Consider the following 62,989-nt stretch of genomic DNA (forward strand, 5'->3'; position numbering starts at 1 on the left):
ATCACTGAGTCTTTTGATAGATCCAAAAGATTACTTTGATGAAAATGTCCAATAAAACTGATCTTTATCAAAATGCACAGGACAGTGCTACACTGTCTAGCACATGCATTGGTATCTCTACTAAAGATGTGAAGAAAGTCTTAAAATAACTTCATCTTTTACTGCAGGAGCATGAGCTCACACAGAACCAAACCTAACAAAAATCCAACCTTTAATTTGAACACATTTATTCAGATGGAGAAATATTTATATCTTAGGATATAATTTTATTATAAATTCACAGGTGGCAGTTATATACTGTATACCTGAAATCTCCTTTGCCAATATGACAGTTTTAAGTTACTTTGAAGCTCTAAAACAACACAGTCAATTTGAGAAAGAAAAGCATAAATAAACAAACGCTCCGCTATATTTAGTTGTTAGGAACTGTGATGGGTGTAGATAAATGTGGTAGCATGAATTTTGCAAAAAAATAATTCTTTCTTAAAATGAAAATTATATCCATTTCTAAATAAATGCTGTTTTATTCCCGACAGAATAAATGAACTCAAATTAAAAGTGAGGTTTCTCTAAAAAAAATAAATAAAATAAAACAAATGTGTGCCACTGTAGTGGAACAAAACTGATGATTTCCTTTTAAGGCTTTTCACATATCTCTACAAAAAAGTGCAAATAGCTGTTTAGGGCACCACTAATGTTCATGAAACAAGAAAAATAAAGAGGATAACTTTCTCAGTCACTATTCAATAAAGGTTACAAATATTATGTAACTCTAAGCACTGAACAGTTTTCTACCTCTTCTGATGTAGAGCCATAAACCATTTTAAATAACTGTAGATAGCTATGGGAACACTTTTTTCAGTCTCCTTAGAAAAGGATAAAAAATGAATTGTTTTAAGCACTGTATGATGACTGTGGTATCTAATTAACTCAAACAAAGGCCACAGATGTTTAATTGGAACACCACTTCAGCTGCTTTACTCCCAGGATTTAAGAATCACAGGAAAATGAACATTAGCTTCAGAAATGACTTATCTTCTCAAGTAATGTCTCCAACTAATAATAGTTACCAGTGGGAGGTTCGCTTTGAGATACAGCTGGTAGAAAAACTCTACACATCCCAGTTCAAATGACCTTTCTTATACCTTTAATGTGACATTGATTCTGTACAATTCTGAAAAACAAGCAAATGTGGAACAGGAATGTTATTTTTCTTTTTTAACTATAAAAAACAAACTGCAACAACCTAGTTGGATAAATATGCACAGTCTAATGCTTATCTTCTCATTCAATTTCAACATTGTCTTGTCAGCAGTCTATCAGCATTCTAAATCTTGGCTCAGAAATGTTTGTCCACTCTACTTTCCCAAGATTCTTCAAATCTCTCAGACTGTGACATGTCTTTTTCACAGCCCTCTTCATGTGAGTGCATGAAGTGCTCTAAAATTTTCTGGTAGACCACAAAACAGACTTTGATTTGATAAAACACAGTGGACCAACACCAGCAGTGATGACCACAAGTTAACACTGACTAAGGGAGCTTCACACTGGACCTCAGCTTGAATTCTGTGCCTCTCCAGACTCTGGTATGTTGATTTCCAAAAGGCAAAATTGAGTTTAATCTAAAAAGAAGACTTTGGACCACTGAGCAACAGTCTAGTATTTATTCTACTCAGCTCAAGTAAGCAGGAATGCTTCTTCTTGTTATCGGCACCGATGGCGGTGGCAACCAGAGGACCTGCTGGTATACACTAGAGGTGATGCCGGGCTGAGCAGGGCTTGGTTGTCCTTGGAGACTCTTAAAGTCTCCAAGGACAGGTATCGGGTGGCTGAGGTTGAGGAAGCAAAGACCATCACATGCTTCTTCAATGTTTCATGAAGGACCAGTTGGAGAGACAGACTGGGAGAGTGGTCCCCATTTTTAACATTGAGAACTAGTGAGTGTTCCAGATATCAAGTGATACCACTTCTCACCATTCCTGGCAAGGTTACTCTGGAGTGTTGGACTGGTTGGACCGGAACAGTGGACCACATCTCTAACCACGCAGAGTTATCCTGCAAGAGATCCTTCCTGCTCATATCAATTACGAAAACATTAATTTTTACTATGAGATAAATAAAGTGGGTTTTTAATGTTGTTGTTTTTTCAAAAGTTTTGTCAGCTCTAGTGGCCTTTATTGGACAGTTGTCAGACAGGAAAGCAGGTTGTGACAGAGGGAGAAGACATGCGGCATATGTCGTCAGGCCTACCACTTGTCATTGCTCCTGTTTGTGGTGTTCATGGACAAGATCCCAAGGTGCAGTAAAGGAGAGGAGGGTGTGTGGTTTGGGAATCTCAAGACCTCTTTTTGTGTCCTTCCTTTTCAGATATGACGTATTCTGTGGGTTCTATTGATTTCTCAGACCATTACATCCAGTATGTGCTGTAGTGCTCCGCTGCTATGTATAAAGCGGCTGGGATGAGAGTCAGGTTGTCTAAGTCTGAGGTCATAGTTCTTGACCAACAAAAGGTGTGCTACCCGCAATGAGCAAGAGGTCAGTTTCTGTCTCAAACAGAGGAGATTAGGTATCTTGGTTTCTTGTTTGTGAGTAATGTAAGATTGAATGGGAGAAGGATAGATAGATTGGAGCACTGTTGGCAGTAATACAAGTGCTTCTCTTGTCTCGTGAAGAAAGAGCCGAGCCAAAAAAGTAACGTTCTTCATTTACTGGTCTGTCTTCATTTTGATCCTCACCTATGACCAGGAGACATGGATCATGACAGAAATACAAGTGGCCGAAATGAGCTTCTTTCGCAGGGTGACTGGATTTTAGCTGTAAAATAGGGCAAACTGTTCCATCATTCTTTGGGAAGCTCAAAAAAGGCCACTGCTTCTATGCATCGAAAGGAGTAAGTTGAGGTGGTTTGGGTTTCTGATCAAGAAGCTTGCAGGGTGCCTCCCTGGGGGAGACTCAGAACTTGCTGGAAGGACAATGTATGCCTGGAAATGCCTTGGGATCCCTCAGAATGACCTGGAGGAGAAGAATGTCTGGGGTTCCATCAAGGACCTGTTGCTCTTGCGACCCAATTTCAGATATTGAAAGACATTGGATGGATGGAGTCTAAAAACAATGCTGTGTAGATATGACCCTTTGTGGCTTACCCTTCTTTAGAAAAGCATCTCTACTTCAACACACCTGAGTCAAATCATCAGGTCATTAGCAGGACTGACCAAATTTGACTGCATGCTGAGGAGGTAATTCAGCCATTTGTGTGTTGGACCAGGAACACATCTAAAAGTTGCAGGACTCTGGCCCTTAATGGCTGGAAATGAAAACCCCTAGGAAAGCAATAAGATAACATTTTTGTACTTAAAACCTTTTAATTTGGCTTATATGCTCTTCTTAATTAGGAGAAAACGAAATTTTGGGTTTCCATTAGCTGCATGCAAACAGTGCAGCAAGAAAGTACTGTTACTCACAAAATAACATAGCTAAATACAGACTCTGCACAGAATGCTGTATTCCTAGCTTGCAATTGGAAAGTTGAGTGAAAGGAAAAAGTGTGTTAGAAAACATCCCACTCCAAATGTTTCTATTGGCCTTCTGCAATTTTTTGTAAGTCTGAAATATTAGGCTTCTGTTAAAACTGTAAGCTATAATGAATAAAACTGATAAACTTCATCTATTGACTAAACCCAAGCCAGCCCAAGGCAAAGTGAACCAAACAGCTGCTTAGGGCCCCCAGGCTTCCAGAGGTCCCTGGCCATAAGAGCTTGAATTTTAACATCTATATATTGAGAATAAAAATATTATCAATAGTTTTCAGCACCAATTAACACTTAAATCTAAAATTGAAAGTAATTGGCTTACTTTGTAAAAGAGCAAGAATAATCTTCACAGTGTCTTTGTGTTTGAGCTTGATATTGTTCATAAATACATGTCAGCCAGCGCCAGGCCTCATGTTCTTAAACATGCCACGCTGTATAATGAATCTGTGTATTTCACTTATGGGGTTGCTGAGATGAATGCAGTGGTGAATGACATTCTGATTTACTGAGACGCATCTGTATACTTCAGTCAGTTGTCAGAATTATTATTGGGTGTGAATCTGAAAAAAACATTGTCCAGTATTTCAGTACAAAATGTTCCCCGGTAAGAGCGGCTATTTGAGCCTGTGTGGCCCCTGCAGGCAAACTGCTTCTTCTGCTGAGGGACAAGTCCATCCTGGAGAGGATGTGTGTGCCTTCTGTATCCACTCTGTTACTGTGACAATATGCGGAGCTCGAGGTTCAACTTGTGTTGCTGCAGACAGTGCTCTGCGCGCGCATGTGTGTGTATCTGTGGCAGCTCGAGCGACCAGCGCGGGCAGGTTGTTTGCGACGGAGATACAGAGCTGCAAGCAGCGACACTTTGAGAACAGGGAAGCAGAGCCGCCGGAAGCAGCAGCAGCAGACGCGAGGTGGCCGCAGACAGCAAAAAATCACCGGCAGCACGAGCGACAGGACACCGAGGCGGCCAGCGGGAGGAGAGACGGAGGAAGTGTGGATGAAGGAGGAGGAGGACGGTACCTGCAACCCAGACTCGTTTTGCCCGCCGCCTCCGTCCGTCTCCTCCCTGTCGTCGCTCTCCTCACCCCTCGTCCCTCTCGGACCGCTTCCTCGTTAAAATGGCTGACCCCAACAGCGGACGGTGAGGGTGCCGGAGAGCGCGACGCGGTTTCGCCCGCCAGGGAGCCCTCCCCAGAAGAACGTGCACGAGGTGAAGAACCACAAGTTCATCGCGCGCTTCTTCAAGCAGCCGACCTTTCTGCAGCCACTGCACGGGACTTCATCTGGGTGAGTGTGAGCGCGCGCTGCGAACCGAAAGGACACAGGTGATTCACTTGCTGCTGCCGCCGTCGTCGCTGCGGAAGGTCTGACCGGCCTCTCTGTACACCAACGCCGCAGTGCTTGTCCTGTCACCATAAAACACGGCGATGCGCCATTCATTGCGACAGCACCGCGGCCTTCTACATAGGGGCAGATGCGCTGCCCTGCAACCATAACAGCACGCATGGCTGCTCGGCTTTCCTATTTTTACTGGCATCCCCCCTCCGCCTCCACTTACACCAACCCCTGAAAACTGGTGGAGGAAATGCTGCTGGTTGCATGGGGCCCCTTCGCTGTTGCTGCTGCTTCTCAGTGTGCTGATTAATGTTTGCGGCTGGATTATCTTTATATGTAGGGTATCTCTGTCAGCGAATTCCTCAAATTTCTCATCCCTGTTCTCTGTCCACAGGGGCTTTGGGAAGCAGGGATTCCAGTGCCCAAGGTAGGGGCTCATTCACAATCCATACATGTCTGCTGTGGGTGTGTGGACTGATGTTTGCTGTCCAGGGGTGCATGGCATGTACGGGTTAAATTACTTTTTTTATTTGAGGATTGACAACGATCGATGAAAAATAAACTGATATGGGATCACATACACTGAATTGATTGTTTTTGAGTATCAAATTGAGACGGAAGGGGTGAAAAGGGCCATTTTTGATGGAAAATAGAATGTAAGCTCGCCTGAGTCAGTGAACAATAGAACATGTCCAGTTCTGTACCATTATTTGCCTCTATATGGCTTTGTGTGTGAGTGAGTGTGAACTGATCTTAATATCCAGCATCACCTCCAGAAAGTGTTTAAAGGGATGAGCACACCTGTTCTGCTGTGGCACACCTTAAACCAAAAGACAACAACAGTTTCTGGAGCTTACATGGAGAAACAGCTTCTTTAATAGATAAATGTTGCTTTAAATTAATGTAAATAGAAAGGTTAGCAAACTTCAAGAATGGCAATGTCTAAACAAAGAAGTTAATGTGAGAGCAGTAAAGAAATCTTCAAGAGATCACAGTGTGCTGCTCTATTCCATTTTCGAGGAAGGATTCCTAAAGACATCAGCAGCTTGATTCTCTCCAAACTTTTCTGATCATTTTGTTTTTTTTTACCAGTTGCTAAACTGAGTTTGAATCTAGCTGAGATTGATCTACAATGTGTGTGTCTGAATCTGTAAAGTGCTTTGTTTTGAATGGGTACTTTATAAATAAGTTGATTGATTTAAAGATGAATTAGTTGAAACATTAAGAGTTAGAGCATGACATTCTGGGGTAATTTATGTCCCTCAGTTTACATTAAAACCTGTTGAAAGTTGTGACCCAAAAAATAGCAAAAACAAAATGCTAAATTTCAGGCATATTTTCAATGTATCAAAATAAAACCTTCAACAAATGATCTTTGATTAATATCCTGCCCTTCATTCCAGGCGCTCTTTAAAAAACTCATGGCTTATTAGATCTAATCCACACATTAATAAATGGCACAAGCTTACATGTCTACAGTCAATTCTTCATCTACGTTTTCTGCATTGTGAAAGTTATCTGGAAAGAGTTGTTTTAATTATTTTTGTAACAATGACGTGTTTTTGTGTTTGTTGCTAAAATTAAAATTGCGATCAATATATCCTTATTGCACAATACTTTTGTCATTAACATGGCAACAGGGAGAATTCTGCTTTGGAAAAAACATTATGTTTTCACTTTCATACTAGAATTCAAGAATTCAGATTCAAATTATTTCCAATATTTGTTGGAAGCCAAACCTTTTGCATAAAATCTGCTTGTTACTGGATGATCAATATGTCTAAACAATTCGTGATTTTGGTCAGTTAAGAGTACAAAATGGATTTTTATATGTCAAATTAGAGAATAAAGAGAGAGAGTTTTTTAAAATGCTTTTGTTTACCTTCTTCACATTCAGAAGTTCATTAGTATTTGGTAGAGTTGCCTTTTTAAATTTTTGACTTGTGTCGGACAAGCTTCTCACAATAGTTTGCTTGAATTTCAGCCCAGTCTGCCCAACTAAACCAGTGTAATTAAATCAAGCTTTCTGACTCACACACACCTTGTTGGCTCTTCCAACAAACTTCCCATTAGACTGAGATCAGGACTTTGTGATGGCAACTCCAAACCAAAGGCTTTTGAAGTCCACAGGCTCTTTAAACTGTAACTAATTTGGCAGTATGAGAGGGTCACTGTCCATTTGAAAAGACCCAGTGGTGCCCAAACTGTAACTGTTTGCTTAACATGATGATGTTCAGGGTTTTTCCCCAGAAAACTTGCTGAGCCCAGCGGTCAGGGCGCCGAGGAGGTCCATCATGTTTTGTAATAAAAGATGTTAAGTAGACAGGAAATGTAAAAATATTACTGAGTAATTATATGTTACGGAAAACATCGACACTGGAATGCTACTTAAACTCACAACTAGTCTTAAAAACAACAAATCAAAAAATACAATTAAAATGAATATCAATTATTTGCACTTTTGTTTAATCCAAATTAAGACAGCGGCTTGATAAGGCCCCCAAAGGGCCATCCATCCATCCGTCCGTCCGTCCGTCCGTCCGTCCGTCCATCCATCCATCCATCCATCCATTTTCTGTATACCCTTGTCCCTAGTGGGGTCAGGAGAGGTGCTGGTGCCTATCTCCAGCGAACGTTTTGGGCGAAAGGTGGGGTCACCCTGTACAGGTCACAGTCTGTCGCAGGGCATCCAGGGGCCCAATAAATGCTAATATTTTAACACAGACCTGTAGTCTTCATAAATATAACATTTATTTGTTGAGATGCTCAATGCTACTAAATTTGATTTAATGGTTTCAGCATACATTAATTAAAATATTTTAAATTTTTTAACATTTAAATGTAAGATTTTATGGAGCTGGCAGGTTTATTTTGTAAAAGTTCAAAGCTCAATATTCATAGTTCATAGTTTTGTTACCATAGCAACAATCTGATGCTGTGAGTTTAATGTTTGAGTTTTGAGGTGCTTTTTCACAAATACAAGATTAGTAAACTTCAATTACACTTATTGCTTTTAGGTTGGCCAATTAAACTACTCCCTTCTCCAAAATTTCACTAAATCTAACACAGAAACTGTTAGAGGTGCTGATGTTTTTAGCAGCAAGATGGGCCCCCTAAGTCAAATTCTGCTGGAAGCCTCATACAACCTTGGACCGGCCCTGCATGATGGGGCCAGTTAGAGATGCGCAACAAACGGGAGAATTAATTTAATGCTGCTAATGTGGCTTTAGTAGCTCTTCCATTTCGTGTCTGGTAAGATACTAAATATTATAAGACATAATATTCCTGTCTAATAAGCATCACAGAAACTGTTTTGGTTGCTGGAGTTTATTGGACGAGATTTTCAGATCTCCGTGCGGCTGTGGGCATTAATTCTGGCTGACTAAGTAGACAAAGCATTTGGTATGGTTCAATGCATTGTGTAACCGGAAAAATAATACAAAAAAACGATATAAAACCAGTGTGATGCGTGACTGCGAGGTGAGCGCGAAAGCTTCTCACTGGGCTGAACCTGCATGTTGAGGTTAGCGCCGGTTCATTAGCCACTAACGCTCCGGCCAACCGGGAACACAGACATGAACTTCATCAGCGCAGACAGAGCCGGGCGCTGGGCATCGTGTTGAGATGGAAATACCCCACATAATTCTTTGTCCACAAATATAAATCATTCTCATCGCTCGCTCAACCCTCACCTCTGAAAGCGCCGCTATAAGTTATTCCTGCTTTTCACATAGAGCTGCACAACCAGAGCTAACGCGGCGGGTTTTAAACTCTTACCTTGACGTATAGTTTTCCAAAGAAACATAATTCCTCACAGGGGGTTGATGTGTCCAGTTTGAGTGAAAGGAGGCGTGTGCAATTCACGCTGAGTTAAACTTCAGAGATCAAGCAGCGGCAGCGCGGGAGGCAACGCTCAGAGGTGCCAGCTGTGTGATTGGTCCACGCTCCCGGCTTTAAATGCATAAACTAAAAAGCTATCTTTTAGCAATAAATTTGCTCTGCCAGTGAAACGCTCAGAGCAAGAAAGACGTTTGCAATCCGGCTTAAAAATAAAAAAAAAAAAAAATTAATTATTATTTTCCTAAAAACAAAAACAAGCAACGCATTGCCTGGCAGGGGTGCTAGTAAAGCATGGCGGGCCGCCAGGCCTATAATACACTGGGGGAAACCTGAGCTGTTCCTTCCTCATGATGTTGTCTGACATGTGAAGTGCACCAGTCTCTCTTGAAGCAACACAGCCCCCAAGCATGATTCTTCTTCCACTCCTGTACTTCACAGTTAGGATATTGTTTTCTGATATGCAATCTGTCCTTTCCTCTTCAAAAGTAGAATATAAAAAATACTCTTTGTTGTCCCACAGTGGGGGAATTCAGGTGTCTAGCAGCAAGTTAAGGTCTGCAGGAGCATGCCCATTCACCAAAGGTAAAAAATAAGAACAAGAGGCTGTACAGGGAAGGACAAATTACCAACATAACAATGCTCATAATGCCCAAACAGTTATATTTTTAGATTTATGAACACAGATCTCTCAACATTAGGATTTTGTTCCTGAGTTATTGCAAACAGTAATGTGTTGCTGTTGGAGTAATTGATTCTTCATTACTGAAGTGGCAATTTTGGGTCATGTTGTACAGGACTTTCATTGTGGAAAATGAAAGTTATTACCAGCTGTTATTGTTTCAGGGTATACACTGTGTATGGAAATATGTAGTTTTAACTGCAAGTGCATAAAAACATTAATTAAATACTTCTTGGTTCATGTAAATAAATCTAATCACAAAATTTAACAGCAACCTTCAGCCATGTTGCAAACAGGATCAGAAAATAATGTACATAATAAATGACATCCTGAATTACCTCTTTGCAGGGCAATAAAGGCTGTTTGTATTCTATTCCATTCTGGGTCATTCCAAATTTCTTGAAACTCCAACCTGAACTGGTTAACACAGCTAATGGCCACTGACCTGCTGGTAGTAGCATACTGAGTATAAATGTCACAATGAGCAATAAATCAATTAATCACATTGGTAATTTCCATTATCATGACAGTTTTTGTTGTTTCATTGTTTTGTACCAAAGACTGGATGACAAAAGTCTTCAAGTCTGATGCTGTGGTCTCAGTTAGCCCGGCTATTTAAAGAACAGCTTTGTTTAGAAGCTAATGTTTTCATTCTGTCTGTTTTGTTTATTTATTTTGCATATTTAAAATGTCTTCCAGATCCAGTGTTAAATGGTTGTTGAAAGTTTATTGATCTTTGAGAGGGTGTACTTGACAATGGTCTCACATTATTGTTTTATCACAGTAACCTTTGTGACAATTTATAATCCAGCAAAATTTGTTATTGCAACAGGCCTAACTAAGCATTTCTGTCTGGTGAAAGGTTGTAGGAAGACCTGGAAATTTGTATGGGTGGCCGTGGCCCATCAGCCCTTTTTTTTGTGGTTGCACCACTGCTGCTGTTTGCTCTGGGTGTGTGTAATGCATGTCTGCACACTGTCAGTGACCTGTTGGCTCTCTCATTGAGGGCATCATTGTTTTGGCAGGCAGGTGTCAAACCTAAGGCAGGCTCTCGCCAACGTTGCTAAATGACAGGAAGAGGCTGAAGGGATCCGGAGTGAAATGTAAGAGTAGAAGAGGAGAGGGAGCAGGCGGTGAAAGCTGAGATGTCTGAAGAGATCATGCGAGGGAGACGCAGCAGAAAGTTAGATTTCTCGACAGATGCATCTCAACTGGAGTTGTGAAATGGTGGGCCTGTGTGTGTGTGGGTGGGCGGCTGCTCATTACAGTCATTGGTGAGTGGGTGGGTGGGGTGTCTAGACATGGACGGCTGCACGAAATGGTTTTTATAAAACATGCCCTTACAACATATAGTAGCATCCCTTCGCTGCTGTACTGCTGCGAAAGTTGTTCTGCTCCCAGTATCACTTCCTCTTCCTCACTGGTCCATCAAACACCCACCTGAACTCATCTGACCCTGGTCATGTGACCAGCTGCGTGAGGTTCAGGAAGAAGGCAACCACAGTTTCTGTATTAGCCTCCCTGGTTTGGAAGAGTTGTGTAAATCTGTGTTTTTAAGAGAAAAACTGAAGTAACTTCATTTCCTGAAGCTGCAGACTGATTTCTGTTTGACAGTCCTGGTGATGCTGCTGCAGGAAATGAAGTTGTGGGTAGAGAAAGCGTAACACTTCATGTGTGCACACAGTGTGTGGTGAGTTGCCCTGAGTTGATAGCACATGTGCGTACACACACAGTGAGGTAGCTCAGGTTTCCCGGTTTGTTTCGCATCTGATACCTGAAAACAGAAAAACTCCTCTTCATGTTGAAAAGTTTTTGCACAAAAAACATGAGGATTTTTTTCTGTTGTGTGTGACTTAAACTCCTGACTAAAGTTCAGAGAAAAGATATAACCTTATCAGTTATGCATGCAGCCCAGGGAACTTCTATACATGCCTCCACAACATGCACAGTATCAGTCAAGTCTGTTTAGTTGTTAATGTCTGCAGGACAGCTGTCCAATCAGTACTCTTCCATCCTAATTGTGTGGGCTACAATCATTGATATGTATGGATTGTTTGCATTTGAGAAAAATTATATATTTGACATAAGTATGGTGTAGTTTTAATTTTCAAATTAGTGATACCAGAGAAAGCTGTCGTCTTATCTGTCACAATAACTACTTTTGCACCCGAAGCTACATGAAATTTAGATGTGCACATGTATCGACAAGTTGGAAGCAGCAGGGATGATGAGCAAACACACTGTTACAAGTGGCTCCTTCAACTGGATTTAGTGCTCTGTAAAGAATGTGAAAATTTCCTTCAGGGTAATTTATTAAATGATTATTTCTGTGTGAGGTAATTTTGGCTAGAATTCCAAAAGGTTCAACTAGAGAGTGAGAACCACTTTGACGGATGGATGTTGCAGGAAATGATGTAGCATGCACCAACAGACACGCACTTGCTTGCTTGGAAACCTCAGCTGAGTCGGTCACATGGTCATACATTGACACAGATTAATCTTTTTAATCTCAGGCATGCTCATCTGAGGCCCAACATTTAAAGAGACTCTTACGCAGTTCTATGTTTTTGTTTAATAACAAAAGAGAGGACCTTTAAATCAAAGCATTAATGCATTATTAGTTTTAAAACAATTTTTATTTTTAGCAGTGCAGATTCTGAATTGGAGCACAAATGATGTGGGCACATAAACTATGCATTTACCTGTTTTGCACAGTAAAAAGGCACAGAAATAAAAACATCTCAGTCAGTTAGAATATCAGCTAATTTTTCTTTTTAATAATAAAAAAGTGAAACTAATATATTCTTTACAATCAGTGATCTATTCACGTCTTTGCATCTACTCAGTTTGATGACCATGACTTATAGATGATAAAACCCACAATTTAGTTTCTCAGAAAAGTAGAATATTATGTCAGATGAATAGGTCTTTTTTAACATGGAAGTGTCAGCCTTGAGGTACTACAATAGCAGGAGGCTGTGGTTCTGCAGGCGTGGTTGTCTGTCATCTACTTCAAATCTACTTCATGCTGTTCGGTAGCATGGGCAGGTGCCAAGTCCTGCTGGAAAAAGAAAACTAGCATCCCCATAAATTCAGTGATCAAAGAGAACATATGATGTGCTCTGAAGTTTCCTGGTAAAGGCCTACGCTGACTTGGACACAAGGAGTCAACACAGGCACATAACATGGCTCCCTAAATCATTACTGGCTGTGGAAACTTCTGCTTGGAACTCAAACAATTTTAGCTTAGGGACCCTTATTTTCTGTTGGGAACTTTTCCTCGATTCAATAAACACGTAAAAAACAGTCTGATACTGTTACGGTAAATCAAACGTTAGTGCAATCACAATATATATCCACTTCCACACCATTGATTCGTTCATGTTAAATTCTCTCGCTGCTGCTCTATTCCCGTGTTCTACTGCGTGACTGATCGCCTTGAGCTTAAACTCTGCGTTGTAAGTGTGTATCTTAATGGGAGCCATTTTGGGGTCTTTACACAAAACCCAGCGTGCACCGCGCGCTTCTTCTTCTACGGGGGAAAATGAAGTCGGCGGCTGCTTACTGTAGTTGCAAGACCTGTTGTGGCTCAATATTGGCCCATATATAAGGCGCACCGGATTATAAGGCGCACTCTCGGCTTTTGACAAAATTGAAGGTTTTTAGTTGCGCCTTATAGTGCGGAAAATACGATAATTTAAAAATCATTTGGTGAAGTGAAAATGGGGAGAAAATTGAAACATAATGTCTTTTTTTAAGAAGAATCAGAAGGCTGCATGTTACTGATAATTATTATTTAAAACTTCTGTGTAGAAAATCTGTCTCGGTTTCACTTTGATGAACAGGGTCACTTCCTTTAGATTGCTTGTCATGTCTCAGTTCTGTCTCAGTTCTGATTCATACAATCTTGTCTGCATCAATTAAAGGCCATGAACAGGAGCAAAATAACCAAATTTTGCTCTGTTACATATCCATTACTGTTGTCTATGTTTAAAAATCAGGTTTGTCAGTAGCTGACTATTTTTATCTTATTTGTTTATGGGTCTTATTTTTAGCACATTGAATATTTGTGTGCCTATATATTGCAGAAGGTTGGTTGGAGCCAGAGGTCGTGTTAATGGAATATTGGACCATGCGTTCCATATTGGACGTATGTTTTTTTTTTTTGTTGTTGTTGCTTTTTTTAAAACAGAAAAGTGTGAAGCCTGTCCCTCATTTTAACAGGTTATAATTCACATCCTTAACTGATGCACATGTGCAGACATGATAAACTTTATGTACAGAGTTTATTGCAGAGGCAACCAAAATCAATCAATAAAAAAATAATTTCTGAATATCATCTCATGGACTCTGAACTAAATGTGTCTTTCTGACAGGGAGCTGACAGCTTGTTGAAGAGTTATGGACCGGACGCTTTGGAGCGTCTGGTTCAGAGGCGCATTCCAAACACGTTTAATTCCAGTCTCTAGTACATACAGAACAGAGAAAAAGAGCAACAGGGCCATGCAGAGACCTTTGGAGGGGCGGGGGCTCAAAGTTAAAAGGGGGCTCATTGAACAAGATCTTAAAACAGTGTACAATAAAATAGCAACAACCCAATATTCATATAAAGTCAACTAGTACTGAAAAATTCTTTAAAAAACAAAAGATTACCAGAATAATGTGGCGCATGATGTTGGTCTTTTCATCCGTCCAACTGATCACGTCCCCCTGCGTATTGAAGCTTCTAACCTGGCAGGTGTACGCTCTTATAAAGCGTAAAGCGTGACTCGACTTTATCCATTTTTAGGGCAAGGAAATCAATGATATATAAGATTAGTTTTCCCACTGAAAATCTGTTTGACAGCAGAAACATAGTTCAAGCTGAGGCTATTTCTGCCGCCGTCTGTGGGTTCATCCCGCAGTCAAAGAGCTATGGAGCATCCAGGTGGCTGCACTGAATTGAACTAATTAAATGGGATTCATTCATAATATGTATTGTTTATGATGTTCCAACATGTGGAATTGTGCTCACTGTAATAATTTGACTAGAATATGTCCAGCTATCCAAGATGAGCATATGCAGTCATCGGTACCCGCTAGTGTTAAAAAAGAAAAGAAAAGAAAAAGTTAGACTCGACTTTGTGCAACTTATTGGACCTGCTCAACTGCTGATGAAAAGTTCTGGGATAATGTTCTATTTTTTGTTCTTTACTTCTGAATAATAGACTTAGTCTAAGTGATATTTATGTCATTATTTGCCGTTAATATTGCTAATAAAGCTTGTAAGTTGCTGTGAAGCATTTTCACTTAATGTGCCTATTACGTCACTGTGACTAGTCGACGTCGACTCCATTTATTTATCATTTTATTGTTGAGTATATGAATATGCAACCCCTAAGGACTTCACACATGGGAGTGACAAACAGCGAAAGACTAGAGTTTTCTGTGACATCAGACAGCAACAAAAGTTTCATATTTTTCGTAGTGGAGTAAGTTTCTCTTAGTGTCTGTTGACTCCTAGGAGATTACATTACTTGCTATCAAATCAAATCAAATTTTATTTGTATAGCACATTTCAGCAGCAAGGCATTTCAACGTGCTTTACGTCATTACAGACACAGAAACACAATGCAATATAGAATCAATAATAAAAACACGACATTAAGTCAAGTTCCATCAATAAATTTGTAATTGATTACATTTCAAATACAATTCTAAACAGGTGGGTTTTTAGTCGAGATTTAAAAGAAGTCAGTGTTTCAGCTGTTTTACAGTTTTCTGGAAGTTTGTTCCAAATTTGTCGTGCATAAATGCTGAAAGCTGCTTCTCCTCGTTTGGTTCTGATTCTGGGGATGCAGAGCAGAACCAGAACCAGAACCTGAGAGGTCTGGAAGGTTGATACAATAACAGCAGATCTTTGATGTATTGTGGTGCTAAGCCATTCAGTGATTTATAATCTAACAACAGTATTTTAAAGTCTATTCTTTGAGCTACATGGAGCCAGTGGAGGGACTTTAAAACTGGTGTTATGTGCTCTATCTTCCTGGTTTTAGTGAGAACACGAGCAGCAGCGTTCTGGATCAGCTGCAGCTGTTTAATTGATTTGTTGGACAGACCTGTGAAGACGCTGTTGCAATAATCAATACGACTGAAGATAAACGAATGGATGAGTTTCTCTAGATCTGGCTGAGACATTAGTCCTTTAATCCTGGAAATGTTCTTCAGGTGATAGAAGGCCAACTTTGTGACTGTCTTTATGTGGCTCTGGAGGTTCAGGTCAGAGTCCATCACTACTCCTAGGTTTCAGGCCTGATCGCTGGTTTTCAGTTGTAATAACTGAAGCTGTGCATTGACTCTAGATCTATAACTCTAGATCATTCCACTTTAGGTCCAAAAATAATAACTTCAGTTTTGTTTCTGTTCAGCTGGAGAAAGTTTTGGCACATCCACACATTTATCTGTTCTAAGCATCTGTTCAGTGATTGGATGGGGTCAAAGGTCACCTGGTGACATCGTAATGTAGAGCTGTGTGTCATCTGCATAGTTATGGTAGCTAATATTATTTCCTGTTATAACCTGAGCTAGTGGGAGCATATAAATATTGAAAAAGAGGCGTCCTAGGATTGAACCTTGGGGTACCCCACATGTGACCTTTGACCTCTTTGATGAGAAGTTTCCAATTGAAACAAAGAAATCCCTGTTCTTTATGTAGGATTCAAACCAGTTAAGCACTGGACCGGAGAGTCCGACCCAACTCTCCAGTCGATTCAGTAATATGTCATGGTCAACAGTGTCAAAAGCTGCACTGAGGTCCAACAGAACCAGCACTGTGGTTCTCCCACAGTCTGTATTTATATGGATGTCATTGAACACTTTTATGAGGGCGGTCTCTGTGCTGTGGTGAGCACGAAAACCAGACTGGAAGGAGTCAAAGCGGTTGGTTATCGTTAGGAAGCTAGTTAATTGTTTACACACAGCTTTTTCAATAACTTTGCTGATGAATGGGAGGTTGGAGATCAGCCTGTAATTCTGCATTAGTGATTTGTCCAGATTGTTCTTTTTTATCAGTGGTTTGATTACTGCTGTTTTCAAAGCCTGTTTTCTGCTGCGGCAAAAAAAATCTGATAATTGGTTGCTGTGCAGCAGAAGGAGGGGCTTGCACCATTCCTGCAAGAACCATAACTGCCTGCTTATTTACCTTTCATGCTTACAAAGTTAGGCATAGTGATTAATAGCGATTCAATTGTTTAATTGATTGACCACAGTACTTCAAATTTGATAGCACCCCTCCTGTGTCTGCCTTGCAGCAATTTGCAATTTGTTCTGTGGAAAATCAGGCTGTTTTTTTATAGGGAACACCATTCCATTGTTATCGCAAGGAAATCAATGATATATAAGATTAGTTTTCCCACTGAAAATCTGCCCAGATTCTGCAAACTCAGGCCACGCTGACCAATATCTGTTGCAGACTAAATTCTTATATATTTTTAGTTATGAATTAATTGATTAAATGATCTATTAAGTTTAATAGATCATTTATATAACATTAATTGACCAACCAGTCTATAGCTTCTCTTTATTGCATTTGGCCTATTCTAATGTGATTGCGTGAATGTCCTTCACCTTCTATGGAGCACTGATGTGGCAAACATACAGAAGAAACTGTAAAATGTATGCACATCAGTGCCCAAAGAGAGAAATCGGGTTGTAGGTGCAATTCACTGAGAGTGGGAGGTGCACAAACAGACAGCTCTACTGAGTTGCTTCAGTGGAATGCCAGCCATTTGATGTGGACATGTTTTTACATGAAGACAGGTTAGGCAGCAAAAAGTATGGCGGTATGTGTGACAAAGGTATCTGCCCTGCAATGAAGGGGTGTGCGTGCATGTGTTGGTGTGTGTGAAGGGGGGAGGAGGTTGCATATCTGCTTAAAAAGTATCCAGATATGTCAGAGTTTGCTTGTGTTTTAGTCTCTTCAACCTTTTGCCTCTACATTTAAAGGAACCACGACTAGTTGTAACAATGGACCTTCAAGGGAAATATTTAATTTAAGATGTAAAAACAATACAGTAATAATACTGTAGGTTAATTAGTTTTTATAAATTTTTTATAAAATATTGTCACACGAACATCTCCATGTTGTTCATGTTGCAATGCATTCTGGGTAAATGACATCAAAATTGGTCCAACTGCCTGGCTCCTCCAGCCAAAACAGTGATGAGTAATGTTATTAAGCCTTTTCAAACTGAACCGTTGAAATTGATTGTAACGTAGAAATAACAAGAGGTGATGAAGATGACGAGGACCAAACAGAGGAAGAGGGCAGAGTTGGCGTAGGAGCTGGTGATTGCTGCTGCTGCCTCCAGCTTCGTAATTAAACGATGAATGAGACTTCCCCCTGATCAGACTGTGTAATCTTGTAAGTACTTCGATACCTCTGTATCTGGTTTAGAGTCCAATCTTTGTCCGGTGTCATAGTGGTTTCACATTCAGTATGATGTTCTAGCTCCGCTAGCATTTCCGGTACTAATAGCTCCGTTAGCGCTACTTGTCTTTGATGTTTCTCCCAGCGTCTGTAGCGCTGTGTCCGGTTTGGCAACAACTGCGCTGTTTAGAGTCTGGTGTGGTGGTAACAGCTGTTTAGGGTGGCCTTGGTCAGGTCAGATTGGTAAATTATTTAATTACAGCCAACAGTGACACAGTGTGGCATTATCTAAAATTACACCAGTCAAACGCAATATGATAAAAAACAACTCAGGTAAAGTTAGTCTTCCTGTGTTTACGCTATTGACTCCAGTACAGAATGGACCAAAATGCGGGTGAAAAAAATGGTGACTTCCATTGGTGAAAAATATTTTAAAAATATATAAATTTTGAAGTAATCATGAGTTTTGGCAATATCATAAAAAGCTATTTTTTAGTTAATTGGAAAATTACAACATATTTAGGCTAACATGTTCACACTTAAAGTACATCACTTTAAGTCTGAAGCCAAGGTTCTTACCTATGTTCAAATAAAATGCTAACCTAAATTCTGTGAATTGAAGGTATTACTGATCACAAACTTTGATTTAAAGGATCTTTATTTAATGTAGGAAAGCAGTATTTTTCTTTTATTTCAAATTCAAATGAAAAAATACTTTATTAATCCCAAAGGGAAATTAAATGTTGTTATAGCTCAACAAAATTCTTCAAAGAGCCATTGAAGATGGCAATGGCTATCGGCAGGAAAGATCTCCTGAAGTGGTCTATACCACACTGAACCTGAAGAAGCCTCTGACTGAAGATACTCTGTTTTCTCAAGACAGTATCGTGAAGAGATTGTTCATAACTTTCTTGATTTTATGAAGAATCCTTCTTTGCATCGTCATCTCCAGAGGTTCCACAGTCGTCCCCAGAGCAGAACCAGCCTTCTTTATCAGGCTGTTGAGCCTTTTCAGGTCCCTGGCGCTGATGCTGATCGATGAAGCTCTCACTTCCACCTCTGAGTTGTTGACAAATGCTAAGTGTTAGCGACATAACGTCCAATTTTCAAGTTCGGCCCGTGGGGATTTTATTGATTGATGATAATGCCCGGGTTTTCATTGTTTTTGGGGGACCAATAAGCATCCTTAAAATGACTGGCGCGATGCCTGGAGTACGGCAGCTTTTCTCCTCCAGGAGCTGCTGGTTGAAATCTAAAGGTGGGAAGAGCGCTGAGGAGTATTAATACAGGTGAGCAGATAGACTGAACACGTCTGGCGGCTGAGTAGCTGATGGTTAAAGTGTAAGTGTAACTTTACGGACGAACTGCACAATAAATTTCATATCCCGGTCTCAACAAACAGGTGGCAGTATATGGCTGGTAGATGAGTTTCTGAGTGTGACGAACGAAGGTGCTGTAAATATGCCGTATTGACACCCGCCTCCATCCAAACCGTTCCTGGTTTGGTCGTCTGTCTCAACCCCTCGTCTGTCCCCTCCTCCCCTCATCTTCCGTGCGTTCGTTCGCCTCTAATCTACCTCCAACCCCCATTCCAGGTGACATTTCCCGTATTCTCAAACCCAAAGCTTGACAGGTATTGGGCAAAGTGAGAATTTATCTATTAAACTCACTGAAGATGACTACATAAACTAAAAACTGGATTTTAGACATTTTTATAAGCATATTTGTGAGCCTGCCTCTTTATTACTAAATTGAATATAATTTCAGATCTTTGTATAACTTTTCTTCAGGTTAACTTAGAAAGTTAACAGGTTAATTATTGTTAATTTTCTAACCTACAAAAAATATTAAAAATTGGACTGATATTGATATCCGACAGTAAAACTGCTTTTATGCCAGATTTACCAATATTTTATAATTTTTTTTACCCGATTACTCAATTAATCATAAGAATAATTGATAGATTACTTGATTAGTAAAATATTAGTTTACAACAGCCCTAGACGTTTCACTGTTGATTCTCCAGTCCAGTCTGTTGTCCAGATGAACACAGAGGGATTTATATTCCTCAACCACCTCCACTTCTTTTTCCATGATGGAAACAGGATTTGATCTAACCCTGTTCCTCCTGAAATCAACAATCATCTCCTTTGTTTTGTTCAAAATTACGATGAGATGATTGTTCCCACACCATGACACAAAGCGGTCCACCAGCTCTCTGTACTCAACCTCTTGTCCATCTCTGATAAACCTGACAACTGCAGAGTCATCTGAGTATTTCTGTAGATGACGGAAGTCAGACTTGTGCTGGAAGTCTGAAGTGTACAGAGACAAAATGAATGGTGAGAGTATAGGGCCTTGTTTTGTTCCTCTGTTACTGACCACCTGGTTAGACACACAGTTCTTCAGTCTCACAAACTGTGGTCTGTTTGTGAGGTAGTCATAGATCCAGGAGATTGTTGAGGCCTCCACCTGTGTCTTTTGGAGTTTCTCACAGAGCAGATCAGGCTGAATTGTGTTAAATGCACAAAAGAAATCAAAAACATGATCCTCACAGTGCTGCCTGCTTTGTCCAGATGACGGTGGGTTTGTTGAAGTTGGTGTATGAAGACATCATCAACTCCAACTCCGTGACAAAAAGCAAACTGCAAGGGCTCTTGATATGTCCTTGTCTGCTAATTCAGGTGGGCCAACAAGAGTCTCTCCAGGACCTTCATGACGTGGGATGTCAGGACAACAGGTCGTTGATGACTGATGGGTGAGTTTTCTTTGGTACTGGAACCAGGCAGGATCTCTTCCACAGGCTAATGTTGAAGAGATGTTGCAGAATCCCACAGAGCTGCTCTGCACAGGCTTTCAGAACTCTGGGACTGAAACCATCCTGACCTGCAGCCTTGTTCCGGTTTAGTCTCTCCAACTGCCTCTTCACCTTACTTCTAGATACAGAGAAGTGGGAGGGGGAGGCAAAGGAAGCAGCAGCATCTCCTGATTTTGTTGAAGACGAACTTGTGGAAGCATAAGCGTCCATGACTGAGGTGGAAGATGGAACATCTGAGATTTGACAGGAAAGCAGTGGGTCAGAGGAAGGTGGGATGTCTGTATGGCTGGGGACAGGAAAGGATGATGATGATGATGAGCTTGTTTCTGGGCTGAACCTGTTGAAGAATATGTTCGAGTCATTTGCTCTGTCTAGGTTCCCATCTAGCTCAGCTCATTTTGCTTGAAGCCTGTAATCTTCTTCATCCCTGACCACACATCTCTGATATTGTTCCTCTGCAGTTTGTTCTCCAGCTTTTTCTTGTACTTCTCCTTTCTGTCTCTAATCTTGACTTTGAGCTGCTTCTGTATATGCCTCAATAACTCCTCGTCTCGTTCCCTAAAGGTTCCTTTTTCCTTGGTTAACAGTCCCTTTAGGTCACTGGTGATCCATGGTTTGTTATTCAGGAAGCATCTCTCTGTTCTGGTGGGAATGGTGCTGTCCACACAGAAGGTTATATAGTCTGAAAGCCTGTGCAGAGCAGATGAGAAGGTTGCCTGTTAGCCATCTTCCTAGCAGGCAACCTTTTCATCAGGGGTTTGTATTCAGAGCAGAGAAAAACAAGATTATGGTCAGATTTCCCCAGAGGAGGTCTTGGTTTGGAAACATATGTATCCTCGACATTAGCGTAAAACAAATCCAAAATCTTGTTTTCCCGGGTGGAGCAGCTGACAAACTGGTGAAAACTTGGCAGTGTAGAAGAGAATGAGGCATGATTAAAATCACCAGATATTGCCAGAAATGCATTAGGGTGTTGTGTCTGTATCCCAGCAACAACAGATCTGATGACATTGCATGAATTATCGGCAATAGCTGAGGGAGAAATGCAAACAGGTGCCAAAATGACACTGATGAACTCTCTTGGTAAATAATATGATCAGAAACTTACTGACAAGAGTTCAATGTCTGAACTGTAGACTTCACAGTAACATGTCCTGATGAACCATCTGTTGTTCATAGGCATTGCTAATCCACATGCCTTCCTTTTCCCGCTGCTCTTTAAATCTCTGTCTGCTCGAATAATCACGAAGACTGGCAGAGAGGGATGTTGGAGTCGGGGATGCAATCCTGCAGCCATGTCTCCGTATAACACATTATGCTGCATTCCTTATACACTTGCTGAGTACTTGTCAGGGCTTGATGTTCATCCATCTTGTTAGCTAACAATCTCATGTTGGCCACTACAATGGAGATGATTTGAACTCCCTCCTTCTCTCTCTCCTCTTTGCTCCTGCTCTGCAACCACAATGCCTCCTTTTCACAATGCTGCTCTCTGTTACAAACCACCCTGTCGCTATGGTTACGCATCATTAAAAAAATGGCAAAATACAAAAAATATTGCCAAAAAATCAGTCCAACCACACAGAATCCAAAACAAGGAACAGTTGTCCAAAAAAAGCAAGCAGGAAGAAATGCTCGAAAAAATCTCTAAAAAAGAACAGAGCTACTCCAAACTGCTGCCACCCTCAGCGGAGCAATTCCAGAATACCAGAGGCTTTTATTCAGAAGTCACCAGACAGGAAATTGGAAAGAAATGAGAAGACATGCAGCAAAGGTCTCATGGTGGGAATCAAACTGAGGACTGCAGCCTCTCTACATGGACCTCTACACTACGCAGCACCCCAGCACAGAAGTATTTTAACTGAATAATTTGCACAGACCAAGTGAAATTCCACTTTGAATCAGAAGCTGCATTCAACACTGTTGTTTCATGATTTATGGGAAATCATGAAATGTTTCCCATGAATGTTTGGACTTATGTCATAAAACTAAGAAAAAAAAGGAATATTGATCAACAAAAGTTATGAAGTTATGATTTGAAATGAATTATCTGTAGGATCGATAATGATTTTTTTCACATCTCAGAAAAAAGTGTTAAAAAGCCACCTGGCCAAACAAGTACAAATATATATATATATATATATATATATATATATATATATATATATATATATATATATATATATATATATATATATATACACTGTATATACTGTATATATACAGTATATTTCTGAATTAAGATTTTATATATTCCTCCATAGTGTCACAGACCTCCCCGAGAATCTTTGGATAAATGAGACACACTGAGTTTTGAGACCAGAGAGGTTGTTTCTGTTGGTTAAGAATTCCTGAACAGAGAAAAGTAAAGTAGTGATTAAATAAATATTTTATAAGAAATAAGGAGACCTTCCAGTGAAATTTGTAAATTACTGAAAAGGATGTATGCTCTTATTGTGAAGGGCAGAAGGTGAGGTGAGAAGACACCAACTGTTGTACTTCATTCTATTTTTGGGTTTGATTGAAAGACATTGAAAATAAAACAAGACTCCAATTATTTTTTCGTTTTTTTCTGCTGACTTGGTAACCCTGAACATCTGAAGATGTTTTTTAACGAGAACTCACCAGATGCTGCCGCCGCTTCTCTGCCGGCAGCATCTGGGTCCGCTGGTTTCGGACCCAGTTTCTTGCCAGGCGGTCGTTTCTCCAACCGCCGCTTCTGTTTTTGTTGCCGTTATCAAGCTTCCAGAGTTCTGGCAGCACGATCCAGAACCATGGTTCCAGCATGTGGAAGCCCAGTTCCATCTCTGTGGGGTATCCACAGATGAGAACAAGTACTTCCATGTAGTTGCTGCGTTGGATTCCGTTTCCACCCGCCGTCTGATGGGTCTGCTGAGGAACCCACCAACTGCTAACAAGTACAGCCGCTCAAGGAGAATCTGCTTCGGCTCTACCAACTGTCAGACGCGGAGAGGCTGATCGCTTGCTCTCTCTGAATGACTTAGGGGATTGCAAGCCCTCTGAGCTGATGGAGAACATGCTGGCATTACTTTGCTCGGGAGATGCTTCCTTCCTTTTTACACATCTGTTTCTGTGCCAGCTTCCTCCACCTGTTCGCACCGCGCTGGCCAGCTCTCCGCTGATCCGGACAAAAGATTATCGCTCCCTGGCTGAAGAAGCGGTCCAGATTTTGTTGGCTTCCAGGCACTACAGTATGAATGCATTTCTATCAGGTGTGACTCAAGGAGAGTCGGAGCCTATCGATGCCGTGGCTGCGGTGACGGAGCGACGGAAGGACGACGTTCTCTGCTTCTACCATCGCCGGTTCGGAATTAAGGCGAAGCGCTGCATCCCTCCATGTTTGTTCATATGAACGACATATGTCAAGGAAATGACAGAGCCGGCAGCTCGGACAAGCTGCTTTTCATCATGGGACAGCATTTCCTGGTGGACTCAGGTGCACAGCAGAGCGTCGTGCCAGTTTCGGCGGCGGACATTTTGGGCGAAAGTAACGGCACCCCGATTTGCAGTTTTGGATCGAGGCTGGTGACTGTCTGTTTCAACAGACATCAATTTCAGTGGGACTTTGTAATAGCTTCTGTGTCTTTACCTATTTTGGGTGCGGATTGCTTGTGTGCTTTTAGGTTATTAGTACATGTTGCTAATAGCTGCTTAATAGATGCTGTGTCTTTTGATACATACCCCGGTAAACTTGGCGGCCATCAACCCCTCACCAGCATGCTTGTGTGACCCGGCAGGGGGTTCTTTTTAAAACAAGATGCACCAGAACACAGAATAGTTCACAATATTTTATTTAAACAATTTCATTTAAAACATTTCTTTTTAAAAGCATGGCTTCGGGCCCACTACTCTGTCTCTGGAAATGAAAAGGGATCATGTGAAAATAAAAGTGACAACTTGAATTATTCCAAAAAAAAATAAATGAACAAACAAAACATGTAATGCCAAAGGACACAAATTAGTAAATCAAAACAAAAAAAGCAAACTCATTAGTAAGTTCAATAATAAGCAAACAAACTGTAAAAGGAAAAAAACACAAACACTTTAAACGGTGGAACAAATCGTCGTTGTCCAATTCCAGTGCCCTTCAAATGGGCCAGAGGAGTCGGGCCCCGCTCGCTCAGCCCGTCCAATCAGCAACAGGTTGCCTTCAGAGCGGCCCAAACAAACACCAACAAGACAAGACAGCAGAGCGTCCAAGCGCTGCAACTCCAAACAATCCTAAACCAAAAAAACGCATTAGAAAACCCGTGGATTCAGGTAAAGTAAATTAAAATCTAAACAGGTAGCTTACCCAGGAGTAATAGCACAGCCGACCCGGGGAGAGAGCGGATCAGCAAGCGAGGGCTAGATGGAAGCCGCACGCCGCAACAACCTCCAGCTGCAGCCGCTAACGCCAGCCGAGCAACGCTGCAGAAACGCACGGCAGGTATAGCACCAAAACTTAACCACAATCCCAGCCAGATGGTACAAAATAGCACTTACAATTCAGATGAGCGGATCAAGCACACCAGCCACTTGGGCAGCCGTCATGTAGTAGGGGAAACAAAGACACACACCTTGCAGCAGCCTGCTCAGCTATAAAGCTATTTGCCCCGCCCACCAATCAACTGCACGCTACTTGATACACCTGGTGCACATAGTTGGGAGGGTGGAACACCATCCCACCACACTTGCCACAGGTGATGAGTATCAGCGTCTATTAGCAGAGTTTCCATCTTTAATGGTCCCCACATTTTCTGCTACCATGGCAAAGCATGGGGTGGAACATTGTATACCTACGGTCGGTCCACCGGTTTTTGAGCGAGCGTTCCGCCTAGTGTCTAAGTTGCTATCGCTAACTTAGACACCGCTAAGTTAGCGATAGCAAAAGAGGAGTTTGCAAATATGGAGCGTCTTGTCATTGTACGGCGCTCCAAAAGTCCATGGGCATCTCCGTTGCACATGGTTCCCAAAGCAGACGGGGTTGGTGACCCTGTGGGGATTTTTCGGGGCCTTAACAACGCAACCAGTAATGACAGGTACCCAAATCCTCACATTCAGGACTTTTCTGCCCTCCTGGCTGGGGCAACCATTTTCTCTAAGGTGGACTTGGTGCGAGGTTACCATCAGGTTCCAGTGCATCCCTTAAATGTACCCAAAACTGCAGTTATCACGCCTTTTGGTCGTTGAGTTTTTACAGATGCCCTTCGGTCTTAAAGGCGCAGCACAGACTTTCCAGCAGCATATGGATTTGGTCCTGCAGGGTATGCTGTTTTTGTTCGTCTATTTGGACGACATATCGGTGGCTAGTCCCTCTGTGGAAGAACACATAGTGCCTTTTTCTGGCAACACGCCACTTCTGCTTCATGTTGGAGGGCAGGGACTTTACTGCTTTTGTTGACCACAAGCCTCTCACTTTTGCTATGGCAAAAGCTTCTGAACCGGCATTTGTCTGCCATTTCAGAGTTCACCACTGACATTCAGCATGTTGCTGGCAAGAATAATCTGGTGGCTGACTGTTGCTTCTGTGCATTTAAGTGTGGACTACCTCGCCATGGCCACAGACCAAGTGACTGACCAGGATATTCTGGCCTTTAAAGCGGCTGAATCCAGTTTGCATTTAGAGGAGGTCTCCTTTCATGAGTGTGGCGCAACCCGTCTTTGCGATGTCTCGACTGGCAAACCTCAACCTTTGGTCCCTATTAGTTGGTGTCGGCGGGTTTTTGATGCAGTTCATTCCCTTCCACACCCGGGCGTTAAAGCTTCTGTTAAACTGATAGGGGCAAAGTTTGTGTGGCCGGGAATCTAGTAAGAAGTAAGGACATGGGCGGTTTTTGTGTTTGTGACATTCTGTGTGTTCAGGGGGGGCTGTGTGGCGGATACAATGTATATATTTCACACCTGAATGTATGCTCTTATTGTGAAGGGGAGAAGGTGAGGTTAGAAGACACCAACGGTTGTAATTCATTTTATTTTTTGGTTTTGATTGGAAGACATTGAGAATAAAACAAGACTCCAATTATTTTTTCGTCTTTTTCTGCTGACTTCCTGAGTAGTAATATGTTACGTGAAAACATCTCCAGTGAAACGATATTTAAACCCACAACTAGTTTAAAAACAACAAATCAAAAACTACAATTTAAATGAATATTAATTATTTTCACTTCTGTTTAATCCAAATTAAGTCAGTGGCTCCATAAGGCCCCCCAGGGCTTCAGGGGCTCCATAAGTGCTAATATTTTTACACAGACCACAGATACATAAATATAACATTTGTTTGTTGAGATGATCAGTGCTTCTAAATTTGATTTAATGGTTTCAGCATACATAAATTAAAATATTTTAAATTGTTTAACATTTAAATGTAAGATTTTAAGGAGCTGGCTAATTTACTTTGTAAAAGTTCAAATAATATTCATAGTTAGATTGTTTTGTTACCACGGCTACAATCTGATGCTGTGAGTTTAATCTTTGAGTTTGAGCTCTGTTTGTTCACAAATACAAATGAGTAAACTGCAAGTATAACTTATTGCTTTTTAGGTTGACCAATTAAACTACTCCCTTCTCCCAGATTAAATCTAACACAGAAGCTGTTAGAGGTGCTTGATATTTTTAGCAGCAAGAGGGGCCCCTAAGTCAAATTCTGCTCAAGGCCTCATACAGCTTTGGACAGGCCCTGCGTGATGAGTTAAATCTGCTGCATTGTGCGCAGAGATGTGGAACAAACAGTGGAACTTTAGTAGCTTTAGTAGCTCTTCCATTTCATATCTGTTGAGTTTTTAATAAGCATCACAGAAACTGTTTTGGTCACTCAAGTTTGTGGATTTTTCTGATCTCCGTTTCTGATCAGATCAGTTTTTCTGATCTTCTGATCTTTGCGTGCATTAAATCTGGCTGACTAAGCATTAGATACGGTCTGATGCATTGTGTAACCGGAAAAATAATCCAAAAAACCCCAACAAAAAACGATATAAAACCAGTGTGATGCGTGACTGCGAGGTGAGCGCGAAAGCTTCTCTCTGGGCTGAACCTGCATGAAGAGGTTAGCGCCGGTTCATTAGCCACTAACGCTCCGGCCAACCGGGAACACAGACATGAACTTCATCAGCGCAGACAGAGCCGGGCGCTGGGCATCGTGTTGAGATGGAAATACCCCACATAATTCTTTGTCCACAACGCTCCCTCAACGCACCTCTGAAAGCGCCACTACAGAATAAAGTTTTTCTGTCTGCTTCTCTATTCTGGAACAAACTTGCAGAAAACTATTAAAGCACTGAGTTACTTTAAATCAAATCTAAAAAGCATTTAGTCAGAGTTGCCTATGATTTAAAAAACTGGAACATCTCAAACTGTACTTTGGATTCCAACCTTTGTTCGCTTTATTTATTCTTCTTTTAAAGTTCTAATGGTTTTTGCTGCTGTTTTATGTTTCCATTACGTATTGGCCCATTGCTGAAAGTTGCTCCACAAATAAGCTTGACTTGACTACAGATTTTAACTGATGAAAATGTTTTTGTCTTGCCTTTGTGGCATGAGCAGTCACTAATTATTAATATCAGGGGCAGATGCAATGCCACGCTGCTGTAAGAGAGAGCAATCAGTGTAAAACTGAATTTACTATTTTAGAGGAAGACATTGAGTCACATTTTCCCTCCATGCTTTGTACAATAAAAACCTGTATGTCATGGAGAGAAAGTAGGCCCTCACATTAACTCTTTAGCTAATTTTGAACTAATCTTGAGAGGTTTTTTGTAATATTTAAATTCTATGACCGACACTGAGAGCTCAAAATGATCAAGCCCAACCATTTTGCTGTACTCCATTCAGCTTTCTGGTTATCTGCTGAACATTTTGCTCTCTCACAGTCTGAATGAACCACTGCCTTAAGTAAAATTGCTCTTTGACTTAAGTTTTAGTCACCTCACTCATACTAAAAGCAAATATTGAGTATTCTTTCTACAGTAGCAGGTTCCACACCAAACGGTGTTGTTGTTGGTGCTGTTGTTGCCGTACTTGTGAAGGCAGGGTTCAATTATTGGAAAAATAATTTCCAATTGAGTTTCATATGGATTACCATAATAGAGCAGATACCTTCAGATCACAATCTATACACATAAGTCATTGAGCTTTTTTACAGTATGAAGCTTTGTATTTTGTGAAGGATTGCTAATTCTAATTCTTGTTGTGGCATTTCACAAAAGACATAAATGAAGCTGTGTCCTTCATATACTACAGTGTTTACCTGAGTTTTGCTCCATCACTCTGTGCTCATGCCGCACAGTGACGGACAATACATGTTGCTTCATGGCCCAGCTCCATATTTGAGTCAAGCTGGGGTAAAATTAATTCTTTCAAGCCTCTTACCGTCCATTGATGGTAAAGCAGATACAAAAGAGAAATTTTAGGGAAGGACTCAACATAGCTCAAGTTATCTGTGCCTGAGCTCTATTAAAAGATAAACATAAATGGGCTTGCTCTTCCACAGAATCCAGTTTGCTGTTCTGTTAGGTTCTGGTATGATGACTGTTTTCCTGTGTTGTCTTAAGAATGAAAGTACCATGGAAGATCATAATGAATCAAACCATGTGATCACATGGTTTGATTCATTATGTTTGATTCCTCTTAATGGACTGTTAGATCACAGGTGTCAAACTCCAGTCCTCCAGTCACTGTCCTGCAGTTTTTAGATGTGCCACAGGTACAAAACACTGAAATGAAATGGCTGAATTACCTCCTCCTTGTCTAGATCAGTTCTCCAGAGCCTTGCTAATGACCTAATTATTCTATTCAGGTGGTGCAACAGAGGCACATCTTAAAGTTTCAGGGCACTGGCCCTTGAGGACTGGAGTTTGAGACCCCTGGTTTAGAGGAAACCTCACACGCACCTATTAAAGAAGAGTATTTATGTATTTTTGCAGGCACAGGGCTGTTTTGTAGCAAAATCAACTGATTATGTTACCTTCAGCTGTTATGAAATATATCAAAAACTATGGAGATAAAATGGTCTCAAAATACTGGATTTGTAATCCTTGTAAACCTCTTTGTGTATAACTTTAGATAGTTACAGTGAAAAATATTTTGTGCATAACTCTGGGCACTTGTAAATATGTGGTCAAATGCACATGCAAATATTAAGAAACTTTATAAAATAAATGTATAGACACACACCACACACACACGTCCCCCCCACACACACACACAAATTACATTTTCCATAAAAATTTTATTTTGACAGATTTTTTAACTTCAACCTCACAATTACAAATTCAAACCTTCTCCTATGCCTATGTGGACTTCTTCGTTGTGTGATTTTGTGTGACGATCAGGCAAACCACGAGACACCAAGTCTGGATTCGGAGACAGTTTCTATTTATTCTACCTGACGATCGTGAGATATTAGCATTAGCAAAGCAATGTGCTTCAGATCCCAGCCTGATATATGCAAAATTATAGTGTTAGCATCTATTGCACATTGTGGTCATAACAAAACCAAGCATTTACCACAGTCAAATGTTATAAAGTTGTAATAACAACTTAAGTGAAAATATTCAAACATCTATCATTAATACAGAAAGAAAAAACAAACGTGAACAAGATAAATAAAATGATTGCAGTGGAATTCAAAACTTGCCTCTTCCTAGTGGAATAAATGACAAACGGGAAAAGGAAATGAATAACTTAGTATTTTTAATGGTCCTATAGGGTCCTGGGCAAAAGAAGAAGAAAGTGAGGCTAAGCTGGAGGACCAAACCCCTACTGAAAGACACAGAGGAACACAAGAACAGTCACATATAAACAGACAAATGTATTAAAGAACATATTTTGTGAAGTTATACAAATATTAATATAGACCCAGTTACATCTACAAATTGTTAAATTTAGTGTGCACATGTCGCTTGATGCACACAAACAAAACTGCATTAAAACACAAATCAGGTTACAAGTGCGCAAGGGTTTTTGACTCATTTCAAATGCACAGGTATTTTGAGCCCATTTTCTCTCCATTAAAACCAGCTGAAAGGGAATTTGCCTTTGCTTCATAGCCAGATCTAATACCAATAAACTGACCTCTGTCTCTTTAAGAGCCTTCTACCGTTTCTGATGACCCTCTTTTAGCACCGTTTCTCCATACCGTCCATTGATGCCGTTTACAACGGGTCTAAGAAGCGTTGTAGTAAATATGATCATACAGGCAGTTTCACCAGGTGTTTGCTAATTTATTATTTGCTTTTTTTGTTTTACTTATTCTGTAGTGTGGAATATTAGAAAAGCTTGATTAAATGACATTATTCAAACAGAGAACCATAGACAACAACAGTAAGTATGAGAGCAATTGACCATCTATGCATAAATTTTCTTCTGCTTATCTGGGGTCGGGTCGCGGGGGTAGCAGCCTAAGTAAGGAGGCCCAGACTTCCCTCTCCTCAGCCACTTGTTCCAGTTCCTCCGGGGAAATCCCAAGGAGTTCCCAGGCCAGCAGAGAAACATAGTCCCTCCAGCGTGTCCTGGGTCTTCCACAGGACCTCCTCCTGGATACCTCAAAAGGGAGGCCTCCTAACTAGACGCCGGAGCCACCTCAACTGGCTCTTCTCGACGTAAAGGAACAGCAGCTCTACTCTGAGTCTCTCTCGGATGACTCAGATGCAAGCATTTCGGCCACTTGTATCCGTGACCTCGTTCTTTCAGTCATGACCCAAAGCTCGTGACCATAGATGAGGGTAGGAAAGTAGTTTGATTGGTAAATCGAGGGCTTCGCTTTTTGACTCCGCTCTCTCTTCAACATGAGAGACCGGTACAGGGCCTGTTTCACTGCAGACGTTGAACCAATCCGTCTGTTGACCTCCCGTTCCATTTTTCCCCCCATTCGTGAACAAGATCCCGAGGTACTTAAACTCCTCCACTTGGGGCAGGACACCCCCGACCCAGAGAAGGCACTCTATCCTTTTCCAGCTCAAGACCATGGCCTCGGACTTGGAGGCACTGATCCTCATCCCGGCTGCTTCACACTCGGCTGTGAACCGCTCCAGTGAAAGCTGCAGATCACGGCCTGATGAAGCCAATAGGACCACATCAACCACAAAAAGCAGAGATGAGATCCTAAGGCCACCAAAACGCATCCCCTCAACACCTTGGCTGCGCCTAGAAATCCCATCCATTGACCCATTTAATATTAACTAATAGATCAGGGGCGGACTAAATGCTGCAGCGGAGGGCTTCTATTGGCATGCATATATCAGGAATTTATCACATACCCATTTTCAATATCAATATCAGATTTAGACACCCCTACTAATTGCTTCTGCTGCTAGTCTGGTGGAGCTGTGTAAAAGGGCTCTGGTGGGAGGTCTGGGGACTGAAGATCTGAGGCAGAGCTTTGGGTAAATAGACGATGCATTGTATCAGCAGGCCTGAAGGCACCCCTGAATGGTTGCCACGGGAAGATTCTAGGATTTCTCAAAAATGTCTGAATGAGTCAAAGTAACACTCTGGGTATGTGTTTGATGAGGGAATAACATTATAATATGATATAAAGCTTGAAAAGGTCAATTCTGCATAATGCCCCCAGATTGTATTTTCCACAAAGAGCATGAATGATGTACTTTCCATTAAGTTTTTACTAGAATTGTGACTAAATTTATATAGATAATATTCCTTTTTTTAATGCCTTTGATGGATATACATGATGTTTTCAAAAACTCCTAGATTTTAAAAGCTCATGAAGACTCTGGTGTTTTAATAGACATGGATTTTGAATTTGATTTTTTCTGCTTTTATCTGAACTAGAATTTCATCTTTGATCTTTAAAATATTAATCTGAAACATGTCTGCAGTATATAAAATTGCTGACACTCATTTTAAACACACTCTTTTTTAACAGCCATAGTAAAGTATGGCTGTATTGTTTTAATGGATCCATTATATAATGTTGTAATTTAATACATCTTTGCTGACAGATTTGTCTTGACTCAGTGAAACTGTGTTACTTTAGATGATATTCATACTGACTGAATCTTACAGAGCCTCAGTAGAGGTTCAACAGAATCGTTTTAAAGAATAAACTAAACGGGGCCGGACAAATTCATACTGGTAGCTTAATATTTTGTTGCACAACCTTTTGTGATGTAAAATGTTTTGTGATGTATCTGGTGATATCAGTAACTGAGTGAGACCTGTCCACAGGTATTCTGGTCCACTCCTCAAGGGGAAACTTCTCTGGTTGTCTCCAGTTTGAAGGGTGTCTTCTCCAGATGTTTCAGCTCTTTCTGCAGATGTTCAACAGCATTTAGATCAGGGCTCATAGAAGGTCAGTTCAGAATAGTTTAATGTTTTGCTCTCAGACATTCTTGGGTATTTAATTTTGTTTTAGATCATTATCCTGTTGGAAGACTCATGACCTGTAACTGAGACCAAGCATTCTGACACTAGTCAGAATGCTTGAGATGGGATGGTGAGATCTGACTCTGATGCACCTTCATGCTTTAGTTCACCTTCTTGGGAAATTGTTCTGGGCTCTTTGGTTGCCAGTCATGTTATTCTTCTACGACTGTCAACCAAACGTGGCTGGTTGTTTACTGTCACGACCAGGGAGGTTGTCTATAGTCTTGCAGACCTTAAAGTTGTGAATAATCTATGCAGCTGTAGTCAGAAGCAGGAAGCTGCTTGGAGATGGTCTTCTAGCCTGTCTTTCTAATCTCCTGGGACAGGAATCACTTTCTAATCTCTTGGCATCCTGTGGTCCAGGTTCAGTGTGGTATACACCATGTCACCCTTTTAAATGGCTGGATAAGCTTGAAGACATCTCTAATGCTGATTAGAGGATCCACCTTAGTTTAACATGTCTCTATATTCAAATTATTCTCATTCTTTTCTAAAGGCATCATTTTTGTTCAGGCCTGTTTCATTATGTTATTTTTTTGAGATTTGACATTTCAAAAGCAAAATCTGATTTCTATGTGTTAATTTTCAGTATTATTATTATTCAGTTATTTCAATGACCATTGTGGATTTTTGATCATTACCATAAGTTTGTCCAGGTATGTATGAATGTGGGACATCTGTACATCTGTAGTTATAAGGGCTTGTTTTGTTTGTGTTTTAATAGTACATAAAAATATGTGTCAGTTTTGTTAATGCTATACGGCTTGTACTTGTTTATTAAGTCCAGAGAACCCCAAAGTGCTTCACACTACATCTATTCACACACATTCACACACTGATGGTGGCAAGCTACCTGATAGTAGCCACAGCTTCCCTGCTGGACAGAGACGAGGCTGCCGTACAGCGGCGCCACCAGGCCCTCTGGCCCCTGCCAGCAGGCAAGGTGGGTGAGGCGTCTAACCCAAGGACACAACGACAGAGGCAGGCAGAGTGTGAATTGAAAAATAGGATTTTGGAGGGTATGGAGCTGGAGAATGAAGTTGCAGCCTTTAAATATCCAGTGAAGTTAAAATAACTGATATCATCATATTTATTCAATCAATGTTTTACTTAATTGAATTTTAACTTGGAAGAAAAATGTCAGCATCAGTGAGACATAAATATGCTTTTGTCTGTTGAATCTAAAAATATAACTTAATAAATTAATAACTTATATTCTGAATTGTAAGTAAAACATATTAAAACTTTGAAATTTTAAAAGCACATTTATAAAGATGCAATAAAACTGACAAAGGATATTAACAATTAATATTGTCACTTGGAAAAAAAAATTGAACATGTGAAATATAAAACTGAGTTAATAAACAGATCAAACATAAATACAAAATAAAACTTAGAAATGAATTGGACATTTTTCTAAGTTTACCTGTTTTTTCCTATTCAGAATATTTATCTATTTTAAAGGGTTAGATTCCATATACAAGTGCTCATTTAATTCCCAGTGAGTTAATTAATCCATGTATTTTCATTCTAAAGTCCATGTTTATACCACAGAGGAATAAATCTTGCTCAACATTTTTTCTGGGGGGACAGCTTGTTGCATCTAAAGAGGTGGAATCATGAGATGACTGTAATGATTAAAAGCCTGAAGCACAGGAGACGACCTGTTTACAGTGAAGGAACTCATTTGACCGAGATTGTGGGAAATTTCAGTCATGTAAACCTAAACAAGAATTGTATTTTGGCTCCAAGAATAGGCAGAAAAGTCAGTTCGGCCCTGTACTGCAGTGGTTTGGTAAGAGGAGTTGCTTACCTGTCCGGGGCTTTTAAAAATGTGTTGCAAAATCTGATCATTTTCTATTTCTTACTGGAACTGTTTTTTTGATTTGTGTGGCACACATCATATAAAATTAGGAAATTCAGTTAAAAAAAGTTAATTAGAAAACATCTATTAACAAAATACAATCGTACATCCAGATATAATTATGAAAACATTTTCAAAAAATTCTAGGACTGTGCAGTCAAATTTGGCTCATCATGCAATGGCAATTGGATCAAAATTTCATAAACTAAGTCCAATAGATTTTATCAAGCCATTTATTTTGCAGCAATCACTCATCCTGAGCAAGGGTACGGCGACAGTGGAGAGGAAACTCCCCCATTTAATGGTTAGTTCAGAGAAACGGAAGCACTACCCCAGGATCTCTTGTTTATTAAGTCCTGTGTGGGTAGTCAACACAGGCCTAGTATCAACACAGGCCTACCACACCCACAGTCAACTGGGGGTGTTACCCATAACACATTTTGCTGGATGATGAATTGTCCCAGAATTTCTTGTGATAAACTATAATATTGCCATTTTGCAACCATTTTCAACTAATGAAAAAATAATGGCATGTTAATAGGTCAAATATATAAAAAAAAACCTCTAACTTCTTCAAAAACCCAATGGTGCTTTTTACTAAAAAGTTATTTGTACTCATTTCAGCTAATAGTAAGAGTAACTTTTATAAATTGAGTTGAATAGATTCAACCCTAACAGTTAGATTTTCTAACTCATTGATTTGGAGCATTGTTTTGCTTGTGTTCACTGATTCAGACTAAAGAAATAAAACCCCTCCTCTTTCTGACATCATCACTGAGCTTTGTACATGATGCTGAGGTTTTTTGCCTGGGCTGGTCGGCCATTAGAGAAAAGTTTCAACAATGAATTTTAGCAACTTCATTGTGAAAATTACTGTTTATTACTGTTTGCATGGATAAACGTTGAATCCTTGTAGTTCAGCTATATTTGCATTTGTTGTGAGTGTATGTCAATCTATCAGAATATTGTGAACAAGTAAAATAACAACAATTAATCATCTTCTGTGATTGCTATGGCTCATAATGACAGCTAAAATCATTTGCCTTTAAAAGATTGAAATTATTCTGACGTACAGTATTCTAATTCATTGATGTACACCTAATTCAATGTTAAAAAGCATTTAGAAATTTTAATAAAAGTACAAATATGTAAGTTACTTAAGGTGTCAGCTTTAAAAGACCAATTTTTGATATTTGACAATGACTTTTGTAGTCAAGATTTATGTTTGAAGCTACAGTTTTGGGTTAATAAAAACTGAATGAAAAAATCAAAGTTTTTGCAGTTTTGTGCAATTGGTCTCCCCATTCGGATTGAGATCCAAGTTGTTTAAATAAGAACCACTTGAGTTAATTTGAGTTAATTTTGAACATGTAATCCAGGGGTGCCCAAAGTGGGTCCTGGAGGGCCGGCATCCTGCATGTTCTAGTTCTTTCCCTGGTTTAACACACCTGGATCCAATGATGGCTGAAAAAGTTGTTACTACCACCAGGCGGAGAACTAGAACATGCAGGATGCCGGCCCTCCAGGACCCACTTTGGGCACCACTGATGTAATCCATTTAAATAAATATGAATAAATAGAGCATTTTAGTCCAACATAGTTAATGGTTTAAGTCACAACATACTAAATAAAATGAGATAACAAACAAATGTATTTGAGTTACCTTATCATAATTGCTTTGGGTTCCTTAGACTCTAATCATGTAATAGAATAAACTAAAATAGTTTGAGTTACAAAACTTAAATCAATTTGTGCAATCGGTTTCCCCAAATCACTTGAGTTAACTTAACTTGTTGGCTTTTACAGTGTAAAAAACATGTAACACTGGAATCTGAAAACACTTTAAATTAACAAGCAAACAAAGCAACCAAAATAACAATAATCAAAAATCAGGTAGAGCAGACTTAACTACTTCATAGTGGGTGTGAAGTGTTTGCAGCGTTTCTCAAAATGGAAACTTTTCAGCAACATTAAAAGGCATGCATCTCTTTAATGACTGTTGTACAAATGGAAATGGTCACGCTCATTTCAAATAATCAAACGATTGATTTATTGCTTGTTGTGATGGGCTTAGTCAATACCCCCTTCCAGGTCAGTCTTTCATTCTGACTGGTGTGTGCTTGTGACAACCCCAAGTGCAACCTACACAGAGCAGAGACAGCAGCAGAAACAGAAACATTGTATTGTTCTCCCATGTCCATCTAATCTGAGAAATGTGTTGCTAATCAGAATCTGATAAACACAATAATGTTCTATGGTTGGCAAACAAGTTTGCTTGTATTTAAAGCATTGAATTCATTTGGACAGCCTGCATGAGGATGGTGACGATCCTCTCTGTGAAATCCTCCACATGCCCAGATGTCCCATGATCTCACTAAATTACCTTGTGTGATATGAAGTTTTGTATTTTCTTTTGCTTTGATATTTATTTTCATTTATTCATTTGTATATTTATCTTGCTGTGGTTTTCAATGCACTTTCTAACTGTGATGCACTTTGTGATTTTTATCTAATCTTTACTTATTTAATTACCTGCAATGGGCGCTTCTGCTGTTTTACCATGTTGTGATGAAGGCTACTGGCAACATTGACTAAATACAGAAACATTGAGTCAGGAGTACTTTCTGTCGGGATAAAACTTTTTAACACATTAGTGCAGTTAGTGTCTTGTCCAGGAAGGAGACAGAGTTAGAAACAGAAGCAAAGTTATGCACTGCTGTGTACTATTCCCACTGAACTGGGCATAACAGCTCAACTCAACCTGTTATTGTTATATTTAATCGGTGGGTTTTACATATTATCTGCTAAATAAGAGCTGTGTAAGGCTCTTGGTGTAGGACGCAATACAGAGGAAAAGGGCTCACAAAGCTGTCCCCAAACATTAAGGTTTCTCAGGCTGCTGGTTGAATGTGGAATTTGTGTGATAAATTTTTACAGAAAATTCCTAACACCAGCTTTAAGAAGAGGAGATAAGATTGAGCACACGTAGGAAGATTTTAAAGTGTTGTGGTTATAATTGAAGATTAACCTGTCAGCTGCCACAGAAAAGAGAAGAAAATACAAATAATTCAGTCTGTTTCCTTTCTAATCAAAGTCAACATCAGCCACTGTGAGCCTCCCTAAATTTAATATCTATTAAACGGGACATTTTAAGCCTAGACTTAAAAGTAGATGGGATGTCTGCTTCACATACAAACTGGGAACTGGTTACCAGTTCCACAGTAGAGAAGATTCACAACTAAAATAATTTTCTCCCATTCTACTTTTAGAAACTCAACTTTCATACAGTGAAAGTTTCATCCCCACCTATGCCTGCTCACTGCTGCTGTTTACATCAATAAATGAAGTCCAGTTTGTAGAAATGGTCTTTAATCAAAATGTAAACAATATAAAGCTAGTGTTAATAACATCCTGTTGAGGATTACAGAACAGAAGTTCAAAAGAGCATGAACTTCCTCTCAGAGACATTCCTGCAGACTGCTGGCTTTATATTTTCTCATCATGAGAACAAAGTGTTAAGCCAATTAAGTGATGCTATTTGTCTTATGCTAATGATCATGGTTAATGTTTACCTAAGTATAATAGAACATTATGGGACTTTTTGTATACATATCTTTTTGTAAATATTTTTGGTTTCCTTTTTAAGTGGCTGTGTCAGAAGTGACTATATGAGGCTCTATATGAATTGTGTATTGGGACTAATGAAACTCTCCAACTCTGACCAGCACTGACCTGTGTTCATGAATACAGCAGCTAATGGCTTTATACACGCTTTGAAGAGCCACTATAAAAATACCATGTTTATAATCCTATTTGTAGATGCTGATGATCAGGTTGAAAATGGCAATTGTAAATAAATTTGGTACGACCAGCATTCACATTTCCAGTTATTAAAATCTGGAAAATTCAGCTAATGTTCATCCTCTGTCTGAGGGGGTAGCATAGCCAAAAATTTTATTTTATTAAGAGTAGCACTATTATGTTTTTACTCAAGTAAGAAGGGAATACTACCTAAACATGCAGACAAAATGTACAATTATGTACATGTTCTGGTACTCAGAATAATAAAAATAATTCAATTTAATTCAAAAATACTTTATTAATCCCAAAAGGAAATTGTAACTCATTAATTTAGATAATTCAGAGTTATTGAAGATGGTGATGGCTGTTAGCAGGGAAGATCTCTTGTAGAGGTCTGTATTGCAGCGATTCGGACTGAAGATACTTTGCATTCCCAAGATAGTCTCATGAAGAGGATGGTCCTTGAATTTTTGTTTTACTAAAAATTAGTAACTTCAATACCAAGTAAGAAATTATAGAAGAAATAAAAATTTCCAGATCTCAGCTTTGCACAACTTTAAAATCTTTGAAATCAATACTTGCGCTAACTGATGTATACATGTTAGAACAGTGCAAAGTACAACAGGCTCAGAGACAGAAGATTACTTCAAATATTACAAAGACAGATTTCTGATGCTTTGACTCATTTTGGTATGAAGTAAGTCAAAGTGGACAGAGTAGCCAGAAATTGTACTCAAGCAATAGTATGGTTACTTAAAAATAGTGTTACTCATGAAAACCGTAACGTGCAACAGCACCTCAACAAAAAGTGGTGTTTACCATCAAGCATTCTGAGCTTCCATCAAACCTCATTCTAGTGAAATGCTGACGGTTATCTCAATCGCCCTGCTCAAATTACAAATACAGCCCCTTTAAATTCCCGACTGGTTTTTCAATTTCCCAATTTGAATGTGAAAAAAATATGCATTTCAACACTTAAAAACAAATTCAAGAGTACTTGAAATTGTACTTCTTCCTTTGACAACCACAGGCTGTTGGAGCCTATTTAACTTCACATTTCATATTTTGCCAATTTCGTTTTTTTTTTCTGTTCTCAGACTTTGACAGCTGAAGTGTACACATTCCTCCAGGCGATTTCATTTTTTCCCTTTTGGTTATCATTTCAATTAAACATAGTAGCATACCAGTGGTTCTCTGGTTCTCAATTATTTTCAATCATCTGTCATTATCTGACTGTTTTACATCACCAGAACTTCTGGTTACAAAAACCGCCTTCCTGAGTTCATCAATGAAAACAGGGAAAGTAAATGTTCATACCTTGCCATTACATTACAAACAAAATCCATTATGGTTACTGAAATAAGGTGAAACTGACATAAGTAGTTAAAAATAAATAAGATATTTTACAAAAAATACATCATTCAAAAAATAAACTGGCGTTGAGGCCAAGAAATGGTACTCTTAACTGAATTTCTTGTTCAACTTTTTAAAGCAGTCACTAGAGATGATTTCTGTAAGTTTCTGAAAGATTTCTGCTGCTGGAACTAGCCGATTAGGAAAAACTCACTTTGAACCTGCAGAGAAGCTGCTTTTGCAGTTTTTCATTTAAATGTGATTGGTTGATTTGATTTTCTTTCCCTATATGGTGCTTTATTTATTTAAACACAAACCATCTGGTGTTTCGTAATGACCCTCATGACAAGCCGACAAGCCGAAACTTGTTCTACCAATAAAGTTGCTTTCTAGCACTTCAAATTTTGCTCAAGCCGTCACCTCAGCAGCTTCGGAAAAAAGTACAATATATTTATCTTTTAGGTCCTCATAACCTTTTAAATTGAGCTGAACTTAAAGGATGTTTTTATCCTCTAGTTTGCTCAAAGTGTCTGGTTATAGCTGTGTCACAGATGAACAAAAGTTTTTTTCTTTTCTTTTTTTTGTAAACTCAATTTTTCTCAGTTTTGGAAGTGTTAGAGATAGGATTCTCATTGTCATTTGTATCCATTTTGAAATGATGTATCACATTTGAGGTCTGTTGTTTGCTATGTAAGCACCATTGTTCACCTCTACTGCTATTCACAAATCATTAGGTACATTGGTAGGAGAGATGTGGTTTAATAGGTTAAAACTCATTATAAAGGTATTATCTCATTGCAAAATATAAAATGTTAAGTTGAACCAAAGCAGTTTATTTCACATGTGTATTTCAGTATTTTTATTTACACTTAGTGGATTTCAGACTGTTTTTTTTCTTGTCCAAAATTAGTTTACATTTATACTTATCTATTTATATTCCCTTGACACATTAAATATATTGTGTGATTTTGTGTATATTTACAGTATATGTTAATGTATTTTTTATTCTGTTGACTGTTCACAAAGGAAAGTAAAAAAAAAAACACCTTTGTTTGATGTTATATATTTGTTTGGCCAAATCTAACATTAAAAAAGCAGAAAATGTCAAAAATCATCTGCAATTGTTATTAAGATATTTAAAAAATACATCATGATATCATCTTTGGCAATATCGCCCACCCCTATGAAAGAGATTACTGGAGTTCAGCAGGTAGTTTATCAGAAATTTTAACACTTCTATATAAAGTGGCTTTTTGAAAAAAGCCACTTTTTTTCAAAAAGTGGTTTTTTTGAAAGTGGTTCAAAAAAGCCACTTTTTTGAACCACTGGGTTCAAAAAGAACCCAGTGGTTCTTTTTGAACCACTGGGCTCCGGTCCCTGGGCTGCTGACCACATCCGCAGTTTTGGATAGTCAACAGAAAATAATAGCAATGTATTTTTAACTCAGGAGCTGCACAGTGGTGCAGTGCTGCCTCGCAGCAAGACAGTTCAGGGTTTGATTCCCCGCCCGGGGTTTTTCTGCATGGAGTTTTCATTTTCTCTCTGTGCATGGTGGGTTCCTCCAGGTACTCTGGCTTCCTCCCACAGGCCAAAAACATGACTGTTGATTTTTCTGTATAAAATCTCCTTAGGGATGTGTGTGTGTGTGCGTGTGCATGGTGGTTTGTCTGGTCTTTCTCTATGTTGCTCTGCGATGGACTGGAGACCTGTCCAGGGTGACTCCACCCCTCACCTGTTGACAGCCCTCAAGACCTCAATGGGATAAGGGTGTAAGAAGACCCTTATCCCATAGAGACAGATGGAATCTGTCCTTCCATCTGTCTGATGCCAGGACAGATTTTTAACGAATATTATATGCTGCAAAATTCACCAGGACAGAGCAATATAAAGCCAGTGTAGTGCTATTGCTGTTCCAGACAGGGTGATTGTGATGTTTTCTTTGGTTGTTCACCATTAAGAAAAAGGTGGAAGTTGTTTGGAAATCTCTGGATCAAATTGTGATTTCTGATTTCACACCAGAACTTTCCATCTTTCTGTTGTATTGTCTTGTAATTCCAAAGAAGAGTTGAACAGGGTTTCATTTTAATGTGTTCAGGCATGTCAAGGCCTGAACACTCTGTCATGTATCCTGGTTCTCATCCAAGATGGAGGAATTTCCTGGCTGTCATCCTGTTGATGTGAAACTGTTGGCCTGCTGTTGTCCTAGAGGCTCAACGTTCATCTTTATTTTGGGAGTTTTGCTCTGATTGGCTGTCAGTGCCATCAGTCAGATTACTGTAGGTCTCAGCCTGGTTGCTAAGAAACAGAGCAAAGACCCCTCTACTAGGCCTGTCTTTCAATTAACATTTATGTCAGTTATGTGCATGTGTGTTCATGTGCAAGTGCAGGGGGGCGTGTGTGTGTGTGACAGAGCAGATTTCTAACCAAAAGGTTTTAAAGTGGAACAGTTTCCACTGTTTTGTGCTGCTCCAGTTCTTTCTGATATGATACAGACACACGAGTGAGTCTCCACCCCTTCATGTTGCCTAAAACCCAGCTGTGCCCACATCCCTTTACACACAAACACGTTCACCCCCCCCCCCCCCCCCCCCCCCCCCCCCCCCCCACCCCCACCCCACCCCCCCCCCCCCACACACACACACACAGCCCTTCCACTTTGAGGACCCTCATTGGAAATTCTGTATTTCTTAACCCTCCTTTTTAATGTTACATATCAGATAAAGAGCATAATGTAATGCTTACACTCTCCCAAATGTGTTTCAAATCCACAATTCATCAGAGTTCAGCAAGTGCAGTGATCCTCTGAGCTGAAAGTCCAGGGGCATCATGTCTAAAGTGTGCGTACGCACAAAATATATGCGGTGCCATATTTTACTCACAAAGTCAGCATGTATAAAAATGAACTTTGCGTCAAAGTTTGCGTAAATATATGCACACTTTTTCCATGGCGTGAAAATGTGCGGCAGCCACGCAAACTTTTTTGTGGACAATAACAAACTACAAACCACCAAAACTCACCTAAATACACTGAAATCTTACTCCATTCAGTTATTTAGACCAAGAAGCATCAAACCCAATGTTTTTTCATGATTTTAATATTTGATTGTTTAAACGTAAATATGAAACTGAAGACAATAACCTGACATGCACACAAATTAATAAAAAAAGATAAAAGGATGTGAAAACTTCCCTCGAATGTAAATAGTACTTTCCTCAGTTTTTGTCTCATAAAGATGTAACGCATTGGTCTGTGCGCTGAAGCGCATGAAATGCATCTATGGGGTCATTTCATTGTCACTAAAAAGAAAACAGGGTTGGTTCAGCAGATTAACTCCAAACAGGTTTGATTATTGAAGGTGATCAAGGTGTGTAGACAATCACACGTATCAGTAGCTGCATCAAGGTGAGCCGCTAACTGTGGAGCGCTTTGGCTCTGATGGAGAACATCGCCAATGGAAGGATTCAGAGGGAGCCATTGATCAGAGATCATATTGATCTGCTGGGAAATGTTGATGATGGTTTATTAGCGTTTAGATTAATCCAGACTTATCATCCGGTAGCTCTGAGCAGAACTTAAAGTCGGAGCCGTTCGGTACCGGTGCAACTGCAGTCATCATCCAGTGGAGCCGCCCGCTTTGTGAATGCGGGCGGCTTAACAAAGCGCTCGCATTCACTTTATCTGCGCCCGCAGATGCTTTATGCCTTTACAGACATAAAGCATCTCTATTCTGTAATTGTAAAACTTATGCACATGATTCCTCTATTTAGAATAAACGTCCACATTCCCATTCAAAGGACTCTCTGACACGCTGTCTGTCTTTAAATCTCGGTTGAACGCTCTGCTGTTCAAACAGGATCTCTTTATTTGTTTTTTTAATTTAAAATGTATTATTTTTATTTTGTGAGGTGACCTTACGTGTCCTGAAAGCACCTTTTAAATAAAATATGTAGTTATTATTATAAATACTTATTCTGCTACAAGCACGGATGTTGCCATGGTTACTGCTTCACGTGGTGGCAGACGTCCGGGTATTTATACTAATTTACATTAAGATGTATTTATGGGCGGCGACAGGGTGAACCAGCAGCTGCTCTATTTCCCGCAAATTAGGATTTCTAAAGGAAAGGTGTGCATGTAAATTTTTCCGAGTGTGAAAACTCTTTTATGCACGAGGCCCCTGGACTTTTTCCAAGTTCAGATTTTTTGGATTGTGATTGGAAAATGCACCTAACCCAGGTTTTAGTCATAGGTTTGCAGGTTGTTTTTTTTTTTGCCAAAAGATGGCGGCGCCTTGTATGGCTGCGGCTGCATGGGCTCTCGACAACTTGCGAGTATTTGAGCAAAATACGCCGCCTAAAACGCTACAAACTTTGCATCCACTCAGTAAGTTAGCATATGATCGCCAGCGTCTGCTGGAATTACAATCATCAAGTGATTTTGGACTCATAAATACAACTACTCTGGAGTGTTTACGTGATCTCGGAGTGCTACGGAGGCAAGACCCAGTGGCCCACAGCGCAGCGGACTCGCGTAGCAGCACTAGTCGGAGGAGGAGAAAGCGAAGGCGGTGCGACCGGCAGCGGAAGCGCGGCTGTCGAAGTGGACTAACACCTAAGCTAAACGCTAACCCCCACAGATCGCCGCTTCCGTCCATCTTCCTCTCCAACGTCCGCTCTCTGGACAACAAAATAGACCATCTGCAACTGGAACTGTCTTCAAAGAGAGAGTTGAGGAACTGCTGCGCTCTCATTCTGACGGAGACATGGCTCAACTCGTTCATACCGGACAACGTTGTTAGCCTGGAGGGGCTCGCTACATTCCGCTCAGACAGGAGCAGCGCTCTCAGCAGTAAAACCCGAGGAGGGGGGCTGTGTATTTACATCAACAACAACTGGTGTAAAAATGCCATGACTGTCGCCAGTTACTGCTCCCCGGACATCGAGCTTCTGACTGTTAACTGCAGACCATTCTACCTGCCCAGGGAGTTTACTGTGGTTAGCATCACTGCTGTGTATGTGCCCCCCAGTGCTAACACTAAAGAGGCTTTGAGTGTTCTCTACCGGACCATCAGTGAGTTGCAATCCTCACACACAGAGGGTGTTTTCATCATTGCTGGGGATTTTAACCAGGCCAACATGAAGACTGTTCTCCCTCACTTCAACCAGTATGTGGATTTTCCAACCAGGGGAGTGAATACTCTAGACTTGGCCTACACCAACATCAAAGAAGCATTCAGAGCAGCCCCCCGCCCCCACCTTGGCTCTTCAGACCACCTTATCTGTCATGCTAATTCCTGCATACAAGCCCCTGCTGATCAGAACAAAACCTACAGTGAAGCAGGTGAGAGTGTGGACTGAGGGGGCCATGGAGGCACTTCAGGACTGTTTTGAGTGCTCTGACTGGGAGATGTTCAAGGCAGCAGCCACTTACAACGACCAGATCAACATCGATGAGTACGCCATGACTGTGTCAGCCTACATCAACAAGTGCACAGAGGACGTCAGCATCACTAAGAACATTATCACCCGGGCCAACCAACAACCCTGGATGACTAAGGAGGTACGGGAAATGCTAAAAGCACGGAACTCAGCCTTCAAGTCTGGCGACAAGGAGGCACTGAGGACAGCGAGAGCCAACTTGAACCGTGCTATCAGGTTAGCAAAGCGAACCCACAGTCAGAAAATACAGGAGTTCTTCCACGACACCAGCAACATCAGGAGTATGTGGCAAGGCATACGGGCCCCCCAGTGGGCGAAGTTGATGCTGACTTTCTCAATGGACTCAATAACTTCTTTGGGAGGTTCGAGGCACTGAACAGTACTCCGGCAAAGAAAACTGTTCCCCACCAGGAAGAGGAGGCACTCTGCCTGGACACAGCCGATGTGCTGAAGACTCTGAAAAGAGTCAACCCACGGAAGGCCCCAGGCCCCGACAACATACCTGGGCGGGTGTTCAGGGAATGCGCAGGTCAGCTGGCTGGTGTCCTAACAGACATTTTTAACACCTCACTGGACCAAGCCACAGTGCCAGCCTGTCTCAAAACTGCCTCCATCATTCCGGTGCCAAAGAAACCTCAAGTCACCTCTTTCAACGATTACCGGCCTGTGGCACTGACTCCTATCATGATGAAGTGCTTTGAAAGGCTGGTAAAAGAACACATCGTCTCCAGACTTCCCTCCACATTCGACCCGTTCCAGTTTGCCTACCGCCGAAACCGCTCCACTGAGGACGCCATCTCCTCCGCCCTACACCTGAGCCTGGCTCACCTGGAGGAGAAGAACACTCATGTGCGGATGTTGTTCCTGGACTTCAGCTCAGCGTTCAACACAATCATCCCACAGCATCTGGCAGGAAAACTGGGACACCTGGGCTTCAGCACCCCCCTGCGCAACTGGCTGCTAGACTTCCTCACCGACAGACCTCTGTCAGTCCGGATCGGACAACACACCTCCGATGTCATCACCCTCAGCACAGGCTCCCCTCAGGGCTGAGTCCTGAGCCCTCTGCTGTTCACTCTGATGACACACGACTGCGTACCCAGGTTCGCCACCAACCACATCGTGAAGTTCACGGACGACACAACGGTGGTGGGCCTCATCAGAGACGACAACGACCTGGACTACAGAGAGGAGGTGGAGCAGCTGGTGGACTGGTGCAGAGACAACAGCCTGATCCTGAACGTTGACAAGATGAAGGAGATGATTGTCGACTTCAGGAAGAACCGGCCCAGCCACGCTCCACTGCTCATCAACAGCTGTGGAGGTGGTCAGCAGCACCAAATTCCTGGGGGTGCACATCACAAACGACCTCACCTGGACTGTGAACACCACGTCTCTGGTCAAGAGGGCACAGAAACGCTTGTATTTCCTGCGGAGGATGAGAAGAGCACACCTGCCCCCGCCCATCCTCAAGACGTTCTACAGAAGCACCATAGAGAGCATTCTGACCAGCTGCCTCTCTGTGTGGTGTGGAGGCTGCAGCGCCTCCGACTGGAAGAACGTGAGGAGAGTGGTGCGGACAGCAGAGAGGATCATCGGGGCCCCCCTTCCTTCCATTCAGGACATTTCATCCCAGCGCTGCGTGTCCCGAGGCCGAAACATCGTCAGTGACCCCTCACACCCCCACCATGGACTGTTCTCCCTGCTGCCCTCTGGAAAGAGGTTCCGCAGCATCCGGTGCAGGTCCACCAGGTTCTGAAACAGCTTTTTCCCACTTGCCATCAGACTGCTGAACTCTTAACTGGACTGCACTCAAAAACTGGTCTCCACTTCATACCTTGCACATGTACATAGCTAAATAACTTCTATTTTACTGTCATTCCTGCACTTTATATTTTATATTCATATTTATATTCATATTTTATACTGTATTTTATTTTATTCTGGAGTAACCTCATAACATTGGAACCTCAAAACATTGTCCTGAGCCGTATGCAACGAAATTTCGTTCTGTATACACCCTGTGCATGCAAAATGACAATAAAGTCAGTCTAAGTCTAAGTTTAAGTAGTCCCCAAGCAGGCAGATGGCATAGCACTGCAGAGATGGTAGTAAAATGTGCAAACACAGGAACAAACAAACTCAAAAAATAAATTGGAGTATGTTCAATAAAGAAGAACTTATTCTGTTTCATTATGGAGTGATATACAGTATGTCAAACATTTATTCCTGCTAATCTTGCTTTATACACTAAATGTTGATGACAACCCAAAATTCCGTTTTTCAGAATCTTGGAACAGAACATAATAATACACCGATTGCAATTTTCTGATGGATCACTAATCTTTAAAAACAGTGGGTAGACAGTTACTAACTAGGGCCATGCAGACGTGACCTAGTGGGTCGCTCTGTCAGTCAAACCTCTGTCACAGCACAACAAAAGAGGACAGTGGCCAATTTTCAGACCTTTCCAGAGGTAGATAAGATCAGTGGATAAGATGGGGCTTCACATATACTGTATCGGTCGCTCACCAATCTCCAAAAATCTGGGCAGATTTGAGTATTGGACTTATTTTTTTTGATTAAATAAGGGCAATAAAAAAGTTTTTAATTCATAAATGTTAGCCCATTGAAGCTTATTTTCATGCACAGTATATGCAGACAATACTTGGTTTGGGCTCTTTTTGCATGTATTACTGTATCAACATTCTTGAGGAAACAGACTAACATCCTTTCCATGACTCCAGCATGTTTCTTTTCACACAGTTTAAGAAATGAGAAGCTACACATTGCGTCAGCTGGGGTTTGCCATGATATGCATTAGACCCATCAACCCAAAGAGATTTTTTTATATCCTTGTTACTGTTTCCAAATATTAAGAATATTTTAAAAATGTGTTGATTTAGATAACTGATAGTGATCACTGACGGTCTCTGTTATCAGTCTCAGGCATTCATCTTTTCCTTTTCTTGGCCTAACTTCATGTTTTTTTCTTTTTCTGTCTTTTGCCCCTTCTTTTAGTTGCTATTCTGTCCAACCTTAACGATAATTTGCATTTTCCTGTAAGTACAGTCCAGCCAGCCTGTTAGTCAAATTCACCCCTTGTTGGTGCCTAGAATGTGGAATCAGTCTGAGTTGAATTCAGCTAATGTGACCCTTTTGCTCACCTACACCAATAAGCACAAACATAAACACAAACTCTGTGTTGGTTAACTCCATGAATTGTGTGGAAAGTGTCTGCGGTTGCCACGGTACCTCGTTAAACCTTAATGAGAAGGTGAATAATTAAGAATAAAGCTGAGCAAGGTCACCCTGAGTATTTTTAGGAACTGGTCTTTGTTTCAAGATGGAAGTATTTTAATGGTGCTCGACTGAAAAAAGTGAAGCAGTCATGTCTTAATTCCATTTTCTGCTGTTGCAAGTCACTGTAAGGTGGAAGTGGTTTAAATCAGCAGGGTGCAATGTTGTTCTGTTGGATTTCACTTGTTATGTGAGGCGAACCGCGCTGATGCAGCTCTAGAGACGACGGGCTGTCACTGATCCACTCTGTTGATTCTCGATTGGTTATAGTCTCAACTTTGTTTGTTGGGCTTTAGTTAATCTACATCTGACCCAGAATGGAAGAAACTTATATATGTGTAGGCCTGTCACGATAGCAAATTTTGCTGAGCGATTAATTGTCTCAAAAATTATTGCGATAAACGATAATATTGTTTGAAGACCTTTTTACACTGATTTAATGGAAATGACGTAATAATGCATGCGATTTCTTGTCAAAGATAGATACACTTTATTTTCAAAAGAACACTAAACACTGGAGCTGATAAACAAAATAAACAAAACAACCAAAAACAAAAATAAAATGGATTCTCAGTCTCCATTAACAAAAAACGCACTTGAAAAAAAAAACTAAACAACATAAAGTAAAAGTGGAAATAAATACTGCATTCAACCAAAAGAGTGCAGATTATGAAGTCTGTATATTATGTTGCCCTTCAGTAATAATTAGATTTAAATAGAGAAGATGGGCACATCGACTACCTGATGCAATAATTCACACTACATGATTTTTGCTCCTATTTTTCCCTTTACAACAATCTTAAAACGTTGATCTTTCTAAGATTGTGTGGTGTATTATGGTAGATCGGATTCTCCTCCGCACTTTCTGAGGGGAAATTACAGAGGGGAATCCCAAACAGCTGAAACGGCGCAACCCGAAGTCCAGCGGACATTGGAGATGATATGTGGAAACAACATTAATGTTTATTCAACATGCAAAGAATATAGAAATGACAAGGGGAGGAGTTGGAGCGAAATTGCTACCGCAGTTGATAAACCCGGTAACTTTTCAGCTGTTCTTCCTTAACGTGACGTAAATATGTTCTAATGATTTTCATTCAGTCAGGACTTTACGCTGACACTAGCCACATGCATTGCAGGTAGATTGTAGTAAAGCATTGATTAATGCCTGGTTTTAAAATTAGTTCACTGGACTTGTAGCCATTATTTTGTGCCCATTGTTGGACACCACACGGCAGGAACGAACCCGATCGAACCGTTATACCTAGGATTTCTGTCGGCTAATGTGTGATCTGTCAGGTTTTGAAAATGGGCCGACAATCGGCCGACAGCTCTAAAATCGTGTCGTGTGCGCTGGGCTTTACACTAAGGAAATGAGGAAGGGAGGAGTCAGTGGAGAGCACCGGAGTTGAGCCTTTTTTTCATTCAGTGTCATTAACAGAAAGAGAAAAAGGCCGGAAGAGACGATAATGCCGATAATTAAAATGACGTCGATAGTTTTAATTTATCGTACGATTAATCGATTTATCGTTTATCGCGACAGGCCTATAATGTGTTTCTAATGCTTAGTTGGCTATTTAAAGTTAGCTGGCTTTGATGTTCAAAACAGTAAATACACTGATTGAAGATGGAAAATCTCACAAAAATGACTGAAAATCACTTAGTCACAGCATACTAAGAATGAAAATGCTTTTTTTATTGTACATTTTGCTATAGAGAATCACATGAGCAGCCACGGCTCCAGGGGAGTTTAGCTGGGGAGGCATTGACTTATTTTTGGAGGGGAAAGTAAACAAGCTTTTATTTGAATATGAATACATAAACAAACCTTTATGCAATCTTTTACATAAAATAACCAGGTTAATACACAATAAACATTAAGACATGTATAAAATGTTGAGAAATTACGCTCAAATTTGCATAAACATCAACTCATATGTTGCAGAAATCTAAGAATCTAATGTTTCCAAACGGTGAAGTTTATTTATTTAAATGCAAAATCAATATACTCAAGTAAATTGCACAACTGCACTGTGGCACACTTGCTGTACATATATTTACATATACATATCTGCTTTTTTTTTTGAATCTTTGCAAGGACTGCTCTTAAGTTGCTTTTTATATTAACAGCATTTCATATTTTTACAATTTATAGCATTTTATATTTTATTTTTAATTTTTATTTTATCTACAACTACTACTCAGTGGTAGTTGTTATTGTGTCTTGTGTCTATGCTGTAACTGCGAAGTAATTTCCCTGCTGGGATGAATAAAGTACTTCTATTCTATTCTATTCTATTCTAAAGGCAGCAATAATACTGTATTATTCCAGTAAAAGTAAAAAGCACAGTGCAGTAAAACTACTCGTATAAGTGTCTTTTTCCCCCAAAAGTAGCTCAAGTAAAAGTAACCAGTGTAACCTACTTTTGAGCATTGATAATAATATTAGCAGCCTATTCTTGTTAACAAACTTAAGGTCATGTATTGGCATTAGCTAGTCATCATGTAGCTAACATTATCTGCATCCAACAACATTACTCAACACACTCGGTTAGCTTGGGGAAAAAATTGTGCAAAGTTTTTTGCCATGATTCTAACACACACCTGTCTCTACATAGCAGCAGGTCTCCCTCACTGCCGCACATTATGAAGTGCCAAAGCGGCGCTCATGTTGCGTTTAAAGGCGGCTCGGAAAAACATGTTATAATATGTTAACAATGGATTAAGCGGTTGTAACAGATGAAAAAAGTGCAAGGGGCAGAGGACACAGTACGGGAGCTTCTACTAAATCAAACTTAGATATAGAAATAATAGAAATTTGGCCACTCTGAGGTTGGAAAAAAAAAACAACTTCCAGTCCAGGGAGGCCCTGCTGACTCTCTGCGCGGGGAATGCCCGCCCATGCCACTGGCCCTGTGACTGGGACTTCAGCGATTGAAGGCTCTGCCCTAATATATGCACTAATTCACTAATTTTGACAAATAGCCCCTCAATAAATTAGAGGCCAGGAATTTCCACTTCCTAGTCCTCAACCAGTTCTGAGAATATGATCCCCAAGCCACCACACCCCCACCTCCATGCTTTATACTTGGTATGGAAGGCTCTATTTGGTTTATGCCAAACATGTCCTCTCTTCTGGTGTCCAAATACTTCAGTGTTACTCTTTTATCCAAAGAACATTATTCCAGAAAAGAACGGGTCTTTCTCTATCTTCTCTCTGGGAAACTTTAAGTTGGCCTTCACGTTTTTCTTAGAAAGCAAGTTTTCTGCTTGGACATTCTATGAGACTAGTCCAGAGGTATCACATTAACAGTAGCAACAGATTCTTGTAGATCATTTCTGGGTTTTTATAGACTACTGTTAGCATCTGGTGTTCTGCTTTCAGAGTGAATTTAGTCAAATTTGGGCATGTTGTCTGTTATTTTCTATTTTCTTTTATGTTCTTCATTAACGGGATTGACAGACTTCAAGCTCTTTTGCAACCTCTTTAAATCCCATGGAGCACTGCTATGAAACGTTGCTAAGCTACAGTCTTTTTTTCTGAAGGATTTAGGTTGCCAGTGTGAAGTGTACAGTGTTCCACTGTAACAATCAGGAGCATATCAATCTAAATATCCACAATTTGGCCTCCTTCAAAATGCGGATGTGACGGCCCTGTGTGATTTTAGCCATTTCTAATTGGAATAAATGTGAAGGTGTCCAAATTTATTCTTCCAATGATTTTATTTTTGATTTTATTTTTATCTAGTTTTCTTTATTTTATTTTTTTTGTTTGCTCTTGCCCCTAAAAATTTCCAAGGTATTATTAAAATTGATTTTAAACATCCATATGTCCATATATTTTTGAAAAACACATGGATTGCTTTAGGGAGTCCTATTTTTCTACAGTAATATGACTATATTGTCCACATCCAGGATGGTGGATGTCAAATGTAGGATTGAACCAGATAAGTTCACTAAGATAGTTATTTCTTTCCTTTCACACAACAGTAAAGCTAGCTTGGACATTGTTCATTCCTTTTGAGTAAAAAAGTCACAATTTCTACATCCAATGTTGAAAAAGAAATATCATCATCAACAACCTTTAAAAACATCTGACTTCGGTGCCGAGCATAAATGTTCAGAAATGTATGTTAGCTTGACCTCCTGTCAGTTTGCATCTCATTGAATCTTTGATCATCATTAAACACATTCTAACGAAACATTTGACTGAAACTCTTGATCACACTGGGTCCCTGTTGCTGCTCTTTTCACACTTAAACTGACAATGAACGTTTAAGTGCTTCTCATCTGGACTTAACTTTGAAGTTTTGAGCACTGCAGTACTTGTTGGAAAATCTGTTTGGTTCAACAAAATATTTGACTGAGCGGTGTTAACAGTGTGAACACTGTTTATTTCAGTCACTCACCTCATTGACTGAGCAGGAAACACAGCAGATTCAGAGCTTTCATCTGTTTGAAGCTACTAATGTGGGGAAGTTTCTTGTCTCAGCTTTAATGTCACTGGGTGTAATTATGATTCCAAGCCTGATATGACTCCATTTGAAGTATGTTCCACGGAAACAAAAAGGGTGTAGATAAAAGACATAAAGAGCATTTTATCTAATGTGAAGCTCTGAAATATGGTTTTGTTGCCATGTTTTGGACTCCGATGAAACCAGAGTTAATATTTTCTTTTTTTTCCCTCTCTTCCTCTGTAGTGTGCTGTTTTGTGGTCCATAAGCGCTGTCATGAGTTTGTCACTTTTTCCTGTCCAGGGGCCGACAAGGGACCTGCGTCTGACGTAAGTAAAGAATGTTTACAGACACACAGCTCAGCAAAAAGTTTGTTTTCTTTGCCTTGTAATCCCACTCAGAAAGATGATCTAACAGAAAAACTGTTCTTTGCTCCTAGATATACGGTATATTAGAAAAGTATTAATCCTCCTTGAACTTTTACATATTTTGTTCTGCTACAACCATAAACTATTTAGTCGTTCATTTGAATTTTGTGTGATATTGCAATATTCCAAAGTGATGCATAGTTGTAAGGTAACTATGACTTTCAGGGTTTCCATTAAAAACACACACACACACACCCACACACACGCACACCCCCCCCCCCCCCCCCCACACACACACACACACACACCCGCACACACACACACACACACACACACAGTGGAAAGTATGAAATATGTTTCTATTCAGCCTTGTTTGCTCTGATACCCTTAAAATAATCTCTAGTATAAAATGTTAGTAACTTTGGAGGAACGGGAGAGATCCACAGCTCAGGTGGGAGACTCAGCTGTTTTAAAACACAGGTGTCCATGTCCAGGCCACCAGGACTGGGATCCTGCATGTTTTAGATCAGGGGTGTCCAAAGTGAGTCCTGGATGGCCGGCATGCTGCATGTTCTAGTTCTCTCCCTGGTTTAACGCACCTGGATCCAATGATGGCTGAAAAGGTTGTTACTACCACCAGGGAGAGAACTAGAACATGCAGGATGCCAGACCTCCAGGACCCATTTGGGCACTACTGTTTTAGATGCTCCAATACAACTTATTCATTTGGCTCAATTACCTCCTATGTTTGTGAATACAGCTCACAGAGGCCTGGTAGTAAAGCTTCAGTTTTTCACTGTGTTGTATGGTGTAGTTTAAAAAAAGCTCAGAGTTTATGGAGACTTAGTACTGTTAAAGGAAAAGTATAAAATCCCTTGAATTTGTGCCATGTGTGACATCTTATATATGACTCGCATATGAAATCATCTCTAATTTATCTGTATTCAAGAATCTAGACTTCAAAAAATTTGCAAAATAACTAAACTAAAATGTTTAAAAATGTTCAGATTGAGAAACGCTGAACTTGAACATCCATTCACAGACAGTTAGCATCAAATCTGACTGAGTTTGAGCTGTTGTTCAAAAAGTTGGGCAAAGATTCAGTCTATGGATGTGTAAACCTGGTTAATATCTTTCTAAAATAAAAATGGGTTTATTAAGTATGGAAGATCATGCCTGCCACACTTTTCAGTTTCCTTTTTGGTTAAAAATAAGAAAAGAATAAAGAAAATGGGTAAAATTATCTATGTTCACAATTATGCATCATGCAGTGTTAAGTTACACAAATGCTGCTGGAGGAACTCTCTTGCACACATAAATAGTGTTGTGGACTTTGGCTTCTTGTCGGGTCCAAGTCCTACTAGGAAAGGTGCATAAAGTAGAGATATGCTGCCTGGCTGCTTGGAGTAATGATCCAGGACTCTTCTCTCATGCTGTACTTTTATTGAGCATGTACAGTATGGTTCCAGTCATGCTGATGTTTATTAATCTCTAATTCTGTCTTCAAAAGTACCTGTCTAACAATCTCTGATCAGTGGAAACACCCACTGGGAAACATCAGTTAACTTAAATAAAACAATAAATATCTGTTTCAGCCATTAAATTTTCAGAGGGTGTAACATTTTCTAAGCAGTCTTGCATTTGCACACGACACCAGACATAATTCTGCAGAAAATTGTCTACAAAGATGTTTTTCCAGGTGTTGATCTGGCCTCCAGGAATACCTGGGAGGTTTTTCCATGGAAAGAACGACGAGCCAAGACAGCTTCAACTGCCAGTTATTTATGTACTAACTACTGAAAAGGAGCCAGTTCCCACAACCTTTACTTCCTCTTACAAAACAGGCAGCTAAGAACAGTGGCAGTGTGGAAATAAGTAATTTTGCCTTCACAAAGTGATAAGTTATAGCTTTCCTCTGCATATACTCTATGCATTGTTATTTAAACTAATTCAAGTACAAAGCTGTTTAATTGAACTATCATCCAAGGTAGAATGTTTACTGGCTTGCTAACTCAGCTCTCTAAGTACAGCCCGTAAGACAAATTAACAACTGATACTTAATATAGATTTGCTAATAACTGTCCTTTTTTTAAACGGTTTTTTCTTAGGACTAAATGACTTATGTCTCAGGAAGATCTAGAGACTCATTCATGCTTTTATCTTTAGTCGCATTGATTACTGCAACAGTGTCCTCACAGGTCTGCCTAAAAATCAATCCTCCAGCTGCTGCTGAAGTTCTCCCTAAATCTAGGAAGAAAGAGCACATCTCTCCTACAGGTGCACCGATTGCAGTTTTCGGTCAGAAACTACTGACAGATCAGTATTGATCTTTAAAAAGCTTGACCTGCCAATTCTGATTTGGCTGATACTGGCTTTTTTATCAGTAAAAATTAAGGAAATAAATCTCTGCACCCTTAATCAACCCAGTTCTAAAGTCCTTCACTGGCTCCCTGTGCTCAGAGAATAGACTTTGAGAAACTGTTGTTAGTTTATAAATCACCTTCCAGACCTCTCAGGTCTTCTTCTTCTGGTTCTGCTCTGTATCCCCAGAACCAGAACCAAACATGGAGAAGCAGCGATCAGTTTCTATGCACCATGAACAGACTTCCAGAAAACTGCAAAACAGCCAAAACACAGAGTACCTTTAAATACAGACTAAATAAACTGTTTAGAGTCAATTTGAAACTCTAACCAACATTTTGATGTATATTGATGGCACTTGACAAAATGTAATGTTAACTGGTTTAGTGTGTGGTATCTTTTTTGACTTTGTATTTTTATGATGTTAAGCACTTTGAACTGCCTTGTTGCTGAAATGTGCTGTACAAATAAACTTGATAGTTTGATTCTTTATGTTCCTCCAGGATCCTCGCAGTAAACACAAGTTTCGGGTCCACACCTATTCCAGCCCCACCTTCTGTGACCACTGTGGTTCCCTCTTGTATGGGCTGATACACCAGGGCATGAAATGCGACCGTATGTATTCAAAGTATTTAGCTGCTTATTTGTGTGCTGTAACCTGAGCACAGAGAACTGTGTGTTTGGCAGCAAAGTGAATTTGTTTAGGGAGAATCTCCTCCATTTTTGCGCATGTTTCACTCCCACTTTTCAATGTATTTCTGCTATTTTCACCAGGGTGCAGTTGTTCTCCCTTCAGTTACAGTTAGCATAGAAAGAAAAACTTACTTTTTTTTTTAAAGCTGCAGTATATATTTTTTATTTAAAAAATATGGTTTTTACTTATCTGTTAATATTCTTATCATTATGTCATCAGAATACAATATATGGCAGATAATCTGTAAAGAAATTGAGCTCCTCTGCCTTTTCACATTGCTCCTGGTACCAACTGCAGAAATTCACCACTCAGTAAGAAACAACCAATCAGAGCCAGGAGGAGGGTCTTAACGCTGTCAATCACACTCATGCTCACCTTCTCTCACTTGCTTGTTACTGAGCTACAGCTGGTTCACCAGTATATAGATTGCATATTTTTGTAAAAGTTACATTCTACAGCATTAATTATGGGTTTGCAGAAAATCTGCCCAAATTTCCAGAATTTTGGATGATTGGCCAACTGGTACATGTGAAAGCCATTTTATCCACTTATCTTATGTACCTCTGCAGCAGTTTGTGTTGTATATGATAGTATCACTGGTCATTCTGCTTTTCGTGGAGTAATACCAGTATAATAATCTGTCTAATTAGAGAGAATTGAATATTCATTTATGTAAGCGCTTCTGAGGTAAAACCTGATACTTTTGCACAATTAAAACACAACTCATACAGTAGTAATGCAAAAATAATACAGTAGTTAATCTGGATCTGTGAAAGCAGGAAGGCTTTAATTAATCTATCTGCTCCAGTAACAGCGTTACCTTAATTCATTTGGAATTCAATTCAAAATTAAAAAATACTTTATTAATACCAAAGGGAAATTAAATGTTGTTGTAACTCATATTACCTCAAATTGTTCAAAGGGTTCTTGCAGATGGTGATGCTGTTGGCAGGAAAGATCTCTTGTAGTAGTAGAGTAAAGAAGCCTCTGACTGAAGATACTCTGTTTTCTCAACAGTATCGTGAAGAGGTTGTTCATAACTTTCTTGATTTTATGAAGATTCCTTCTTTGCATCGTCATCTCCAGAGGTTCCACAGTCGTCCCCAGAGCAGAACCAGCCTTCTTTATCAGGCTGTTGAGCCTTTTCAGGTCCCTGGCTCTGATGCTGATGGATGAAGAGATGACGCTCTCAACAACAGACTTATAGTAGATCTGCAGCATCTTGCTGCAAAACTTAAAGGTTCTTGGCTTCCTCAAGAAGTCCAGTCTGCTCTGTCCCTTCTTATAGACGTTTCACTGTTGATTCTCCAGTCCAGTCTGTTGTCCAGATGAACACAGAGGGATTTATATTCCTCAACCACCTCCACTTCTTTTTCCATGATGGAAACAGGATTTGATCTAACCCTGTTCCTCCTGAAATCAACAATCATCTCCTTTGTTTTGTTCAAAATTACGATGAGATGATTGTTCCCACACCATGACACAAAGCGGTCCACCAGCTCTCTGTACTCAACCTCTTGTCCATCTCTGATAAACCTGACAACTGCAGAGTCATCTGAGTATTTCTGTAGATGACAGAAGTCAGACTTGTGCTGGAAGTCTGAAGTGTAGATAGAGAAAAGGACTGGTGAGAGTACAGGGCCCTGTGGTGCTCCTGAAGTGATGAATGAAGTGATAGGTGGCGCTGTCAGCTTGACTACAAGTTCACCATCAAATGCACAAACTGTCATTAGCATCAGAGCAGAGAGAGCCACTAACAGGAGGCACAGCCTGATGACTAGGAATGTATGTCCATTCCTGGTATGTAATGTCCAGGAAGGAATCTTGATTCTGCACTGGAGTGTTAACACTTGTAGGTTATCCTGCAATAGTCAGCCCCGCCCACTCCTCACAACTCCCCAGGGCTGCCTACTGACCAGTTCTCCGTCTAACAGTCCGGAAAATCTCTGAGTCCTGGGTATTACCCTAAGAGTACTCTATAGAGATAATCTATTTAAACTGGTAGCGAAAGTGACTCGTCTAGCTCTAACTACCTCCAATCCAGAAGTTATGACCCTTTACAGTTAAGAAACAATCAGCTGAGTAGCCCTCGCAGCTGCATAATTCCAATAACCACTTCTGTTAACGGTAGCCCACTTTCTAAAATCTAACTTGCACTGGAACCGGCTAGATTATGTTTAGTGACTTAGAGGTAAGTCCCAGGGTCATTATTTACTCTCACCAAGGAAATTATGAAGCCTCCTATTTACTGGAATCATGTACATTAGTTTTACCTTGATTAAAAGAACTGGACAAAGATCAAATGACTCTATTAATTCCAATGTCCACCAACCTCATTAGAATTTTGTAGTATAAATTTATTAAGCAAGCTTAAGCAGGGATATGCGACATACAAATCAATTATCAATCGTATATAGATCAAAAACAGTGTATAAGATTACATGTACAATCACATTACTCTATCTCCTTTCCCTAACTTTTAAGTCGCACGTTTGAAATGGAATTTCAATGAGCAGATTCAACTCATACCCAGACGATGGTGGATCTTTTGGCAACAGGAATTTCTTGCATCCTTGGTTGAGGTCTTTGCCTTGTGTGGAAAAACCCTCCTTAGAAAGGAAGCAAAGCAGAAAGGGTCTGAATCCTTTTTGCAAGACCCAGTTTTCTTCCTCCCTGTGGGACCTTTGTCCTTCCTCCAAGTCTTGCTGCAGAGTTAAGTGCTGAGTTGAGACGAGACCGTCTGTCAAATAGAGACTAGAGATGGGGCGACGGGACCCAGTCCTTTCTTAGCGGTGTGAAGTCTGAGCTTCCCCGTAGTTCTGAAGTGCGGTCCGTATTTCAATCTGCTCCTGATGTTATTGCAGGTGTTGTCTCTCTCTTCCGCGCCGCCGGACTGGGAACAGCTGGTTCCTCTTTTCAGCCCCTTTTTATGCCTCTCCTCACCATGTGTGTGTATGGGAAGGTTTGGCCTACGTGACTTTCTTCACGGCCGCTGTGACTCATGAAAAAGTCCCCCCCATTTCTCAACCTTCTTGCTGACCACAGTGGAATTTCCCGTACTTCTCCTTTCTTCCTGTGCTCCTTGGCCATCTGTTCAGAACTGCTTGCGACATTTCCTGTTCTCAGAGCTGTACTGCACATTCGTCTTTTCTATATTCTATAACTCACTTTACACATTCAACCTCTTGTTAAATTGATTTCAGATGATTATAACTTCATATTCATTGACAATACATCACATCTTTTCCATACATCACATCTTTTCCTTGTTGTTAATCATTAATATAATCATTACATATTTAAATCATTACAGATCATTAATCAGAGATTCTTTGCAGAAAGTTTTGAGTGATTACTTATATTCATGTTATTCAGACTTATTCACTTAATTAACTTTTAATCAAACTACAGGATACTTTATTTCTTCAAGCCATTATGCATCTTTTTCTGCGTGTGCCTGGAAAGATCTCATACCCTTATGCCAGTTTTCTTGACACCCCCTCCATGAGATCGGACGGTGCTGCGCAGAAAACACAGAGTCCAAAGTCAAAAGAGATCAAGTCCATCACCACAAGTGGCAGTGAGGATGTCCCGCTCATAGCAGGTAACCGGAGACGATGAAGGTGTCCAGGAATCCACAACCTCATACTCCGACAGATTGGATGGCGGAGAAAGCCAGTGTTCTGCACCCAAATCGTTGTCAAGGTAGTTTCACCTGAGACGGAAAGGGTGGAACGCTCCAGCGGAGGCTGCAGAGGCGAAGGCAAGTCCATGCCAAAGTCTGGCAGCGCGGACGGTTGTTGCAGTAGCCTTCCAATTCTGCCAGCGATTCTGGAAATCCATATCACTTGGTGATGGAGATGAAGGGGAAAGGATGTCCTCAGTCTGGCATGCTTGGAGATGAACTGAGGTTCTCAGTTTGGGTACTCTCTCGTTAGTCGCCTGCTGGTTTGGCATCCGACGTCGATAAACAAATCTGGAGACACGGGACGTGTAGGCGGAAGGTAGTCGCCCACCGCCACAATTCGGCCGTCCAACAGATGTAAAGTTGGGAGGCATTGCCGAGTAATTTGGTGTTCCATAATTTATGAATCACGGGCAGCCGTAGTCCGTATACAACGGAGATGTGGTGAAGTCGTCGTCGTCTAGCCAAACGCAGAGGTCCACACGATTTTGTGCACCCGTTCCAGGGATCTAGAGGTGGAATCCGCTATGTAGGGCAAATCCTCCAGCCCTGTGGCGCAGAGGATTGCCGTTACATTGCTAAAATTGGCGCTCACGCATTGGTGACACCGCGGGAAGACGATGCAACCCAAATGAATCCATAAGATTCTGCAGTGATTCCCACCCCAACAGCAGGTTGATGCTGAATCGGTGCAAAAAGTGAGTTGGGATTTGATGAGTTGGTTGAAGAGTTGGATGAAGAATTGGTTTCCATGTCCGATGATGGTTGCTCTGGATCAGGTCTTCTCGGCAGCTGCGGTGAAGGTTGAATGGCGCGCAGGCGCACGGCAGCTCTCTCTTAGCAGAAGTAGGCTCCTCCTTCGGGGGGAGGGGCTGGTAGTTCCTCTTTTTACAACGACACAGTGCTTTTAGCCACGCCTCCAGGACGATTTTACCGATGATCACGCCATAGCGACGCCCAGGAGGCCCAAGAGGTATGGCCACAGCAGACTCAAAGCACTCATCAACCATTGTTCAACAATGTTGAGGCCCTCTTCCACCACATGAGCAACTTCTCCGCAACCTCAGAAATAGCGGCCACCAATGTTGCCCCCATAGTCTCGTACCAGTAACAATCATGTTGATCAGGGCCTTCGCCACATTTTTGCCAATTCTTAGTGGTTGAGCAGGTGAGATTGGAGTACAAAAGGTTAGGTCCTACCTCAAACCCTGAATCTATGTTGCCATCACACAGACTTTTACGGAAAGCATGTCCTCTGCGATGGCTATAAGGGAGTCAGGGATGAACGGAACAGGAAGACAAGTATACTCTTGCGCTTCTGGAGATGATATCCTAGAATTGCATCGGTGCAGGTTCCTCCGCTCACTATCGCCCTTCGCCATGTTCCATTGAACTTTCGCCAAGTAACCTCAGAAGAGTGAGTGTCATACTCGTCTGCATAGTGGTCTTTGCAGTGACTTTCCCAACCTCGGAGCTCTCCGCAGGGTCGTCTGGCCCAAACCTATTACACACTCAAGGATATTTCTGGTGTTGTTTTTACAAGTTGCGCCAAGGTCTTGGGCTGACGTAAGTAGCCGGTCTCCAAAAAATCCCAGGCCAAATCATGCGTTCCTTAGAGTAGACCGTAGCGATGTATTGGTACTGTACCCAATAGTTTGTTGATTCCGCGAGCATGGTGTTGTAGTTTAGCTTGTAACTGCTGCTCTTGTGTTGCCTCTACTGGCTGTATTTTTATCTTCAGTGCAGAAATGTTGCTTACATCTAAATGCCTCACATCAGCAGGCTGCTGGATACCAGAGTCCAACCTGAACATGCTCTGTCTCTGTGTCGCCTTCCCTGTAATCTGCATATTGATTAGAACAACCAATCATTGATGTTGATGAGTGTACTATGATCACATGTTGGCAATTCATACAGTGTAAATGAACTGACCAATTGCTTTGCTGTAATTGTTCGAATACTAGTTTCCTAATGTTGTCTTTACTTTTGTCTGTAGGATCAAATATTATTACACTTTCTGTTTGATGTTGTGGTGAATGTATCTACATTATTTTTGCTGATTTATGATCCTTGTGCACAAAAGCAGGAAGAGTTGCAGATTTTTTTGTTTGTTTTTCATTGAAGGGTCTTTGCTTTTCTCTGGAGACAAGTTTTCCCTGTTACACTGTGTTTTCATTGACGGAGGGCATATCTTGTAAACAATTGGTTTTTTTTTCAAAATTTACATGATGTAGACATTTAGACTTTTGTGAAGGTAGTTTATCCTCCAGAAACAGGATTTCCAGAAGTGCCAAAATAAGGTTAAGAATCATAAAGTTGTAGAAAAATACTGCTCCTAACAGCTGTGGAAAAGAACAGCCATCATGTGCCATTTTGCAATACAGGTGTAATTATCATGACATGCATTACAGCCTATCCTAACTGTTGACCAACATTATTATGTCCCTTGAAAGTCCTTTTCATATAAAAGATGAAATGTCAAAGTTGTTTCATAATTTTGTAACTGTGTAACGATGCAAAGTAGTAACAATGTGTCAAATCTTGTTTTTGAGCTTGTGGCAGGAAGGTAACATCAAAGACACCTGCTTCTAAAATCTCTGATTCTACCAGATGAGAACCATGAGCACTAATCGTGGTAACTGTGAACAACCAAGGTTGAGATACTCCAGAGAAATAATAT

At 40.5% G+C, this 62,989-nt stretch overlaps 1 pseudogene; it reads left to right on the forward strand.

The window, feature by feature from the left end:
* Positions 1-4,308: 4,308 nt before the first annotated feature.
* LOC116716270 (protein kinase C beta type-like) lies at positions 4,309-56,607 on the forward strand (annotated as a pseudogene).
* The last annotated feature ends 6,382 nt before the right edge of the window (positions 56,608-62,989 follow it).

The sequence above is a fragment of the Xiphophorus hellerii genome, chromosome 24 (genome assembly GCF_003331165.1).
Source record: "Xiphophorus hellerii strain 12219 chromosome 24, Xiphophorus_hellerii-4.1, whole genome shotgun sequence".
NCBI classification, from domain to species: Eukaryota; Metazoa; Chordata; class Actinopteri; order Cyprinodontiformes; family Poeciliidae; genus Xiphophorus; species Xiphophorus hellerii.